This window comes from Mesoplodon densirostris, chromosome 13 (assembly GCF_025265405.1).
Source record: "Mesoplodon densirostris isolate mMesDen1 chromosome 13, mMesDen1 primary haplotype, whole genome shotgun sequence".
Classification (NCBI taxonomy): Eukaryota; Metazoa; Chordata; class Mammalia; order Artiodactyla; family Ziphiidae; genus Mesoplodon; species Mesoplodon densirostris.
In genome coordinates, this window is record NC_082673.1 from 71,748,584 (window position 1) to 71,820,672 (window position 72,089).

General features: G+C 37.7%; 1 protein-coding gene and 1 pseudogene across 1 annotated transcript; both read right to left on the reverse strand.

Moving 5' to 3' along the window:
- Positions 1-15,171: 15,171 nt before the first annotated feature.
- On the reverse strand, positions 15,172-43,091 carry RAD21 (RAD21 cohesin complex component). Its single transcript, XM_060115999.1, has 14 exons — positions 42,878-43,091; positions 35,882-36,056; positions 31,036-31,165; positions 29,567-29,666; positions 27,495-27,601; positions 26,984-27,190; positions 26,403-26,528; positions 25,950-26,072; positions 23,951-24,174; positions 22,569-22,728; positions 21,995-22,140; positions 19,097-19,246; positions 17,583-17,666; positions 15,172-16,869 (listed from the first exon to the last, which is right to left on the reverse strand). Exons 2-14 carry the CDS (start codon positions 36,023-36,025, stop codon positions 16,678-16,680), a joined length of 1,893 nt encoding a protein of 630 aa, XP_059971982.1. The 5' UTR covers positions 36,026-36,056; positions 42,878-43,091; the 3' UTR covers positions 15,172-16,677.
- Positions 43,092-44,969: 1,878 nt separating this feature from the next.
- LOC132500788 (heterogeneous nuclear ribonucleoprotein A3-like) lies at positions 44,970-46,075 on the reverse strand (annotated as a pseudogene).
- Between the last annotated feature and the right edge of the window lie 26,014 nt (positions 46,076-72,089).

Sequence of the window (72,089 nt, forward strand, 5' to 3'; positions counted from 1 at the left end):
AAGAAAAAAAAAAAAAAAAAAAAAAAATCAGGAGTAGGGGCTTCCCTGGTGGCGCAGTGGTTGAGAGTCCGCCTGCTGATGCGGGGGGCGCGGGTTCGTGCCCCGGTCTGGGAAGATCCCACGTGCCGCGGAGCAGCTGGGCCCATGAGCCATGGCCGCTGAGCCTGCGCGTCTGTAGCCTGTGCTCCGCTGCGGGAGAGGCCACAGCAGTGAGAGGCCCGCGTACCGCAAAAAAAAAAAAAAAAAAAATCAGGAGTATTCACATAAGAATCTGGATTCCTGGCCTCTCTTGATAAACCCCCAAATGTGGCAATGCTGGGTCTTTTCTGAACCAGCAGTTGGTGAGCTTTGAGCAGACACTGCCCACCCCTCCCACCTCTGTTTATCCAACACCCGGCCACTTCACTCATTTCCATTACCTGCAGAGGCTAATCATTTGCACTCCTGACAGAATCACAGAAGAAGCAGGAGGAATACTGAACAGGAAGCAGACGCTCCTGGAAGGAAGCATGTTCTTGATATAAGAGCCTCCCTGCCCTCCCACCATTTTAAATTCCTGTGTTGATTTACTAGTTGACAATAACGTAAGAATGTTTAGAGGAAACAGCATGCAAGCAAGACTATAAGGCAGGAACAGAGTGATATCACTTATATGTGGAATCTAAAATAAGGGTACAAATGAACTTATCTACAAAACAGAAATAGAGTCACAGATGTAGAAAACAAACTTATGGTTACCAGGGGGGAAAGGGAAGTGGAGGGATAAATTGGGAGATTGGGATTGACATATACACACTACTATATATAAAATAGATAACTTTAATAAGAACCTGCTGTATAGCACAGGGAACTCTACTCAGTACTCTGTAATGGCCTGTATGGGAAAAGAATCTAAAAAAGAGTGGATATATGTATATGTGTAACCGATTCACTTTGCTGTACACCTGAAGCTAACACACCATTGTAAATCAACTATACTCCAATAAAAATTTTTAAAAAGATAGTATATAAAAAAGAAGGTAGTCAAAATAAGTGGCTCCAGATACCTACTAATGCCCCAGGGCCCCCACCTCCACCTGGGAGGTCATGTCCAGGGATCGCTTCCTATTTTTATGGAACAGAGCTATTTGTCTGTGTTTGCCCTTAGCCTCCAGGGTTTATAAGTGATAAATTCTTAAATTACTTTTATAGGAGAAACTTAGAGACTTGTAGAAATTAATTGCTTTTTGTGATAATGTGTATATAGTGACAAAAGAAAGAAATGCTTGGATGGATGTAGCTACATACTTCCTGATACTTTCTAGGTACCAGCCTGGCTTGATGCCTGTTGCATTGATAGAGTATTTCATTTGCTCCTCACAAACCCCATGAGGTAGATCTTGCTACCCAACCTTATGGATGAGGAAACTGAGGTTCAGAGAAGGGAAGAGGTTTGCCCAAGGCACGCTAGTGGTCAGTGACAGAGCTGGGCTTTAAATCCAACTGTGCCTGATTGTGAAGTTAGCAATTTTTCTACCAGGGGGTCTCATGGGATATTTTCTCATTTTTTTACATGGTTTCAAGAGACATGTTATGACAGGAGACATATATAATGGTACTTATTGGATTGTATTATACTAACCAGTAGGTCATGCCACCTTAGAAATTTAACAGCATTTTTCTAAATGGTGTGGATGTTTACCTGCCTTTGGGTTAGGACTATCACAGGTGACCCCTTCTGACTTCTAAAAAATTGTGATTATTTTTCAATTATTTAGCACTATATAGTTTATTTTTTTTGGAGAAAGATCCTTAAAAGAATGTATATTAAAGCCTGCAATTTCTTTAGAAGAAAGAGGGAAAGCTTTGTCAATTAACTATAACAATCATTCATTCATTTCACTTCATTCATTTTTAGTTTTATTTTCCCCTAGCTTTCTTGAGATAATATTGACATATAACATTGTATAATTTAAAGTGCACAGCACGTTGATTTGATACACTTATCTATTACACAATTATTACCACCATAGTGTTAGCTAACACCTCCATCTCTTCACATAATTACCATTTCTTTTTTGTGGGCAGAACATTTAATATCTACACTCTCAGCAACTTTCAAAAATATAATAAAATATTGTTAACAATAACCACCATAGTATACATTAGATTCCCATATTCATCTCATAACTGAAAGTTTATACTCTGACCAACATCCCCCCTTTTCCCCCACCTCTCAGCCCCTGATCCTACCAGTCTACTCTCTGCTTCTGTGAGTTCAGCTCTTTTAGATTCCACAGGTAAGTGATATTATACAGTATTTGTCTTTCTCTGACTTATTTCACTTAGTATAATGCCCTCAAGGTCCATCCATGTTATGGCAAACAGCAGGATTTCCTCCTTCTCAAGACTGAATAATATTCCACTGTGTGTGTTGTGTATTTACCACATTTTCTTTACCCATTTATTTGTTGACAAACACTTAAGTTGTTTTCATGTCTTGGCTTATTCTTTGATGATAGCCATTCTATCTGGTGTGAGGTGATGTCTCGTCGTGGTTTTGATTTACATTTCCCTGATAGTTATAGATGCTGAACACCTTTTTATGTACCTTTGGCCATTTGTATGTCTTTTTTGGAAAAAATGTCTATTCAGTTCCTCTGTCCTTTTTGAAAAAATTTTTTTTTGCCCTTGAGTTGTATCAGTGCTTTGTATAATTTGAATATTAACCTCTTATCAAATAGATGATTTACAAATATTTTCTCCCATTCTGTAGGTTGCCTTTTCATTTTTTTGATGGTTTCCTTTGTGCAGAAGGTTTTTTCTTTGATGTAGTCTCACTTAGTTTTGCTTTTGTTGCCTTTGCTTTTGGTGTCAAATCCAAAAAATCATTTCCAAGACCAATGTCAAGGAGTTTATACTCTATGTTTTCTTCTAGGAGTTTTACAGTTTGAAGTCTTACATTCAAATCTTTAATCCATTTTGAGTTAATTTTTGTTATGGTATAAGATAGGGGTCCATTTTCATTCTTTTGCAGGTGCTACCCAGTTATCTCAATGCCATTTATTGAGACTATCCTTTCCCTATTGAGTATTCTTGGCGCCTTTGCTGTAAATCAAATGACTGTATGTGAGTGGGTTTATCTCTGATCTCCCCATTCTAGTTCATTGATCTGTGTGTCTGTTTTCATGCCAACCCTGTGCTGTTTTAATTACTAGAGCTCTGTAATATAGTTTGAAATCAGGAAGTGTGATGCCTCCAGCTTTGCTCTTTCTCAAAACTGCTTTGGCTATTCGGGGTCTTTTGTCATTCCATATAAATTTTAGGATTGTTTTATTTCTGTTGAAATTTTGATAAAGATTACATTGAATCTGTATTTTGCATTGAGTAGTATGGATATTTAACAATATTAATTCTTCTAATTCATAAGCTCAGAGTATCTTTCCATTTTTCATGTCTTCTTCAATTTCTTTCATCAATATTGTATAGTTTTCAATGTATAGGTCTTTCACCTCCTTGGTAAAATTTATTCCTAGGTATTTTATTCTTTTTGATGCAATTGTAAATCAGATTGTTTTCTTAATTTCTCGTTCCAGTAGTTCATTGTTAAGTGTGTTGAAACACAGCTGATTTTGTATCCTGCAACTTTACTAAATTTGTTTATTCTAGCAATTTTTTTGGGGGGAGAATCTTTAGGGTTTTCTATATATAATATCATGTCACCTGTAAATAGATAAAACTTTACTTCTTATTTTCTGATTTGGATGCCTTTTCTTTCTTTTTCTTGCCTAAATGCCCCGGGTAGGACTTCTAGTACTATTTTTAATAAAGGTTTAAAGAGGGATTCCCTGGTGGCACAGTGGTTAAGAATCCGCATGCCAATGAGGGGGACATGGGTTCAAGCCCTGGTCTGGGAAGATCCCACATGCTGCGTAGCAACTAAGCCCATGTGCCACAACTACTGAGCCTGCACTCTAGAGCCCCCGAGCCACAACTACTGAGCCTGTGCGCTGCAACTACTGAAGCCCGCGCGCCTAGAGCCCGTGCTCTGCAACAGGAGAAGCCACCACAATGAGAAGCCTGCACAATGAAGAGGAGCCCCCACTAGCCGCAACTAGAGAAAGCCCGTGCACAGCAATGAAGACCCAATGCAGCCAAAAATAAAATAAAAATTAAAAAAAAATTTTTTAAAGGGCTTCCCTGGTGGCGCAGTGGTTAAGAATCTGCCTGCCAATGCAGGGGGCATGGGTTCAAGACCTGGTCCAGGAAGATCTCACATGCTGCGGAGTAACTAAACCCATGCACCACAACTACCGAGCCTGCGCTCTAGAGCCTGCGAGCCACAACTACTGAAGCCTACATGCCACAACTACTGAAGCCCATGCGCCTGGAGCCCGTGCTCTGCAACAAGAGAAGCCACTGCAATGAGAAGCCTGGCCACTGCAATGAACAGTAGCCCCTGCTCACCACAACTAGAGAAAGCCCGCACATGGTAATGAAGACCCAATGCAGGAAGGAAGGAAGGAAGGAAGGAGGGAGGGAAGGAAGGAGGGAGGGAAGGAAGGAGGGAGGGAAGGAAGGAGGAAGGAAGGAAGGAAGGGAAGTAAGTAAAGGAAGGAAGGGAAGTAAGTAAAGGAAGGAAGGAAGTAAATAAGTAAAGTAAGTTAAGTAAGTAAGTAATTAAAGTAAGGGCATTCTTGCCTTGTTCCTGATCTTAGAGAAAAAAATTTTCAGACTTTCACTATTTAGTATGATGTTAGCTGTGGGCTTGTCATATATGGCCTTTATTATGTTGAGGTACATTGCCTCTATACCCATTTTGTTGAGAGTTTTTATAATGAAAGATGTTGAATTTTGTCAAATGCTTTCTCTGCATCAATTGATTTTTATCCTTTTGTTAATGAAGTGTATCACATTAATTGATTTGCAGATGTGAATCCATCCTTACGTCCCTGGAATAAATCTCACTTCATTATGGCATATGATCCTTTTAATATGCTGTTATAATCAGTTTGCTAATATTTTGTTGAGGATTTTTGTGTTTATGTTCCTCAGGGTTATTGGTCTGTAGTTTTCTTATAGTATCCTTGTCTGTTTTTGGTATCAGGGTAATGCTGGCCTGGTAAGATGAATTTGCACGTGTTCCCTCCTCTTCTATTTTTTGGAAAGGTTGAGAAAGATTGGTTTTAATTCCTCTTCAAATGTTTGGTGGAATTCACCAGTGAATCCATTTGCTCCTGGGCTTTTTTTAATTATTGGATGGTTTTTGATTACTGATTCAATCTCACCACTCATGATTTTTCTGTTCAGATTTTCTATTTATTCATAATTCAGTCTTAGTAGGTTGTAGAAATGTATCCACTATTCTAAGTTAGCATGTATTTATTATTCATAATATTCTCTTATAATACTTTGTATTTCTGTGTTATCAATTGTAATATCTCCCCTTTCATTTCTAATATTATTTATATTATTTCTAATAAGTTCTTCATTAGTTAGCCTACCTAAAGGTTTGTCTATTTTATTTATCTTTTCAAAAAAACAGCTCTTAGGTTTATTGATTTTTTCCTAATGTCTTTTTTAGTTTCTATTTCATTGATTTCCACTTGAATTTGTTATTTCCTTCCTTCTACTAACCTTAGACTTCGTTTTTTCTTTTTTATAGTTCCTTAACGTGTCAAGTTAGGTTGGCTATTTGAGATCTTTCTTTTTTCTTTTTTTTTTAAATTAATTTATTTGTTTTTATTTTTGGCTGTGTTGGGTCTTTGTTGCTATGTGCAGGCTTTCTCTAGTTGCAGCGAGCGGGGGCTACTCTTTGTTGCAGTGCACGGGCTTTGCATTGTCATGGCTTCTCTTGGTGAAGAGCATGGACTCTAGGCACGTGGGCTTTAGTAGTTGTGTCACATGGGCTCAGTAGTTGTGGCTCACAGGCTCTAGAGCACAGGTTCAGTAGTTGTGGCGCACAGGCTTAGTTGCTCTGCAGCATGTGGGATCTTCCTGGGCCAGGGATCGAACCCGTGTCCCCTGCATTGGCAGGCAGATTCTTAACCACTGAGCTGCCAGGGAAGCCCTTTCTTTTTTCTTTATCTAAGTGTTTACTGCTGTAAACTTCCCTCTTATAACTGCTTCTGCTGCATCCCGTAAGTTTTGGTATGTTGTATTTCCAATTTTTATTTGCCCCAAGATATTTTTGATTTCTCTTTCAATTTCTTTTTCAACCCATTGATTGCTTAGGAGCATTTTTTTGTTTTATCTCCACGTATTTGTGCATATTGTAGTTTTCCTCTTGTAATGGATTTCTAGTTTCATACCACTGTGGTCAGAAAAGATGATTGATACGATTTCAGTCTTCTTAAATTTATTGACTTGTTTAATGGCCTAATATATAGCTATCCTTGAAGAATGTTCCATGTGTATGTATTTGAGAAGAATGTGTATTCTGCTTTTGGATAGAATGTTCTGTAAATGTCTAAGTCCATCTGGTCTAATGTATAGCTTAAGTCCAATATTTCATTTTTGAATTTTGGTCTAGATGATCTATCCAATGTTGAATGTGGGGTACTAAAGCTTCCTACTATTACCGTCTCTTTCTCCCTTCAGAGATGTTTATATTTGTTGTATAGCAATATATATATTTGGGTGCTTTGATGTTGGGTATATGTGTATTTATTTATTTATTTATTTATTTATGTATTTATTATTATTATTTTTTTTTTTGCGGTACGTGGGCCTCTCACTGTTGTGGCCTCTCCCATTGTGGAGCACAGGCTCTGGATGCGCAGGCTCCGGACACGCAGGCCCAGCGGCCATGGCCCACAGGCCCAGCTGCTCCACAGCACGTGAGATCCTCCCAGACTGGGGCACGAACCCGTGTCCCCTACATCGGCAGGCAGACTCCCAACCACTGCGCCACCAGGGAAGCCCGGTATATGTGTATTTATGATTGCTATATCTTCTTGATGAATCGAGCCCCTTTATCCTTACATATTGACCTTCTTCGTCTCTTATTAATGTTTTTGGCTTAAAGTCTATTGTGTTTGATACAAGCATAGCTACCTCCACATACTTTTTGTTTCCACTGGCAAGGAATGTATTTTTCCATCCCTTCACTCTGAGCCTATGTGCGTCCTTAAACCTGAAGTGAGTCACTTGTAGGCAGCATATAGTTGGGTCTTGATTTTAATCCATCCAGCCATTCTGGGTCTTTTCATTGGTGAATTCAACCCACACATATTTAGAGTTATTACTGATATGTAAGGACTTAACTAATGCAATCTTATTAATAGTTTTCTGTTTTATATTTCCATTGTTTATTTTTAACCTCTGTTTCTGGCTACCTTTGTAAATTGGGGATTTTTTATGATAGTATATTCTGTTTCCCCTTTCTTTATCTTTTGTGCTTTTACTATAGGTTTTGCCTTGTGGTTATTATGATGCTTACATAAGACATCTGATAGATAAAACAGTCTTTTTAAGCTGATAGCAACTTCAATTTTCTACAAGAGCTTCCCCCTTTTACTTTCCCTCTTTTAAGATTTTGAGCATTATTTACTTTTTATATTGTGTATTCATTAACAAATTATAGTAGCTATAATTATTTTTAATACTCTTTTCTTTTGATGTTTATACTGTAGTTAAGTGGTTAACACACCATCCTACTACAGAATTAGTTTTTTAAGTTTGACTGAATATCTACTTTTACCCATATGCTGTATACTTTTGTACACTTTCATGTTGCTAATTGGCATCTTTAAATTTCAGCTTGAAAAAACCCCTTTTAGCATGTCTTGCAAAGCAGGTCTAGTAGTGATGAACTCCTTCAGATTTTTTTTTTTCTGCTCTAGGAAAATCTTTATGTCTCCTTCATATCTGAAGGATAACTGCTGGATGGAATATTTTGGGCTGGCAGTTTTTTTTCTTTCAACACTTTGAATATATCATTGCTTCTCTCCTGACCTAGAGTTTTAGCTGAGAAATCTGCTGAGAGCAGGCCTAATGGGACTTTCTTTATAGGTTACTATCTTTTTTCCCTTGGCTGTTAGGATTATCTCTTTATTTTTGATTTTTGACAGGTTCATTATAATGTGTCTTGGATAAGGTTTTATTTGCACTGAGATAATAGGGTTATATTAGCTTTGTGAACTTGGTTGTATAATTCTCTCCCCAGGTTTGGAAAGTTCTCAGCTATTATTTCTTTATTTTAAATTGAAGTATAATTGACATTTATCATTGTATTAGTTTCAGGTGTACAACATAATGATTTGATATTTGTATATATTGCAAAATGATCACCACAAGTTAACATCTGTCACCATATGCAGTTACAAATTTTTTTCTTGTCATGAGAACTTTTAAGATATACTCTCTTAGCAACTTTCAATTATGCGATACAGTATTAACAACTATAGTCACTGTGCTGTACGTTACATCCCCACGAATTATTTATTTTATAACTCAAAGTTTGTACATTTTGACCTCCTTCACCCATTTTACCAACCCCCCCCCCCCACCTACCTCTGGCAACCACTAATCTGTTCCCTGTATCTGTGAATTTGGGAGTTTTTGTTTGCTTATCTGTTTAGGTTCCACATATAAGTGATGTCACATGGTATTTTATTTTCTCTGACTTATTTCACTTAGCATAATGTCCTCAAGTTCCATCCGTGTTTTCGCAAATGGCGAGATTTCATGTCATTTCTTTTTTTATGGCAGAATAATATTCCATTGTGTGTGTTTGTGTATAAAATATATACATACACACCGTATCTTCTTTATTCATTCATCACAGACACTTAGGTTGTTTCCATATGTTGGCTATTGTAAATAATGCTGCAGTGAATTTGGACGTGTGTATATCTTCTTGAGTTAATGTTTTCGATTTCCTCACATAAATAAATACCCAGAGGCAGACTTGCTGGATCATATGGAAACTCTATTTTTAATTTTCTTAGGAACCTCCATACTGTTTTTCATAGTGGCTGCACGAATTCACATTCTCACTAACAGTGTACAAAGTATTCCCTTTTCTCCACATCTTCACCAACATTTGTTATTTCTTGTCTTTTTGATAATAGCCATTCTGACAGGTATGAGGTGGTACCTCATTGTGGTTTTGATTTTCATTCCCCTCATCAGTAGTGATGATGAGCATCTTTTCATGTGCCTGTTGGCCATCTGTATTTCTTTTTTGGAAAAATGTCTATTCAGACACTTTGCCTATTTTTAAATTAGATTGTTTGTTTTGATATTGAGTTGTATGATTTCTTCATGTTTCAGATATTAATCCCTTATCAGATATATAATTTGCAAATATTTTCTCCCATTCTTTTTGTTTTCATTTTGTTGATGGTTTCCTTTGCTGTGCAGAAGCCTTTTGATTTGATGTAGTCCTCCTTGTTAGTATTGCTTGTTGCCTTTGCTTTTAAGGTCAGATCTAAAATATCTTAGCCAAGACTGATGTCAAGGAACTTATCACCTATGTTTTCTTTCAGGAGTTTTATGGTTTCAGGTCTTACACTCAAACTTTAATTGATTTATAGTTAATTATTGTGCAATTTCCAGCTTCATTCTTTTGCATGTGGTTGTTCAGTTTTCCCAATACCATTTTTGAAGACACTGTCCTTTCCCAATTGTATATTTTTGGCTCCTTTGTCATAAGTTAATTGGCCATATATGCATGGGTTTAATTTTGGGCTCTCTATCCTGTTCCATTGATCTATGTGTCTTTTGTTATGACAATACCATACTGCTATGATTACTATAGCTTTGTAATATAGTTTGAAATCACAGAGTGTGATGCCTCCAGCTTTATTCTTTATCAAGATTGCTTTGGCTATTCAGGGTTTTTGTGGTTCCATGCAAATTTTAGGATTGTTTGTTCTATTTCTATTTTTAAAAAAAGGCAGCAGAATTTTGATAGGGATTGCATTGAATCTGTAGATTGCTTTGGGTAGTATGGACATTTTAACAGTATTAATTATTCCAATCCATGAGCATGAAATATCTTTCCATTTATTTATGCAAGCGGGGTATTAAAGTCCCTACCTTTATTGTTTTGCTGTCTATTTCTCCTTTTAGTTCAATTAATTTGTCTTATATATTTAGGTACTCCTATCTTGGGTGCATAAATATTTACAAATGTTTTGTCTTCTTGTTGCATTGACCTCTATCATTATGTAATGTCCTTTTTGTCTCTTAATGAAGTGTTTATTTTAAAGTCTATTTTGTCTGATATAAGTATAGCTATCTCAGCTTTCTTCTGGTTTCCATTTGCATGGAGTATCTTTTCCCATCCCTTTACTTTGAGTCTGTGTGTGTCTTTATATCTGGAGTCTCCTATAGGCACTGTAGAGATAGGGTGGCTGAATGGATTTAAAAAAAAAAAGAGACCTATTTCATTTTACTGGAGAATTTAGTCCATTTACATTTGAAGAAATTATTGATATGTGTGCGTTTATTGTGTGGTAATTGTTTTCTGGTTGTTTTGTAGTTCCTCTGTTCCTTTCTTTTTCCTCTTGTTCTCTTCCTTTGTGGTTTGACTTTCTTTAGTAGTATGCTTCAATTCCTTTCTCTTTATCTTTTGTGTATCTGCTATAGACTTTTGCTTTGTGGTTACCATGAGCCTTACATATAACACCTTATATCTATAGCAGTCTATTTTAATTTGATAACAAGTTTGAGTGCATTCTAAAGCTCTACATTTTTATTCTCTCCCCCACCTCTAAATTTTATATTTTTGATGTCACATTTTACATCTTTTTATCTTTTGTATCCCTTAATTATTGTAGTTATAATTGTTTTTTACTAAAACTTTTGTCTTTTAACCTTCACTACTAGGTTAGGAAAATTTTCAGCCATTACTTTTCCAAATACATTTTCTGTTACTTTTTCTTTCTCTTCCCTTCTGAGACCTCTATAATACAAATGGTCTGCTTGATGTCCCATAAGTCCCTTAAACTACCTTAATTTTTTTTTTCTCTTTTTTTTTCCTGCTCTGATTGGGTGAGTTTTTGTGCTTCATATAGTCTGCTGTTAATGTACTATAGTCTAGTACATTTTTTCCAGTTCAGTTATTGTATTCTTCATTAATATGACTTATGTTTGGTACTTTTTTATACAGCATTTTCTGTCTTTTTTTTTTTTTGAAGTTCTCACTGGGTTCATCCATTCTTCTCCTGAGTTCAGTGAGCACCTTTATGACCATTACTTTAAACTCTTTATCAGATAAATCACTTATTTTTGTCTCATTAAGGATATTTTCCTGAGATTTTATCTTGTTCTTTCATTTTGAACATAGTTCTCTTTTTCTTCATTTTCCTTGACTTTCTGTGATGGTTTCTGTGCATTAGGTGAGAGAGTCACTTCTCCTAGTCTTGAAGGAGTGGCCTCATGTAGGACAGGAACCTTATCATTTAACCCTGTCTAGCTCTTTGTTGTCTTTCAAACTTTTGCGATTGTCCAAGATTTATTTTTAGTGGCTCCCAGTAGTTGAGAGTGTGCCAAGACCTGTAAGTGTCCCAAAGAGGAGAATCTCAGTCAGCATCTGGATTTAGGCTGACTGGAAGCCAGAAACTCAGGCAGCAGCTTTTAAAGTATTCAAATGTATACAGTCCAGTGGGACCAGTTTAGGGAAGTTTCCAGCCATGACTTCTTTGAACAAGCTTTCTGCCTCTCTCTCTCTCTCTTTTTGGGACCGCTATAATATGTATATTGATCCTGTTAATGATTTCCCATTAAGTCCCTTACACTATTGTCTCTTTCTCTTTCTGTGCCCCAGCCCAGATGAATTCTACTCCCTGGATTTGAGTTTGCTGATTCTTCCTTCTGCTTGACTAGTCTGCTGTTGAACCCCTCTATTGAATTTTTCAGTACAGTTACTGTATTCTTACACTCTGTGATTTCTATTTGGTACTTTAAAATATTTTTTCTCTTTATGGAAATTGTCACTTTGTTCATGCAATGTTTTCCTGACTTCAGTGAACATCTATATATTATTTTTAAATGTCTGTTGGGTAATCACTTATATCTGTTTCATTAAGATCTGTTTCTGGATATTTGTCTTGTTCTTTTGTTTGTAACGTATTTCTCTGTTTCTTCATTTTCTTTGACTGTGTTTGTTTCTGTGCTTAGACAAAACAGTCACCTCTCCCAGTCTTGACAAAGTGGTCTTGTATAAGAGATGAGCCTCTGCAATAAGCCTGGCCCATGCTCCTAGTTATTTCTCAAGCCTTCGTGATTGTCCAAGCTGTTTTCTTTGTTCTTATTGGCTCTCAGTAGTTGAGGGTGTATCCAGATATGACAATGCCCCAAAGGGGAGGACTGCGATCGGCACATAGATACAGGCTGGTTGGAAGCTGGACCTTTAGGCAGCAGCTGGTGAAGTATTTAGACCTTCCAGGTGGGCATTTTGCCTGCTCCCTCTGATTTGGGCCTGGGTCTATGGCAGTGGGGTGTGTGAGTGTGTGCGTGCGTGCTCCTGAGTCTAAGAACTCCTTTGTTGTTTGCTACAGTCCTATGGGACTTGTGAATGTCAACTTGTGAACCCTGTTGGCTATCAGAGTCAGGTGATCCAGGGGTCTTTCCCTCAGGCAGCAGCCGTAAAAGCTGGGGCATAAGACACTTGTAAAAGCTCCTTTCAGGGATATACTGGTGACTTGAAGCAAGCTAGACGGAGAGGGCAGGGGAGGCATCTGCTGGTTTCCCTAGTCTGAGGAGGATTGCAGTCAGCCCCTGTAAGTGTGCGCAATTAGAAACCTGACCCTTAGGAGTCAGCTTTTAAAGTACACAAATAAGAGCCTTTCTTTGCTCCCTTTGCATTGACCCCTGGCAGGATAGCTGTGGCAAGTGCTCGCACACCTGTTAAAAACATTTGCTAGTCTTGTGGGTCTCCCGGATGCAAGCCCCATTGGCTTTTAGAATTAGGTATTTTGGGGGCCTGTCCCTTGGGTGGGGTCTTAAAAGTTGTGGTGGTGAATGTGGGGTCCAAGTCCTCCACTCTTCAGGGAGAAGTTGGGAGTTCTCTCCTGATTATATATTGCTGTGCTGGGGGTGAGGTTTATGTCAAGCATGTCTCAGCCTTTCCTACCCACTTTGATGTGGGTTATGTTCTGGTTTTACCCAATGTATAGGAGTCGCTTAGGGCTTCTGGATTTCTTTCAAAGGAAATTGCTTCATGTGCAGCTGTACATTTGTTATGTCCATGGGAGGAGGGGAGTTCAGGAGCCTCTTATGTCACCATCTTTGCAGCCAGGATTGCTCATGTCATAGGGCACTGAAGGCAGAAGGAAGGTAATGTGTTGAAAGGGAGGGAATGTTCAGAGAGAGACCATCTTCTAGGTTCCTTCTGGCATCTTACTCAGATCCCCTAGTGTTTACAAAGAACTTTAGTCTCTTCATAATCCTTTCTCTTTTGCATCCCAATCTATCAGATTCATATCCTGAAAACTCCATTTTCTAATATGAATCCCTTGCTTTAAACATTTTTACAATAGCCACCATTTATTGAGTGCCCACTTTTAGGGACCCTTCACAAACACTCTGCAAGTTCTGTACCAACCATCCAGATTGACAGTTGAGTAAACAGAGTCTCAAGGCAACCCTGGGCTATTTAACTGTAAATACCAGTTTACTTTTCACTTGACTGATTTTTCTCAAATTCTGGGACTGGTGGCAGCATGTCAGGCATTACTGCAAACCACACAGTAAATAAGATATGCCTTGCAGGAGCACTAATGTTTACTCAAAGATTGCTGTGGGACATCTATTACTTTATTTCCTTCCATCCATTCAGTTATTTTGTATTCAGTGGGCATTAGCAATCCAGAAAAACATTCTGCAGGAAATAGGACCCAGACATCCAGTATTTTTTAAAGCCCCTCGGGTGACCACAAAGGGCAGCAAGGTTGAGAGCCTCTGCTTGTACACGATCTGGCCCAGATAGAGAATAAAGCTTCTTGAGCTTTAGGCTCCATAATCAAATTAAGATTTTGAAGCTGAGTTTCTACACCCCTGGCCCATTGCTCTACTGCACCCCACCTTTCTAAAAATTAATTAATTTATTTTTGGCTGTGTTGGGTCTTCGTTGCTGTGCGTGGGCCTTCTCTAGTTGCAGGGAGCGGGGGCAACTCTTCATTGTGGTGCATGTGCTTCTCATTGCGGTGGCTTCTCGTTGCAGAGCATGGGCCCTAGGCATGCGGGCTTCAGTAGTTGTGGCACGTGGGCTCTAGAGCGCAGGTTCAGTAGTTGGGGTGCACAGGCTTAGTAGCTCTGTGGCATGCGGGATCTTCCCGGAGCAGGGCTTGAACCTGTGTCCCCTGCATCGGCAGGTGAACCACTGTGCCACCAGGAAAACCCTACTGCACCCTTTTGTTAGCTCTAAGTTGAGGAAGGAAGTCAAGGGGCAGGATTCCACTCTCACATCTCTACCTAGGCTTTTTAGTCCCAAGTTGAATACTCATGGTTCTGTTATACCTGAAATAAAACCATTACTCCAATGAGTTATCTTTCAAATCTTAGCAAAAGCTTTTTCTCGTTGGACTATCTGCAGGTACTTCAGCATGCTGTATTCTAGGCTCCCATTATTTCCATATTAGACTGTAATTCTTTACTAGGCTGTCTTTACCACAGGTGGTGAGTCCCAAATTAAAGCATCTTCAGGTTTGAGGCTAATTGGTGTTTAGTAAACATTGGTCTTTCTATTATAAACAGTTTTAAACTATTTATGCAGAAGATACAGCAGGGCTTACTTAAACCGTAAAGTCTTGAATGTCTTAAAGCTCACAGCTGGTGGCAGGACAAGTCAGATGCTTGAATGCAAAGGTGGGATACATTCCAAGTTACCTACCGAAAGCCCTGGCTAAAGTAGGCTTCTCAGATGGACCCAGAAAATCTCCAGGACATTGCCCATGGGCTACAATTGTTTAGGGCACCAAGAACCCAAAGGCATGTCATAATTTGTTATGTACTTAGCAGTTACAGTATCTATGCCCCAAAGATTCCTCAGCACCAGCCATTTACTGGGCTCACTTTAATCTTAATACATTCTAATATACATTGTAAAGATTTATTTTTTACTCTAAGACCTCCTGAAAAGTTCCCTTACTATTTGTATGGATAATTATTCAAGATAAGGCAAAAAAGATGAAGCAATGTTTTCTTGGGGAGTGCCACCAACTGAATACCAATACCTCAAAATTTACAGCTTATAACACAACTTTTATTAGAAAAGTTATACATAACATAGCATCAACTATTTTCAAGAACAATATTAAACCTGATAAGCAACAAAAACCAGACTAACAAAATGTGTAACAAGAAACTAATGACCTTTCTATAATCAAACATTCAATTATCTACAATGTCTTTATACAAAGGGAGAAAAAACCATGGTTTACAGGCACATCATATTGAAAATAAAGCGGCAACAGCAATTTTATACAATTACCATTCTCAAGAAACTGAATCATCAAAACAGTAATTACGAGTTCACAAATTTAAAACATCTCACATAATTTAAAATTATTGGGTATACGCTGAAATCTGAGTGATTTTTGTTTTTCCACAAAAGTGCCAACACTTAACAGCTAGAACTTTCAGTGTGTAATTTTGCCCTAAAATGTTAAGACATGTATTGATAATCATAACAGTCACATAATTTCTGGTGCTATCTGATCTGTTAATATTAAAGCCTTTATTTGGATGTGTTTTTCTTCACTTAAATTATAGGAAACCAGATACTGGATTTCTGTTGCAAAGCTATTAGAGTTCCAAACACGAGTGTGCAAGCACTGGAAAAAATGATCAGTACTAAAACATAATAAATATCAGAGAAGCCATTAGTTTTTACAGCACTGTCTGCTTAAAGGTTAAGTCAACCAGTTGTACGATTTCCCGTCAGTCTGTCCTTTCAGTTGGCATAGCAATTTCTATTTTCATGATCTGAATATTCAAATATATCCAAACATCTTTTTAAAACTTTGATTTATAGCTCCTGGAAAGTTATAAATGCTTTTTATATTCATTCTACTCTAAAAAGTCTATTTCTGCTCATTTTAGAGCCTCACTAAAACAATAGATTTCAGGATAGTAAGATTCATTAAAAAGTTTCAAATGGAATGATTTACAAAATAGGGCACTTTAAACCAAGTCCTATTTTTTTGTAGCTGAAAGGGATTAGTTACAGTACAATTTCACACAACCCCAAGATCAAGTGTGGAATTATACTTTAAAACTTAAGAGGACAATCTCTGCTTTGGGCACCATTCCCTAAAGCACAATGATTACAAAGAAGACTGCCAGGTGCTGATGGGAAAAGACGATTCACACTATAGTTATTAACTGTCAGGCATTTTTTCCTGAAAAGCTCTCCTTTACAATGCAGTATGGAGAACTAAGATAAAAACCCTGACTTTCCACTGCTACTCAACATTATTATATGCGCCAATATTGCACAAATCTGTTCTGGACTGTTAAAATAAATTTGGGGTACTTGTTTTCTCCATCAGAACACAAACACCATACAAGCAGTTTCCCTTAAAGATGAAATGGACAAATTTAAAATACCGGAAAACATGAAGAAAGAGGCAGGGACTTTGTACACACAAAAATCTAAACTTTCTTGAAGGGTTCTGTGTGCCCTACATATGGGGGCAATTTGTACACACTAGTGAAATGAACACTAGCTAAAATGCTTCTAGCTGCTCAAATAATGTGGAACCTTGGTCCAGGTGTTGCAACGATATCACTGTATGGTTCCTCCTGTGTCAGCTCAATAGCTTGCTGCTTTTTAAGAACCAAGAAGCTGTAGAACTTTGCTGCAGCTTGCTTTCTGTTCGTGTTTCGACACAACTCAAGCAAACTGATAGATTCAGCTCCAGTTTTAGCGAGAGCTCGCTGAAATAAAAGAAAGAATTAAATGAAAATAATCTATACAATAAAGTAGTAATTTTAAAAGGATACTACTTTTGGATACTGAAAAAAGTACACTGTATATTCTGTTGGGGGCTAGGAGTAGATTTTTGAACCATATGAGTGTTTCTCACATTAAAAAAGGCAAGGGGACAAAGTTAACATTTGTTGGGACAACCTAATATAGATGACTCATTTTTTTCTAATTAATAAAATCTAATCAATTCATCTATCAATTTCATCTAATTGATAAAATAGTAAAATCTAGCACTTACAGTTCTGAAAACTGTCAACTATCCTTTGAATTTATTTTAGGAGACCTGAGCACCTTGCCTGGTTATTTCATAGACACTCAAGATATCTCCTCTGTATCTGACACATTAAGGCCCAAGGATAAGTGACACTGTACAATGATTTGACAAATTTAATGATTCAACCCATTAAATTAGCTCAACCAAAAGTAAGATGTACACACACAAAGGAGCTCTGCTTTGCAGGGTAACCACGGGAAAGTGTTCACCTGGATGCTTTCCAGGCTTACTCTTAGCCCAACAGCTTATGTATTAAAATAGTTTAAGGTGTGTGGTTTTGGAAAAAGTTTCACAAAAGGTAGACTTTCTGGTTATAGCATGTAACTTCTTTTTTTTAAGGAAACACTGTCAGAAGCCTTTGATGAAATTTTTTCTCTAAGACTTTACCTGAAGACCATGAAGCATCTGCTGAGTCCTTTTGTTCCATCTTCTTTCCTCTTGATCCTGATCACCCCCTGAGGCATCTTCATCCTGAGTGAAAATGACCCCCACACAAAAACAAAAAACTGACAAAACTGCTACAAAATGAAGCATTTCCGTATCTCCTGAAAGCTCTAAATTCTGTGTATTTTGACTAATGGAAAAATCACTTAGCATCTAGTTCGACATCCTTCTTAAATTACAAAAGAAAATCCTCTGTACCTGCAAGCAGTTAGCTGAATATATGACTCTGTACTGGCCTATAGGTGTGTGATCTACACAGTCTGGTACATGGACTATCGCTGGTTGGCGAGCTATGCGTTACTGGCCCTTGCTAAGGTAAGAAACTTAAGCAAGGAAATAAACCAACTATGTCACTAAGCATACTGTTTATTTTAACTGAATGTATATTTATGTATTTTTTTGGTAGCATGATTTTCTGGACGATGGTATTCCAGAAAATTCCTAACCTCACTGTGGACCACTACCAAAGAGCCTGCAGACTAGCAAAGATGAGTAAGTAATACTGTTCCATACAGTGTTTTAAAAGAAATGGGCTATAATTTATAGTATATATTTAACTGGAGTGGCCTGGCTGCCAGTCACCTGCCACCTACAAGACTGTCTTAAGTCGGCATGGGGCAACAGCGGAGTGAGATGCTTCCAGGCTATGCTGCAACTATCACCACATCCAAAGAACGAGGAGTTAATAACAGCTTAACATACATTAGAAAGTATAATTTTAAATGCTAATTGAACACTAAGGCTGAGATACTCTAGCACACAGGCTGGAAGAGCTTTGGGGCTACATTCTGACTTTAAAACAGTGTAAGGCTCATGTTGAGCACTAACTGGCTATGAAACCTATGCTGGCATAAATTACAAACACGACCAGATGGTAATGAAAATTGGAAGAAACTTTTAAATATTTGACAGAACATCAAATAGAAGAATACATATTCTAATATACAACCTTAAAGATCCAGGAAAAGAGGGAAAGAAAAAACTTGAACAGCCAAAGTATGCCCCAGGAAAACGCATTAGGAAAAGCCATTCCCAAAGTAAAAATAAAAATCAATCTATTTTAGCCAAGTCACAAACCACTCCAGTCTAATGAAAAAGCAAAATCCACACAAATTATATTAGAGGCAGATGATAACAGCTGACCACACGATAACAAAAGCAGCTTACAAATAATTTAGAAGAAATCAGTGAAAGGGCAAGTCCCATGTCCTTGAAAAGCCCCCAAGGGACCAAATGAGAGAGAACACAGCACAACACCTGAAGTTCTTAATGATGGTCTAGATCACTTAAGAATTTGGCTAAGTTTTGCTTATATTCAGATATTTTTCGTCACTCTGATGCTCAACCACAATGAACTCAGCTCCAAGATGAAAAATAGTAAGAGCTGGTTGACGATTTCCGCTAAACCTAGAATGGGGACTTATTCATCAGGTCTTTTTTTTACAACGTTTCCTTACCTCCTCCTCTTCATCATCTTCTTTCTCCTTCTCTTTCTCCTTTTCTTTTTCTGGTAAAAGTTCTAACTCTGGAATTAATTGACAAATATTTGGAGGCTCTTCTGGGGGCAGCTCTACAGGAGGTATTTCCATCTGCTCTACCTGCTGAGGCTTAAAGCAATAAAGATAAGGCAATTTAAGATGCACATTTTAAGGGTAGCTTCTCTTAACTATGCAAACATGTAGTTGCTGCAGTTTTCAAAATGGAAAGAAATACTTCATCCATCTACACACTTCCTCATAATCAAAACCTGATTACACATCTTGTTCTTTTACTGTAAAGCCACAACATTCAAGTAATTTACAAAGGAAATTAATCCATTCATTATCTTATTATCCTAGAACAAAAATGTTTTGTTTCAGTCTATGAGAGGAATTTGCAAACAAGAAAAAACCCTCAACACTTTCTGTATTAGCATTTTAGGACTAAACAGAACCCACTGACTCCTGGGCAATGCAAAAAGGCTTGAACATTAATTAGCCTGGTACTGTCGACCATTGCTGTATAAGGCTACTGCAACTCAGCTTGAGCTCTAAATAAGAGCCTTTGTGCTCTTCCAGCAGCAAATATTAGGAATGAGGAGACTATTTTCCTGGGTCCATTTCTTGAATTTCTTTCTTCTCGGACTTAATACTAACACATGGGAACATTAAAAGAGTGACAAGGGAACAATTACCTGGAGAGTGGTACTAGAGTAACCCACTAATTACTTGTTCCAACTCCTTACCATCAGAGGGCATAGAGAACCAGTTGTTAGAACTGGCAAAGAATATTCTTTTGCCAATGTCTTGATGATGGAGGCTGAACCAAGAGCCTAAGGTACCAAAAAGCCTCCCTTGCCCAGAATTAATTTATTCTATAGACTTAAGCTTGGGAAGCCTTAAACCAGACCACCTCCTTCCTTTATCCTCAGGATAGGAACACTAAGTGAACTTAATGGTAGCCAGTCTAAATGAAGTAGCAAGACGTTGCTTTACCTTTTTTCAGCAACTGGACGAGTATATTCTGATTTCTTAATATTAACGATATACAGGAATATTTATAAAGAATAAACCAGAACCCGGAAGAGAATAGAGTCTAGGAATAAACCTATGCATATATGGTCAATTAATTTAGCACAAAGCAGCATACAATGAGGAAAGGACAATCTCTTCAATAAATGGTGTTGGGAAAACTGGACAGACACATGCAAAAGACTACAATGGATTAAAGACTTGAATCTAAGACCTGAAAGCATAAAAGTCCTAGAAGAAAACATTGGTGATAAGCTCATTGGTCCTGACGACTTTTTGGATTTGACACCAAGACCAAAAACAAGTAGGACTTCATCAAACTAATATATCTGCAAATCATTTATGAGATTAATATCCAAAATATATAAAGAATGCAACACAATTCAAGAGCAAAACAAACTGATTAAAATGGGCAGAGGAGCTGAACAGACATTTTCCCGAAGACAGCAGTACTGATGGCCAACAGGTACATGAAAAGGGGCTCAACATCTCTCATCAGGGGCACGTAAACAAAAACCACAATAAAGCATCGCCCAAAAAACGAGAGAACAAGTGTTGGCAAGGATGAGGAGAAAAGGGGAACCCTTTTGCGCTGTTGGTGGGAATGTATATTGCTGCAGCCACTATTTATCCAAAGGCAATAAAATTACTATCTGGAAAACACATCTGTACTTCCATGTTCACTGCAGCATTATTTATAATAGCTAAGCTATGGAAACAACCTAAGTATCCATCAACACTCAAATGGATAAAGAAAATATGATATACATGCACAATGAAATATTCACCGTAAGAAGGAAATTCTGCCTTTTGTGACAACATGGATGGACCCTGAGGGCGTTATGCTGAGTGAAATAAATCGGAGAAAGCTGAATCCGGTATGATAGATGTATCACTTACATGTGGAATCTTAAGTATCTTAAAAAGCTCACACTCACAGCAGCAGAGAGTAGAATGGTTACTAGGGGGTGGGGGGAAATGAGCAGATGTTGGTCACAGTCAGTTTTGGGGATCTAATACACAGTATGATGATTACAATTAACAATACAGCTGTCCCTCAGTATCTGCAGGGTTTCAGGATCCCCTCTGAATACTAAAATTTACAGATGCTCAAGTCTCTTACATAAAACAATGTACTGCAGACAGCCCTCAGTATACATCCATGGATGAGGAGGTTCAACTATATACTATGTACTTGAAAGGTGCTAAGAGTAGATCTTAAAAGTTCTCGTGACGACAAGAAAAAAAATCTAATTCTGTGAGGTGATGGATGTTAACTTATCATGGTAATCATTTCACAATATATACATCTGTCAAATCATTATATATTGTACACCTGAAACAAATACAATTTATATATGTCAATTATATCTCAATAAAACCAGAGAAAAAATGTTCCACCTTGCTGACAAAGTTATCTATTAGCAGGAAGTTTGTTTCATTTTACTCACAACGTACTTAACGGGTTTCAGATGCTGCTTTACTTATTCTATCTAGACTGTCTGTCAGATTCACCACCAGCTAATCTTTGAGAAGTAAAATAAAAACCAGAACCAAGTTCAGAGTCAAGGATTCCACATTAGCCAAGGATGCTCACTTTAGGCCACTGTGAAGCAAGACTCTATCCAAGAGTCAGAAAAACCAAGAACTCCTAAGAACACCTCCCACTCACAGCACACTGTGTTCTGATCCTCAGCTGTCATTCTTTCTGGACCCATTCCTTACTATTTTCTGCCCAAACCAAGACACTTCAAAAGGTCTCCTTAAATAACACTTGCTATTACTAGGGATCTAAAACATTGCCCGCACACCCACCCCCCAAACACCTTGGAGAGCTGTGCTTACAGGGATCATGGGTTCTGGGTCCATCTGTCCCACTTTTCGCTTAACTCCCTGAGGTGGTGGCGGAGGCATGGCTGACTCATCCAGGTTGGTTCTGCTGGCCTCCATTGACTCTTGGAGGCGGCTCGGCTCTTCCAAAATGGGCTCATCTGCAATCGATCATATGAAGAGGGGACTACGGTCATACAGTCCTCAACAACATTTTAGAACCATTTAATACTAATATGCTAAAGACTTTCCCTAATGAAGAAGGCTGAATAAAATTCTACCTCCACAAAGGTTACTAAATTTATAATACATTTAAAGGTGGGAAGAGGTTTTTAAAAGGACATGTCCCACCTCCAGCCCAAGGCAGGACAATCCTTTAGCAGACTATCACTCGGCCAAGTCCTACACCGTAGACCTTTCTGAAAACAGAAAACTTCCCATCTAACCAAGGAATCAGAGAATATAAGGCATGTATTTCCCTGTCCAAAAATTTGAGAATACGTCTTTGTTCCTGGTTTCTTTTTCTCTGGCAGTATATAGGTAGGTGCTAAGCCAAATGTTCATTTGGATTTTATCAGGGATAACAGACCGATAACATCGCGCTGCTGCTGCTGCTGCTGCTGGTCCTCTCTGGGAACCTCCGGATTTTCGAATTCTTTGAGGAATTCATCCAAATTATCAGCCTCTCCTCCTTTCCTCCTTTTTCTAAGATCTTCTGGTACTAGTGGTGTAAGACAGCGTGTAAACAGCTATTAAAAAAAATTAAATAATTATATAATCTCTACTATAAATCACATGAACCTAAAACCTACCAATGGCATTACTTATTTTCCATAAGTATGTTTTAACTATCAGCGTATATATAATTTAGCATGATTTCTACTTAATGTTATATCATATTCATGCTTCATTCTACTTTATAATTTGAAATCCTCTATGTAAAAATTATTTCACTTGAAGCAATTTTAGAAAAGTTGAGAATGAAATCTTTAACCATTGTCTCATAACTTGGAGATAACACTAAAGTTCTAAATTTATTTACCTGCAGTTTATTTTCATATTCATACACTTAAAACAATCTAACAAATCATACCCAACAGCTTTGCATAGTGCCTTTTTCACTTAATACTGTCTGGTAATTTCATTATCATTTCTAGTATTTTTAATGATTGAATATTCCACTGAGTGGAAGTAAATATACATGTGCGAGTATATACATGCCACACTTGAATGAGTCAATATTTTAAGTTTCTTTAAAAAAATTTAACTGTAAATAATAATGAACATCTTTATAGAAGTGGTTTTTTCCATACTTTGAATTACTCCTTAAGAAAAATTCCTAACAATGAGACCACTGAGTCAAAAAAACAAACAAACAACCACTTAAAGACCTTCTTCCAAATGATTCTACGATTGTGCTTCCAACATACAGCAGTTTTACCAAAGCCTTGCTGCTTTAAACATTTTATAGTAAAAATCAATTGGTTCTATGATGCCTCAGAACTTTGCTTTAGAATAGTCTGGAACCTAAAGTGAGCAGAAAGGGCCTGTAAGTGAAAAAAAATTCTCATAAAGCCAGATTTCTGTACTGTGGGAAAAGTAGAACCACCCCTTGTTTTAGCCAGAAAGCAACATCTAAAGATTGCAGACTGGAACCACAGTACACACTAAGGCAACAGAACTGGTAATGTATCATAGCAAGTTGAGGAGAGAGAACTATTATTAAAAACATCAGTGGCTTTTTAGAACAGTGAAGATTAATTCTACATCTTTTAGAAATGCAGGTGTCACTTATGATCTTTCAGATCAGGTTTATGTTCAGGATACTGTTGTTTAAGGGAGAAAAAAAGAGAAGATGCTATATCACTGAAAAATACCTGATCAAAAATGATTCAAACAAAAGTTTTTAAAGTTTACTTTTAAAAATGATCAAAATCTATATGAAATTTAAAATTCTGCAAACTATATTACCTTCAGTAGTCTGTTATTCCACAAAGGCTGAGCAGGTAAAGAGAAAAGTTTTTCCACTCCCCCGGTCTCTTTCCACATCATCAATTTCTTGGTGGGTGGTGCCAGATCCAAAGTAGTAACAATATCAGAGTAATCACTAAGCTGGGCTCTAATTGTCTTGCTATCCAACTCTTTGACACTGTCAACAATTAGCTTCCTCTTCCTCTTGGCTTTTGTTTCTTTGACTGGCGTGATATAAGAAAATAAGGTCATTTTTTTCTGAGGCCAGCATGAAACATACAACTACCAGATTTGGTCTCATTATATTCCTGCTTTTCTAAACACCTAGAAAAGAAGTTAAGCTTTCATGAGGGTAGAATCTGTTTTAAGTGATGTTTCCCAAGTACCATATAGCGGCTAGCGCACAATAGGTGTTCAATAAAAATTTGCTGAATGAATGAATATTGACTTAGCACAAAATGAGCAAAATAATGGCAAGAGCCAATTCATTTTTGCCCATGTAGCTTTATACTGTAAACACATCACACTTGATTTAGAGTTGGGCTCAAGTCCTAGGTTCTGCCACTTACTAAGTGAGTGACCATTAAGAAAAGTTAACTTCATTTTGCTAACCTCTTCATTTTCTCATTTGAAATATGGCCAACCACTTATAGGGGATTGTAAAATATTTAGTATGATGTCTGACATACATTGAGGACTGCACAAAAGGTTGCGACTACTATGATTTTTATTGGAAAAGTTACAATTCATATATGGCAGCTGCACAAGCAGCTTGATAAAGTGAAACAAGCCCAAACCCAGTCAGATGAACCTGGAACTCCATCCTATACACTTTTTGGATCATTTCTAATCCTTACTAAACTCTTACAAAGAGGTAACGTTATCTCAATTTCTTAAGATACAGAAAAGCTCATGGTATTAAATAAATTCCTCAAGATTTCACTGTCATACATGTTATATACCCCACAGGTTTTTAAAATATTCATGTGGTTCAAAATTCAAGATTCAAAAAGATGTTGTACAGTGACAGCCTCTGTCCAGGCCCTGTCCTCCAGCTCCTGAGTTCCCTTCCTTGAAATTAAAAAGTTCAAGTTTTTGTAACAGCTGGCTAAGCTCAATTATCCTATTTTAAACACGGCAGTATATGTCCCTCTTACCTTGTTTATAGATCTCTGTAGTATCTGTCAATAATACAGTATATAATTTACTTAATTACCCAGGTCTCCCTATTATTTAAGTTCCATGAGGATAAGGACTTGTTCATTTTTATATTTTTAGTTCCTAAATACAGCTAGCTACACAGCAAGTATTCTTTTTAAACCAGAAGCCCAAATCAGAATTTTTGGTCATCAGATTCTAAGTAGGAAACCCAAAAAGTTAATCTTGTTTTACTCAGAAGTAATAACAGTATCTTGAATTATCCTGTAAATGACTTAAAGTATTCTACCCCATTGTACCCATACACCATCTAGAAATTTTAAAGTTTCACATCCAAATTACATACTGTCTCTTTTACTCAGAAGCAGCACCCCCAATTAAATATGCTTTGCTGTGTTTTTTAATAAGCAGTATAAGAAAAATACTGATATTAGAACCTTTGATATTTCCAGTTAAAAATAAAAGTATTTTTAGATTTTCCAAGATTGTAGCCCAAACCATACACAGAATCTAGAATTTTGGAAGATAACTGATTAGTCAATCTTGTACCTTACTGAAAAATGCCTTGCAGTGCTTTCTGTTACACATGTGACCTGTTGGCATTTTTGTAACCTCCAAAGACTAAGGTATTTATTAGCAGAAAGCTTGTTCCATACTTTTATTTCACAGCAACTTGTAAAGATACTCTGTAAGATATTCAAATTATAAGTGAATTAAAGTTTCCATAATAGATGACTAACAAAGGAGAAAAGAAGTTTAGTTATATTTAAAATGAGCAGCAGATTAGTGGGCATGAGCGAGAACTAGAAAAAGTTCTAAGTCAAAAAGTTTGTTTGCTCACCAGTGATATCAATAGGTTCCAAAGCAAATGCTTCTTCCTCATTTGGAACAAGTGTTGTCTGATCAGTCATAGTTGGCATCGGTTCGACAGGATCCACTGAATCAGGACTATCAGGCCCACCCACTATAAAAGCAGAAATTTGGTCACAAAAGGCTTGGGTATTTAATATATATCCAGCAAATGAGGGGGAAAAAATCCCTTTGAGTAACTGAAAGAAACCCACGGGTTCCAAAGAAAAAACACTTTTCTAGTTATAAGGAGGTCTCTCCAGTTGACCTATTGCCCAAAAAGGAGGGCAGAGCACAGGGTTAAAGAGAATCGATCATAAGCACCGTTTTTAAGGAGATTTACAGTTCATTAAAAGCTGAAACTTGCAGTTTTTGGTCTTCTACAGTAAGTATCTTTTTGGATGCCATACATCATGCCCAGGACCACTGAACATGAAATGCTTACTTGATACATTATCATCCTCATCCATATCATCATGTGCAGGCTGTTCTGGCAACATCACCCCCGCCTCAGACAGGGCAGGGGGATCGTCAAAGATACCGCCGTCATTATTACTAATAAGTTTGTCATCTGAAATAGGGAATGTAATTTAGTTACAATTTAAAAAAGAAATGCTAAAAGAACAATAGCCAATCACTGGAAAAATAATGTTAAAATGGATTAAATTAAAAAATTTAAATCTGTATTCAATATGCATCTGTTCTCTTCAAGGTAGTATACAAAAGTATAAAACACTTAATATCTGAAAAAAATCTCTTAATTTTAAAACACCTATTTACTTAAACACAAATAGAGCACTTCGAAGAATTAGTAAAACTTAAAACTCCAAGACAAGCAGTTTTAAACAAAATTAGGTATTGTTAAAACTTTTAGGCTACAGGTTTACAGAAAACTGTTACTGAACCAACTGGTGACAATTCACACATATATACCTAGAGAGATGCTCAAGACTAAGGATTAGCAACTGCTCTAAAACCCCGCAACTAAATAAATTATGTTAGAATAATCACCTTGTTGTGACTTACCTAATATACCACCATCATTTCCTTCTCCAAAATTGTCATCCTTATATTGGTCTTCATACTCTAAATGGTTAATCTTCTCATTCAGATTGCTGGTGCTCTGTTCAGGCTCTAACAGGAGGTTAGAAGCACCAGTGCTCACTAACATGTCATCATCCTCGAAAGCGCTACCTTCTCTCATTATTTCACGATCATCCATTCCAAAGTCACCTGAACAAATTTTAGTTGGTCATTAGTTGAAAAAAGTTAGAAACATCACCGAATCAAAAGAAAATGACTAATGATTTATTTTAATTATAATGTCACATTTGCTTACTGAAGTCTTATTTATCTTTGAATATTAAAACATGTAGTTTAAACTTTAAATCTTTAGCATCTATTATATTTCATAAACTGATTCTGGGGCATAATGAGAAAATTCAAATGTAAGATCCAAATTTAGGTTACCCTAAATATATTAAGTAACATAATTTTAACATTATAGCTAGTGGCTAATGATTTGTTTCTCTATTACCAAAATCATTTTCTTGTAGAATACTGATGTTTCCAACTTCTTCTCTCATGGTTATCTCTTCCACTCTACTCTGGTTCAGGCTGAACTGCTGGGCCACATCGATGTCACTTTAAAAGAATTTCAAATACATTGTAGTCTCAAGTCTCATTGTAATGTATTTATAAGGGAAAACACATATCAATTCTTTATATAAGAAAAAGAACCATACATACAACCTATGGAGCCTAAATATTTAATATTAAATAAATACAATCCAAGAGTATAAACGATGTGGAAGTTAATTTGTATTTAAATTTTAAAACTGTTAATGACCAGCGAGCAAAATATAATATGCTGAAATCACTACATAAGGCAACATGGTATACAGAGCAAAAACTTAGAGATGCATGGGCTAGATAGGCATCAGGGCCCTGCAACTTACAGGCTATGTGAACACTGAAGTTAACTGGCTTTTCTGAGACTGTTTAGTATAAATGTGGAATACCATCGACCAAATTCCGAATGTAAGTACTTCCAAACAAATCACCAGGTTTGTTCAGCCAATAAATGGCAAGGACACACATACAAAAAACATGTAGCTCTGTTACAGGTTCTTAAGAGAGACTTACGAGACATATCAACCAAATGCAGGCTGGAAACTTCTGTATAGACCGTAGCTGAAACAAAGCAGGGCGGGGGGAGCCTATGCGTCAACTGGGGACATTTGACTGCTGATTGTATATTATATTAAGGAATTATTGTAATTTTTAAAAAACTGTGATATTGTTATGTCTTTGTTTTAAAAATTCCTTGCCTCTAAAGAGATACATTCCAAGGTATTTACAGATGAGATAAAATATTTGTTATTTGCTTTAAAATAATCCATAGTTAGAAGGTCATTTGGGGAAATACAGCTGAAACCTTGAGCAACATGGGATTTAGGGGCACCTACCCACCCCTCCCCCTGAAATCAAAAATCCACATAAAACTTTACAGTCAGCCCTCGGTACCTGTGGTTCTGCAGCCACTAATTCAACCAACCTCAGATTGTGTAGTACTGTAGCATGTATTTAGTGAAAAAAAATCTGCACATAAGTAGACCCTCCCAGGTGAAACCTGTCTAAGGGTCGATTGTACACATGAAATAAAACTGGCAATATATTGATAATGAAAGAAGCTGGATGATCAGTACCTGGGGTTCCTAATATTTACTAATCTCTCTACTGTTTAGCTATGTTAAAAAATTCCACCATAAACATTTTTTAAAAATAAAATAGAAGTATAAAGAAAGGGAGGAAAAAGTAAAGCAGCCAAATAGTGCCTAGCACTAATTAACACAATAAATTCAAAATAAATCATAAATTTACTCCTATAATTAAAAGTCAAAGATCATTTTTTAAAAAAGCAGACAAATTTGTCAAAAAATAAATGGGGATTGGTATAGAGAGTTTCTCGGATAACTGTGCTACTCAATCACTTGGAAAGTGACAGTCACATTCCCTGTCATGGTAATCAGAGCTGAATTCTGAAGACTTGAGAAGAGGGAAACAACATACCACAGTATTCTGTTGTAATGGCCATCTCTGTACAACTTTCTCTTCTTAAATGTTGTGTGACAATGACCCTTTCTTGCTCTTTACAGAAAGTTATCTCATATGTTTATTAAAAAAAGAAAAGAACAAAAATTGTGGCTGAGTATAGCTTGGCCAAGATGATAAACTGGTAGATGACTTTAGTATATACCTCTGAAAAAAGTCATGAAGCAACAGTTCTACTTTACTGATATCATTATGTAAAGCAAACAGCTAGACTGCTGTTCAGTTTACACAATTGCCTAAGCAAATCAGAATTCTCTTAGCTGTGTTAAAGCTGGCATCTTCTACATGATCTTATAGAAGAAACACTTCTAGGTTATGTGTTTCATATTTATATACTACCCTAAATGAAAGCACATGCATTCTAGCTACATGTTAACGCAATGTCAAAACATCCCAAGAAAACGATGCATTTGTAAGCCAATAATGTTTTTTGTACACCAAGTCAAAAAAAAAAAAGAAGAAGGAGGAGAAGAAGAGACAGAGAGAGAGACATACTCTAAGTCAGGCAGTGGCTGATCAAAATCATGAAATTCTTCAGGTAAAGTAATAGCATTGTAAGCAGCTTCTCGATTTTCCTCAGGCAGGTCAACAACACCTGGAAAAGAAACGGTAAGCTTGAAGACCTGGCTACACCAAAGATTATCAAGGGGTCAAGGAAGGTAAAAAGTCAGTATAGGGAAGGAGGAAGACACAAAAGGGAAGAGATATGGGGACATATGTATATGTATAACTAATTCACTTTGTTATAAAGCAGAAACTAACACACCATTGTAAAGCAATTATACTCCAATAAAGATGTTAAAAAAAAAAAGTCAGTATCATTTCTTAAGGTTATATTCCAGAAGGGTTGATAATATTTGCAAAGTACCACTGAAGCTCAAGTACTTTTGTTTTTTAAATAATCATTAGCCACATTACTTGTGTTACAAGAGGTCAAAGCACTAATTATGCATTAAACTGAGAAGTCTTTAAAAGGACGTATCAACAAGTAAATAAATATTAATAACAGTTTTCTAAATAAGCATGAAATTTATGAGGAAAAGGAATGACTGCAAAAGAATACCCCAAATGTTAAGAGAAACTGGTTATTTTAGGAAAGTGGGATTAAATTATTTCAATTTTCTTTACATTTTCCCCTGTAGTTTTCAAATGGTCTGTAATAAGAATGCATTGTTTTAAAAGATAAAAAGAAACAAAACATGTTATTTAAGCAAAATACACTTAGCAGAGCCACACATAAGAAATCATCGGCCTCCACCTAGTGTCATGGCCCCTGCCTAAATAGTTTACTTTTAACCAAACCTTAGATCTCAAAGATTTCACTATTTATATATTAAAATAAATGGAAGTATAAGAATGTAACAACAGTAGAAATTACGGTATAAGGCATCTCTCCTACACACTGAGATTATTTTAATCAGAATAAAATTTCGTCAATGCTTTAAAAAATTATACAATAGTCATTATCTATGCAGATTCAAGTTTGGTTGCTAGAGTCCAATTTAGAATCAACTATTACCTAAAACAAAACAACGAAGAACTATAGAGAACATTTAATAAAGTCTCAACAACTTAAGCTAAAAGTGAATTTAAGACTACACTAAAATTATTCAGGAAAAAATTATAATTCTAAGATTTTCTTTCCTGAACTTTTTAAAAATCATAGAACAATTAGTTTTCCACACTTCAACCTCTGATGATTGCTGAAAAAGGGGTTAAAAGAAAAAGGCAGCTCCAAAGGATTAACAAAAAAGGTGTAACTGTCCTAATTCCACATGTAGAGCCAAAATAAAATCGGTTTTCTCCCTTGAAACGCTGCCTCTCTAAGGTCTGCCCCGTTTTTAAGGGGTTCCCTGTACTGCAATTAAAACAAACTACGCTCATCTAGCATATCTGCTTAGCAGTTCTTAAACTAAACACGATTAACTCCAAAGTTAAAAACAAAACAAAAAAGTCAACAATACCTGGCCGAAAAGCCATCTTTATCTTAATGAACGCTTCATTACAATCTGCCAGGAGATATTTGGCTTTTCTGTGATAGATTCGAACTACTCCCAGTAAGAGATGTCCTGACGTTCGGAGTGCCATCTTCACCTGTGAATTAACATTACTCCAATTTATAAAGTTAATTTTCTGGATTTAGAGACTACTTCAAAGCTTGTATGTTGTGCAATTCATAGGCAATTTATCTCTCTCCATACTTTTAACCATTTATTTGAAGTTACCTCACAATCATGTACATTTTATTTCTCACTGCCTTTACCTGTAAATTTCCTGAGTATACCCAAAGAACAGACGGGCAGAAATTCATGAACTAATATAGATGTGAAGGTAGCTATGAAGCAAGTATTAAGGCAATCCATGAATTGTTGTCATTAGCACATTAAGAAGTATGTGGCACTTTTGGTTGCCCATCTAGAGTCACTGCTCCTTGCTGGCTAACTGAACTCTGATTTTATTTGGGAAGTGAATGTCCCCAGTCTGGAAGGATGAGTGTCTCATTCTTCTCTGCTGGTGCTTGTTTTTGAGTGGGCACGTACCCCAGCTCAGCCAACGAGAAGTGTCAAGTAGGTCAGAGAATTCCTGAGAGAGGTTTTCCCGATTAAAACAAAACAAAACAACGAACCCCCCTCCCTTCCTTCTCCCCTGCCTGCACTGTGAGTAGGTGGGGCTTGTAGCTGCCTGCAGTACCCCCGTAACTGCGAGGCCGTCTGCACGAGCACATGAAGCCAATAAACTAAGAAAGGTGAGTCCTTGGATGACATCTTCGAACTGCTGAACCAATCCTAGATCTTCCTATTTCTAAACTTCTAGTTAAATAAGACTGTTAACTTCCTTATTGTTTAAGCCACTTCTCACTGAGTTTTTATGACCTGACTGGAAAGCGTACTGACTGATAAAGGGTAACGGTATCCATCTTTCTTCACAAGAAAATACATTCCTCAGCCTGTATTTTATCAAGGTAGATCTTGATCAGTGCTTACAGGGGATCCAGTATGTGGGATGGGACAGAGTAGTTGGGCAAAGAATGAGAGAAGGAAATACCCAATCTACACAGAATGAGTCAACATTCCTCTGGTTATAAGAAGAATTTTTTTTAAAGAACAAGAAAACATGAGCTCAACTTTACCAGACTGTTTTCCAGATCACACCATAAAAACATCAAATTTTTAAGTAGCAAAGAAAGCTGTTAAATATTTGCTTAAAATTTAAATTATGCTTAGTAGACTATGTTACTTGTAACTTACAAATACAATGTGTTGTTTTATTTAATATGGGTACTCTCTATTGCAGTCTAGAATCCTATTTACAGTAACTCTCAGGCTCTATATTTATGGTCACATCTCATAACAGCATAAAATTATGAAGTTTAGTGTTATAAATTCGTAAGTATCTAAAACTGTAATAAATTTATAACTAAATCTAGGACTTATCTGATGATAAATCCCTGATATGAAAAATAATACCCAATTAAAATACTGCTCCTAATGGAAAATGACAATCTCCCTTTATGGTGTAGTCTTAGGAAATTTAAAATTACTGCTGACTGCACCTTCACCTAAGAAAAAAGGAGGGAAAAAAACCCCCAATCTTGGCATGCCATTATCTTGTCCAGAATTAGCAACTTCTAAAAGGTGGTGTTTAAACAAAAACATGGAGATACAGAGAAGAGAGTAGTGGTTACCTTAGGAGAACGGGATGGGGGAAAGGCAAAATGGCTAAAGGGGATCAACTGTATGGTAATGGATGGAAACTAAATTATTGGTGGTGAGCACACTGTGGGGTATACAGAAGTAGAAATATAAAACCTATATGATGTTATAAATCAACATTACCTCAAAGTAAATTTCTTAAAAATGCAGATAATAAAGTAGTCACCTCATTAAATAAAAAGGTGGTGTTTGGGCCAAGTCTTTCTTTCTGGATTAGTTTGGTTCAGAGTTTAGTCCCGGAATAGGTAAAATGAGGTGTGGCATTTTTGCCGTTGAGCTAGCTCATGTTAAGAGTGGAGGTATAATCAAGAACACAGGCTATACATCCAAGGAAAACTCTTATCTGCAGGGATTTAAGAGGGGCTGTTCCAACCAGAAACGGAGAGGGGAAGGGTGGAGAGAGAACGCATGCAGCTGCAAGGAGCAATTTGTCTGACACTTGTTCTAAACGACTAAACCAACATTTCACCACAAGAACTGCACAACAAGAGCAGACATTAGAAATTTTCACGTCAGTTCACCCTGTGGAGATATCTATTGTGATATATTCTATCACAATAAAACAAAATCAATCAATCAAATAAAAACGCACTTTGAAATGGTTTTTAAAGTTGTAGTGTCCCTAATGGGGTACAAAGTACTCTGCACATATTATGAAAAAGTTTGTATCCTTTTAAGCCAAATCACCCTCAATACTTGCTTATGGATGTTAAAGATTAGCCACACATATCACTCTCAAGAAAAGAGTTTCAATTTCTCCTTTCTCCATTCACCTAACTCAGTAAGCATACCTATAAAAAGAAAATATCATCTTCTCAAACAATTCGACCAGCAGTGCACACTGGTGCAATTTCCCCACAGAGCAAATTGTTAATGCACATCAGAAATCTTAAAATAAGTATATCACCTGCTCCAATAATTATATTCCTAAACATCAACATTAAGGAAAGACACAGAACAAAAGATTTTACAAGTAACAGTTACTAAACGGCTGTTTTTTAAAAAGAGGAAAACAAAAACTTGTAATCCTACCACCTAGAGAAACCTTTAGTAATATTTTAATATGCCTTCTAGGCTTTTGTATATGTATAAACAATTTTTGTGTGCATGTGTACACAAAAAACTGTATTACATTGTTTTGTAATGAGCCTGCAGCCAGGAAAAGCTGTTCATAGCATTATCGTAATTTTTAATGGTTGCATTATACAGACCAGAGAAATTAAATTCAAAAAATTTGGAAAAAATATGGATTATTTCCCTCCCTTCCAAAAGAAGCTGGTAAAATAAATCATACACAATCAAAATGATAAATTTCAGGTCCATAATCCTTTATTTGAAGTCCTAGGGGCCAAATGTGTTTTGGAATTCAGAGCTTTTTGAATATTATAAAGGTATGGCAGTGCACATGCCGTTTATTAAAACATTCCCAAGAGTGTCTGCAGCAGCTCCCCATAACCATACACATTAGTATTTCTACAGTAAATTTATGAAAACACAAATGACCTCACTTCAATTTTGGTCAAGTTGTGTTTCTGGGTTTTTCTGTGTATCTAAGTTCTGTGGGTAAGAGACTATGACAATGTACAATGCAACCATTAAAAATGATGGCAGAGTTCTGAACAGAGCTTTTCCTGAATGCAGTCCTGTTACAAAACTTACAATGCAGTTTTTTTATACATGCATTAAAAAAGGAGAAAAATTACGTGTATAACACACGCACCCATAAAAGTCTAGAAGACATCGCAAGATACTAAAGGTTTCTCTCGGTGGTAGGACTACGGGTCACTTATTTCCCCGTTTGTAAAGTTTTCTAACTAGTACTGTCTTAGAAATAACATAATAGAAACATCTTTAACACCAATAAATTCTACACCGTAACTCTAAAACCAGTTGAATTTCCATATACAGATAGAAATTTTATAATTTACTCTAATTCCAAATACAAATTTTCACTTCTCTCCTGTAAAACATTTATTTTCCCAGATAACTTTTCTGAACAAGTCTCTGCTACACCCCAGCTTTATTCCTGGGATCCCCTTGCTCCTTCAGCAATAAAGAACTGCTCTTATTTAACACACTGTACCAGCATTGTCCAAACTGTTAATCCTAAGAGGAGCTCCCAATGCTGATCCAGGGAGCTGCAATGTGGAATGCTTTCAAAATAGGAAAACTGGTACATGTATGTGTGTATGCATATGCATAAATACAAAGCCCAGGAAAGGACCTTTAAAACACAGATGTGGTATGTATGTGTGTGTGTGAATATATAAAAATTATATTCAAGGACTATACCTTTATTTTGAGATTAGCCCTTCATACATTTTTAAAGTCAACCTGTCTGTTCCTCAATGAAATGCTCATGATGTTAAGTAGCTATAATTGTGTCTGTTTGTTTGAATGGTCTTTCCTTGGCAACACAAAAAACACATCTTAAGTCATACTATTTGTGAAATCCAAGGGTGGAAACCACTGCTTCAGAAGTTTCAGAGGATATCAATAAAATCTCCTCTAGAAACAGAGTAGTAAGCAAGGCAGATAAGGTAAGGACATTCATGAGGCTTCCATTCTAGAGGAACACAGTAATTAAATACTTAGGGAAAGACAGCCTAGTACAAAAGTTCTACGATGGGAAAAAGTTCTGGTATCTTCAAGAAATGGCAAGTAGGCCTGTGAAGCTGAGGTGGAGCAAGTGTTCTGGATACCATTTGCTACGTGGATAAAGTATCAACAGTTAGATCTGGCCCCTGCAACATTTTCTAATTAATGGGTCCTTATTTTGAGAAGTTCGTAAATTCCTCAATCAGGAATACCTATACACATATTTAATATAAAAACATCTAGAAAGTTAAATATAAAATATTTGGGTACTGCCCGACCATGCTTATCTGCCATTAAAAGAGGCAAATGAAGATATCTGTGTACTCAACAGAATTTTTAAAGAGAAGAGAGTATCAAACTGAAACTCTGGCTAATCTATGGATTTTCTTTACCTCCAATATACATCGGTGCCTACCTAAGAAGCTGTTTTTATAGAATTCTATTTCACACATCAATGAACAATCAACAAAGTGAATAAAAATATCAACATCAAACATACCTTCGGTGAGATGATACTCTCCACACTGCTCTCTAAATTACACTCAAACACATGGGCTTTGGTTAGCTTCTTATCCCAGTGGGCCGCTAGCCAAATTTTGGCCAGAGGCCCTCTTTTACTGAGGACAAAATGTGCGTAGAACATTGTTCTGGTTGACTATGAAACAGGAGGAAACCTGCACGGGACAAAAAGTTAATGCAAACAACACCACATAAGAAATGAATTATTTATCAAGACATACAAGAAATCTGAAAATAAAAGTCTCCTATTCTTCTAAATATGAAAACTATGAAAGGGTTGAGTGAAGTGTAGTATGCATATAAAAAACAATCTATTGTTTAATTTTGAGAAGGTTAGAAAAGATCCCCCCAAACACTAAGCTGAAAGGAAAGGGGACAAGTCAAGTCACTTCCATGCCCTACTATCATCTTAAAATAAAAGTGCTAGTTTGTTTTTTTTCCTTTAAGTAAAACTGTCTTCAGAAAACTCTTATTCTTTTTGAAGTTCCATCAAGTGTTAATTCCATTCCTATCCTGATTACTAACTGTAAAAATAAGTCTGCTTCTGGCCCAAAGCCAGAAAATATATTCTTCATGACAAGAAAAGAATGTCCAAGAAGAAAAACACTCAGGCACAGATATTAATCAATGAGGAAATTTCCATGTTTAGAACCCCATTAAAAACAGATTCTTAGCTAAATGCATTATATAATAATTGCTACCTCATGACAAGCATTTCATATTTCACCAAGCAGATAAGTAAGTGGGCTGGCCCCATTTTACAGGTAAGCAGTTTAGAAAAGCTGAGCCTTAAAAAGATGAAGCATTGTATAGTTTTCTCAACTCAGGAATCTGAAAAGCACTTGATTACTAAATTCAGGACAATGATACAGTATACAATTTATCTCATGACTGAAATAGTCTTAGTAGAAACACAAGTATGTTATTCTTTTATTTTCCTTTTAGTAAGCTAATGTATTAATACCTAAGGAAAAAAAAAGGAAGCCTGAAAAACTCCAGTTTGGAGAGCATGTGAATGGTGTAAAAAGATAATTTCCCTTATATCATGTATTTTCCCTTTTCCACAGAAAACTTTAGAAAATCTATTTTGCCAAATGAATTTTTTCTAAAATATCCGTAACACTAAAAAAAGGTAAGTCATGCTTTTACAGAAAGAAACTCAAGCACACCCAAAACACATGAAAACTAATTAAGATTTAAAAACTTTTAAAACTTATGTCACACCTATCCCTTGCTCCCTACCATTCCGAAGTCCTGGCAACCACCGCTCAGTTCTTTTCTCAAATTTTATCATTTTGAGAATGTTATATAAATGGAATCATACAGTATGTGACTTTTTGGAACAGCTTCTTGGATTCAGCATCATGGTACAAATTCATCCAAGTGTTTGCTGCATGTCTTTACAGTATGTTCCCTTTCATTGCTGAGTAGCATTCCATGGGGGTGGTTATAGTACCACAACTTGCTTAGCCATTTACCTATTGAAGGACATTCGGTTGTTTCCAGTTTTTGGCTATTTCAAATAAAGCTGCTGTAAATATTAGTGTACACAGACTTGGTGAATGTTAATTTTTCATTTTTCCAAGATAAATGTTCTGTGGTGTTATTGGACAGCATGATAAGTGTTCCTTTAACTTTTAAAGGAACTTTAACACTGCTCCTATCAAAACTCGAATGAGGTTTTTTAATAGCTACTGACAAGATTTTTCTAAAACTCATAAGGGAAGGCAAAAGGCCCAGAATAGCTAAAAGTATTTTGAAAAAGAAAAATAAAGTGGGAAGAATCAGTCTACCCAATTTTAAGACTTATTATATAGCTACAACAGTCACTACTGTGTGAAGAGAGACACACAGATCAATCACAGATCAATGGAACAGAGAACCCAGAAATAGATCCACACAATTAAGTCCAACTGATTTTCACAAAGATGCAGAAGCAATTCAAAGGAGGAAGGTAGTCTTTTAGTCTTTGACAAATGGCGCTTGAGTGATCAGACATCACCCATAGGCAAAAAAAAAAAAAAAAAAAAAAAAAAAAAAAAGACCTCAACCCAAACCTCACACATTATATAAAAATTAAGTCAAAATAAATCACAGACTTAAATGTAAAACTATAAAATTTTAAGGAGAAAACCACAAGGGAACACCTTTGATACCTAAAGCTTGGTAAGAATTTTTAGACATTGTACCAAACACATGTCCTATAAAGGAAAAGAACCTAACATGAAGGAACCCACTGAGGATGCAAAGACAAGACAGAAGATGGGAAAAAATATCTGCAAACCATCTATCTGAAAAGGACCTGGATCCAGAATATATAAAGAACTCTCAAAACTAAAGAGTTAAAAAAAAAATCCAACTAGAAATGGGCAAAAAAAAAAAAAGGACATTTCAAGGAAGAGAATATACCGATGGCAAATTAAAAACAAGAAAGATGCTCAGCATCACTAGTCATTAGGAAAATGCAAATTAAGACCCAATAAGATATCACTGCACACCTCTTATAGGAGCTAAAATAAAACATAATGGCAACAGGAAGCAAATGCTGGTGGGGATACAGAGATGCTGCATTTCTCATACACTGCTATTGGGAATGCAAAATTCCTTTTGAATTAGCTTAAGAAAAAAGATCCAGAGTAAGTTAACTTGTATTTTCATATTCTTACAAAGGGACTGTAAATTTTAAACAAGAAGTTTGCTTATTGTACTTTCAATTAAAAACTATGCTCATTCCTTCCAATAAGGTACAGAAAATACATACATATTAGTTAATGTATCCCAAGCAAGAGATTTTATGCCTGTCAAAAATGTTTGGGAGGGTGGTGCAAGAGTAATTCAGTCAGGTTTGCCTCATCTCCAGTTTCCATCACTTAATGGAATTTTCAATCTCTGAACCAGATGCTTCCAGGGGATCATTAATTCACACTAGGAAAATTTTCTCTGAAGAAAAAAATAAAATAGGCTTCATCAACTGCCTAATGATGTGAACTTTTTTCTCTCAAATGTGGAGTTAAGAAAAGAACTAAGGAATACTAAACTAGGAAGAATCCGGATCAAGTGCTCTAAGGTAAAAGCATTAAGTAACACCACCTCAAGTGCACCTTCTATTCCACTTAGCAGATCAAAATTTGCTTCTCATAATCAAAGAGAGCCTCCTATGTTGCAGTGCTTCTACTTCAAGCCTTAAAGTTTGTTAGCATAAAAATTAAGCTGCCTCTACAGCATTATAAATATAATCTACAGGATTTTGTAGAAATCCAATATAGCTGTGTGTTCTCAGAAATACAATCACTGTCATACACATAAGCTCCAAGTATCACTATAGAAGATAGTCATGTTCCAAATGAGTAAAAAAACTCTTACTATTTAGCTCCTAGAATACTCCCTGCTGCGTGTCAACTACTAAATAAGTGTTTAATGAATAAGGAAATGAAATAAACCAAGTGATCTCATAATTGATACACGTAAAAAATTCTGGAAATTTTAGAAATTGAAACTGGCAAGTCTCAACAGGTGTCAGCAGTTCATGGCCAGCACTTCAGCTGCTAGTCAAGAGTACCATGCCTAAAATATCCCAGCTATGCCCAGGCAGAGATTCCTAAACGGATGCTTTCTTGGCATTGGATGGCGAGTAACTAAAGCAGAGTGGTGCTAAAATTAATCTGGGAAACAATTAGCAAGAGGAAATCACCTTAATAACTAAAGGAAGCCTGATGTATAGCAGTGGATCAACTACTGGCTTGTACCTAAATAAGAATAAAGTGTAATCATTGTTGCCTTTTAAACCATTTTTTTCCCTTAGTAATACCAAACCGTTAACCAATCTTTAAAGAAGACTGGTTGAAAGTTTTAAAGATTCTAAATTTTGCTAATTCTTTACAAAAGATCTTAGCAGAAAGTCTGCATTTGGTCAAAAAGCATAGCTTACCAGTTTCACGATTGCTCAATCAATTTTTTCTAAAGCAGCAAACAACTTTTAAAAATTGATCCTAAAAAGTAATTTAAATCTGATGTGAAATAACAGACTGATAATTTAGAACATATTCAGGAACGCAAAAACGGCAATTTCTTTAAGATGTTTCTAAAAAACCAAAGTCAAATTACAGCTCATGTTTCTACAATGATATTAAACCATTATAATATTTCACTCATCTGTTAAAAAGCAGGGCAGGATACTGGCTGCATCAATTGCTATGACCTCTTTGAAGGGCAATGTGGCAACATCTCATACTTTCCAGCAAGAAACTGCACTTCCAGTAATAAACCAAAAGTATACTTGAGGATGTATAATAACAACAATTAAAAAAAAAACAAAAACTTACTAAGCTCTAAGTATTTTATGTGTCCATCCTCTTTGTGATAGTCTTAGAAGATAAATACTGGCCCATTTTACAAACCAGGAAAAAGAGAAAAAGAGAGGATAAGGAATGTGGCAAAGGTCACCAGTATTTAATGCAAGTGGAACTTGAACTTCAGAGCCCACAAGTCTAACTAAACACTATGTTGCCTTGCCAGCATGACTTTTAATAGCAAAGTATTAGAAATAACCTACCTAGCCCTTAATAAGTGACTTATAGCAAATTAATACAATCATATAATAGAATTCCCATGCACTCTTAAACAATGATAAAAGAGAGCTCTCTCTACACATGTATACAAACATGCATTTGCATGAGCAAAAAAATATCTATGGAGTGCAAATAAAACTGATGACACCGGTCACCTTTGGAACCTGGGTCCAGTGAGAAAGTGAGGACGACCCTTCTGTACTGTTGTTGGACTTTTTTTTTCCTTTTTCTTTTTTAATTTATGGAATACACAAACGTCATCTACTCAAAGTAAAAACAATTATTTTGGGAGTGCTTTGGCAGTAACTAGCATGTTAAACTGCTTCATCTGTGTAGTTCACTTTTCCTAACTATAAAAAACTGGAAGGTGGAAATTCAGTGATTACTAACCTTAGAAAACATCAACATCGAACTCAGATAAGAATGGAACCATCTCTTTGGGGGTGCTTGGGGAGTGTCTCAGGGACCGAAGGTATTTCAAACCCCGCACCCTAGAGCTCCCCTCCCTTTTGATACTAATGTTCTTTGAAGGAGAGTTTTACAATCAGACAGTCCTAGGTTCAAACTCAGCTCCCTCCACAGTTGTTTTGTAAGGGTTAAAAGTGAATTAACATCTGAGGCTTAGCCTTCTCATCTATAAAATGGGGATGTTTCCCGAACAGTATTATGAGAATTAAACAGAACACCATACCCAACACAATGCCACTATAGACACAAATAATTACTCTGGAAAAAAAATCTCCCACAGAGCACATACCAGCTATCATGATCATGCCTAACAATTCTGACATCACAACATTTAAACAAAAACCACAAAATCTTCATTTCTGATATTAGAAATTTCCCTTCTGTACCAAACTATAAAAGATAAAACTTCTCAGAATCCTTATGTTCCAATAAATAGGAACTCACCAGGAAAGAAATTCTCATCCTTAAGAAAAGTTAATCCTAGATTGTACTCATGTGTTGCCTCCATACACACAAGAAAGGTAAAAGCTGCGCTCTATCAATGTAATTCTGACTTGTATATAAAAAGGCACTCTGTCCACTGAGTTATGCACGCTGTCACCTCATCTACGAACTGGTAATAATTTAGTCATTGGGTATGGCATACGCCCTTATCAATGCCTTTTTAAAAGTAATTGATTAGTTGCTTCCAACATGAAACAAAGAAATTTAATGACTCTACAACTTAGGAAAGCTTTTCCAGCCTGTCTTCCGCACAACCACACAGCTCCCTGGCATTTACATTCGTTGCAAGAAAATGGGAATTCGTTTCTGGAATTCAATCATCATTCTAAACAATATACGGAGAGCAGATGTTAACTTTCGCTTGCAATGGGAAGCCGATGAACAGTAGCCTTTACCAGAAACCCTTAAAAACTCAAGCGCGTTTCTGAACACTGAAAGCCTAACAAATCGTAAGGTGGCCAAACCTTCCAGCGTTTCCCTCTTTCAAATTTGAAGAAGGCCGCTAAGTCTGGCAGCAGCACAGCTCGACAGTGTCACCCCACACTATCACAGCAGATCATTCTCAAAGCCTTTCTCAGCGAGGAAAGAGACACCAGGCATTTGTCAGAAACGCCCCCTCCCCCCCCCCAAATACAACACTCAATATCCTCAATCACTAGGAAAGCCAGGGAGGAAAACCAATTATGCTAATTTCCTAAGAATCAGAGGCAACTTCCCTTGATCGCGTTTTCTATGGGTCTGGCCAATATTTGCTCTCTCCAGCGTAACCATTTTCCTTAAAAAAAAAAAAGGGGGGGGGGGGGAAGGGGGAGCAACACCGGTCCCTGGCGAGGGGCCCGCCCCGTCCTCCAGCCTCACCGTGGCCGCAATGGCAGGGCCCGCGTGTCTCTTACCCCGCACCCACGCTCGGCGGACGGCTGCGGCCCCTCGGAGCTGGCGTCGCGGGCGGCCAGCCCGCCGCCGCCGTCTCCCGCCCCGAATCCCGCGTCTTCCCAGACAGCCATTTTCACCCGAAGAGTAGGCGGCCCGGTGCCCAGAGCGCGCTCGTTCAAACCTCCTCCTCGCCCTCCACGGCCCGGGGTTTCTTCTGCCTCCTCGGGGAGCCGCGTCTCACCGAGAGACCGACCGAGTAACTGCTTCTTTGGCCTTGGAATAGACCTGAACCATTTGCTACCCAATAGACGATGATGCGGGCCCAGGCTGCGCGGGTCCCGGCCGAGGGTGGGCACCTGGGCAAGGGGCCTGGGCGGGCGGCGCTGCGGTTCGGGAGCTTGGAGGGTGGCAGCACTGCCCCGACCCGGGGCGCAGGCAGTGCCGACGTCTCCCTCGCTCTCCCGCCCCCGCCTCGGGAGTCCGGCTCCCCGACGGCAAGACGGCAGGGAACGGGTGGGGGGAAGAGAGCCGGAGGAAAAGAAGGGGTCGGCCGACTATCCTACCTTGTTCTCCGCCGGGAGTTGGGCGGGCTGGGTGGCCTGGGGAGGGGAAAAGGGTCGGGGGAGGGGGCGGGGAAAGGGGGGGAGCCCTTGTGAGGTGTAGCTTCGGAGAAGCTCCCGCCGCCGCCACGGCCGCCGCCTCCTTCCCGATTCACTCAAACAAACAAGATGGCTGCCGTTACGCCGCGGCTCTTCCTGCCGCCCAAATCCTCGGTTCAAATCGGCAGGATGTTTACGGTCAAAATGGTACCTGTGCGCCTGCGCAGCCAGCCTAAGACCCAGAAGGAGCAACGCAGGCGCAGCGACCATTTCCTTTTCTTTGGAACCCGCCCTCTGGTTCAGCAGCCCCGAACTGAGCAAGCGTAAAGGTGATTCTCTTGCTAGAGGGTCTTCTAGCGTCGCGGAACTGGCAAGCGGCGCGCGCGCAGTGCTTGCCAAGGAAGCGCTGATTGGATGTAACTTTATTCTTGGGCTTGTTTTAAAGGAAAAAAAAAAACCTGTGTAGTTTTGTGTGCCCCTTACATAAAAATTCATTTAAGTGGTTCTGTAGCAACGAATGTAACATAAAGCCCTTAAATAAGTTCTCTAAAGTGTAGGGGTTCATTCATTCAGTCAACCTATATTTATAGAAGGTCTTCTCTGAACCACATACTATGATAGCTAGGGTCTGGGATATAATGACTATATAGTGAGATAGTATCTGCCTATGTGCTATTACCCAAAGTGCTTAAGATAATATAATGATCCAGCCCCTGTCTCCTGCCCCTCTTGCCCCTCTCTTCCTCACTGTGCTCCAGTCGTCAAACGCACCAAGAGAGCTCAAGAGTTTTGCACTCACTGTTCTCTGTCCTTAGAATAGTCTTGCATTTCCATCCCGTCTCCTTTTGTCTAATTCTTAATCTTACACTCTTAGCTCAAAAGTCACTTCCACAAGAGAGTCTTCCCTGATCCTCTGTATTACTGATATTTAGGATAACACTACTAATGTAAAAAAAAAAAGGTCCCCATCCCGCCCCAAACTTAAGGGCTTTACAAAACGGCCCTGCCAATTTCTGCCTTTATGACCATGAGTAACAGCCTCTCTGTGGTTTCGGTTTCTCACCTGAGGATTGTTGCGAAGATTCATGAATTAACACGATTAGAAGCATTTGGAATGGTGCATGGCATGTTACAAGTAATCTAAGTTATTTTTATTACTATCTTCATTGTCATTATCACAATTATTCTCCCCTATAAATTTTGTTTTTTCCCTAAAGAATGGCACCCCGAGCTAGACAAAATGCTCCTAGCCAGAGTAGAGGATAAGATTACCATCGTTTGATGTGGACACCTAGCAGTTTTTTTTTTTTTTTTTTGAATTTTGAGATTTCTCATTTGAAGTAAATCTTAATGCTATTAAATTCACAAATATGCTAATTTAAATACCCAATTCTATTATCTAAAACACACATTGCAAACATACAAATATCTATTCTCTCCACATGTCAGAGCCCATTCATTTCATGGTTTGGAAATGGGGAGAATAGATCCCCTTAAACTGCAAGTCAGCAGGTGTTTCTTTACAGTTCACTTTAGCAAAATTCATACAAAATAGTAATTAACAATGATCTTCTTTACTTGTTAACTCACAAGGAAACACCTTCAAAACTGCATTTTGTTAAAGTTTCTGTACTAAAATGTAGAAAAACTGAACTACACAAATATTGAAAAGTTAAAACTTCCTTAATTTTTTATTCCTGGTACCACTACCACAATTTACAGGGCAATATACCTGATGTAATGAAAAGAAAAAGAAAAAGACAAAGCTACAACAGATAAAAGACCTCAGGAATGTACATCTAATTGACACTACCTTGCCTTAAGCAATAGCTGCACTTTTTGCAAACGGTGGCTATGAACAGTTGTCCTGAACAAGAAGGGTTTCCTGTTTAAGCTGCAGTAACTTTTCTGACTGTGGATCATCGTTCCTTCTGTGGCAGATTTTTACAGTTCCTCTACTGCATTTGGGACGACTGTCTCAAAGTAACCTGCAGCTTTCCTGACCACTCCTCGCTGTCTCTCCTGCTAAGAACTGTAGCCCTTTTCTTCTGAGTTTTTAGAACCTTCTGCTACCCTATCCACCACTTCCACCCCCAGATCCATAACCACCACCATAGGGACTTCCCGAGCTTCTTCCACCAAAACTGCCCCCCTTCACGGGTCCATAATTTGATGGCTGTTGTCCACTATAATTTCCAAAATCATGATAGCTCCCACCACCACCATAGTTACCTCCACAATTTCCTCCTTCACTGTAACCATCATATCCTCCACCACCGCCACCATATCCACCACCTTGGTTTCCATGTCCTGGTCCACCACCCCCATAGCCTCCTCTACGACTGTAACCAGGACCACCGCCATAGCTACCACCGTCGCCTCCAAACCCATTATATCCACCATCACCTCCTCCGTGACTACCTCTGCTGCCACCACCTCCACCACCATAGCCTCCTCTTCCACCAAAGTTTCCACCACGGCCAAAGTTACCTCCACCGCCTCCAAAGTTTCCTCCACGACCCATAAAGTTGCCAGATCCACCTCCACGACCTCTTTGTGATCCAGCAGATTGCATTTCTTGTTTAGAAAGGGCCTTTTTCACTTCACAAGTATGCCCATTAAGAGTGTGGTATTTCTGAACAACAATTTTATCAACGGTATCATGATCATCAAAAGTTACAAAAGCAAAGCCTCTCTTTTTTCCACGCTGCCTGTCTTCCATAACTTCTATGGTTTCAATCTTGCCATACTTTTCAAAGTAGTCTCTCAAATTATATTCTTCTGTATCTTCTTTAATACCACCAACAAAAATTTTCTTCACTGTTAGATGGGCACCAGGCTTTACAGAATCCTCTCTAGAAACAGCTCTCTTTGGTTCCACTACACGCCCATCAACCTTGTGTGGTCGAGCACACATTGCTGCATCCACCTCTTCAACACAAGAGTAAGTCACAAAACCAAAGCCCCTGGAACGTTTTGTTTGGGGGGTCTCTCATCACCACACAATCTGTAAGTGTGCCCCATTTCTCAAAATGTTCTCTTAAGCTATCATCTGTAGTTTCAAAGCTCAGACCACCAATAAACAGTTTTCTCAACTGTTCTGGTTCCTTTGGATCATGGCCCTCCATTTTGAGACCGGACTCGCCTCTTCCAACTCGAGTTCAATATCCACCTGGCAGTTTTAATCCAGCCCAGTTGTATGCTAGTTTTTCAACTGCCCTGGACCCTTCGAGGGTTTTAACACTATACAACACAACTCACTTTTAACCCTCCTATGTTGTAGCAACAGGTGGATAAGAAAGTGGGCAGCTTTGTGCTGCACTTATTCTGGGTCACCTGATTTTTGCTTGGGGCAGGGTTTAATTCACAGGCTGGAGTCCATTAGCTAAGTGGTCATGGCAGCTGGAACTCAAAGCTTCATCAAGTGACTATCCTATTTTAGTTGGGCAATTTTTTGTTGGTTTGTTTTTTTAATGGGGACTTTAAGAGGCTGCCATTAAGGATAGTTGTTGAAATCCCAAGCTAAGTAGGGAAGGGGTGCAAGCACTTTTATTATTTTCATTGTGATTTCCCTCAACCAATACAGATTAAATGTTTAAAACATTTAAAATCCTTCCTGCTGGTGTGGCTTTTCATAAACTCAACTCTGGTAATTGTGTCATCATCTCCAAAAAACAAAAACAAAAACAACCCCCCCCCAAAAAAACCCAACCAACCAAACAAAAACACACACTCATTCATGAACAAACTCTTTACAGTAGAAAAATTCAATTTCTGCCAGTGAACGATTTAATTCAAAATTATTACTTTGAAATAATTTAAGCGTATCAGCTACAAAGTGATCTAAAACTAATCGTCTGGGAAGAGTCTTGAGTCAGGTTAAGGATTACATGGATAAGGCTACATTGCATGGTGACTCCTTCTTCATTGTTAATAGTAAATTTCAGTTTAAATCTGTCTCCATTTCAAAATATTCAAAATATGGTCAGATGAATATGCACTGCCACTTCCTGTCTTTCTATATTACATTAGTTTTTAGAGTTTTTGTCAGTGGGACCACATACATTTCCTCTTAATTTGAGTAAAAATGATTCTGTTTTACTAATTTCTAATAACAAATCTAACATTTAAATCAACAGCTTACTTTTTTTATCTAAGACTTTTTTCCCTCTATCTTTGAAGGATGGTTATGAATATGGGCTTTGGGTTCAAATCCATCTCTTCTACTTCTCAGCTGTTTTACCATATGCAATTTATTATACTTAACTTCTTGGGTTTTGATTTCTTTATCCACAAAAATGGAGGCCATACTCTTTATGACTGATGAAAGAATTAAATAAGCTCATATATATGAAATACTTAGCATAGTGGCTGAAACTGAGTAATTACTCAATAAATTGTGACTATTACTCTTGAACCTTCTAGCTTCTGAGTAATGAAATAGCTGGCAAGGTATGGCAAATATTTATCAAGTATTCAGCTTTTAAGAACATCAGTAAATACCTGCATACTCTAAGTGCCTTTCTTAACTATACTTTGCTCTATGCCCATTTTGTAATTCTTATTTGATTACAATTGTAATCTCTCTCTCTCTCCAGTACTGAACTCCCAAGGTACTATCACTTCTTTTCTCTTGAACCATTTATTCTTACCCAGTAGCTCTCCACTGGAGCCCACTTTCCCATTTATGGATTTCTTTAATATTTTCTTCACATACAACCCTAATTCCCTAAATCTGTGGATTGGATTCTTTTGAACAAGGTATATATTCTGTTCTGGCTTGAAGTCCCATCCTATCAACATATTCATTCATTTCCTTATACACAATGTTGAGCTAGTTAATTTTTCTTGCTACAGAACTTAGCTGCAGTTAATATCTCCTTTACCTGGAAATACTTATTTGGTGAGTGTGCAATTTTGCAATGTAAAATTTGCAATTTTAATAATTGTGGATTTGTTTGACTGAAACCGTGGCAGGACAGATTTAAATTGCAGATCTAATCTTCCTCCAGCTGGAATACTCTGCTTTTCCTTCCTGCTTCCTCAGTTGATGACTTGTATGATTTGGGATAATCACTGTCTGAAGAACTGGATGCTGCCTCTGTCTTAAGCATGTTTATAAAGCAGCTGTGTTCTTTCTATGTCTTATTTCAGGAACACACACACACATTCACACAACTGAGACTTTTCATGAGATAAAAACTGTTACAGAAATAGATGATCAACACATAGTAACAGAGTTGTTTAAGATTTAAACACAATTTCATAGATTTGTTTCTCTGAATTGCTAAACTTTCAAAACATAATGCTCTATGACATAAAAAATATATCCTAAGTAGGAGGGGTGAGATTAAGGGAGGAATAAGGCAAATGGATAGATTTTCAGGAGTATTTCAATATTAATAATGGATGAGTATTAAGTATGTTGCACCAGAATTTAAAAATTATTTAAATAAAGAAAATCAAAGTATAAAATATTTGTTGCCTGTGGTTTCTAAAGTTCATTAAAGAAAAGTCCAGAAAGAGTGACTAGCCCCTTTCAGATTTTGGGCTAAATAGAGAAAAATGGACAGAAAATGACTGGAAAAAATTGGAGATTCTTGCTTTTCTTCTACTGTCAACAATATTTTTTTTATCCCTAAAAAGGATGGTAATATTTTGATCAAAAAGGGAACACATTTTAAGGGCAACAGTCATAGTCAAAAATGTTATAATCAGGTGCATTATATTTAAGAAGCGGCGGGATTAAGGACAAAACATTGGTATTCAATTCTTAATATTCTAGATATTAAATAAGTTAGTGATAACGGCATGTGTGAGAGAGGGTTTTATAAATCATAGAAATGGTAGATTTCATTTCATAGTCACATGCTCAGCTTCAGGCATGTCATTTTGAATCAGGATTCTGCTATGGAGAGGGGCTGCAAACATCTGTCAAGGCTGCACGGTCTGTTCAGACAGGTAGGTGTCAGCAAAGAAAAATCACTAGGGGCCAGGAGTGGCCTCAGGGATGCAGCAGTTCTCTGGGCCTGATGGGAATGTGAATTTGTCAACGACTGAGGTTGAGGCCAGTGGAAGCTGCAGAGGCAGAAGCTGGGTCAGGGTCTACGATAATCACTTTGACTTTTCTCAGAAACTTTCATTATTCTAACAACATTTCCATGCTGGGAGCACTTTTAACTCCTTAGCTGGACGTTTTTGTCATTGACTATTTTGATGCATTTCCTCTGCTTTGAAGCCCATGATCTCTTCTGTAATAATGAGGCATCTTTGACAATAATGGGTGCTTACCCAAAAGCAGATGGACAGTGTTTCCCCTGAACCCCTCCAGTCATTCCAGAATGCAGGTGTTTTTGTTATAACGTAATATACATTGTTCTTTTCATCCTGCAAATTGCTTACTAAAAATAGTAGGCCAGGGCTTCCCTGGTGGCGCAGTGGTTGAGAGTCTGCCTACCGATGCAGGGGACATGGGTTCGTGCCCCGGTCCGGGAAGATTCCACTATGCCGCGGAGCGGCTGGGCCCAGGAGCCATGGCTGCTGAGCCTGCGCGTCCAGAGCCTGTGCTCCGCAACGGGAGAGGCCACAACAGTGAGAGGCCCGCATACCGCAAAAAAAAAAAAAAAAAAAAAAAAAAAAAAATAGTAGGGCAAACTGCAGGAAAATAGGGCTGGGGTAGAGCTCTTAAAACCAATGCAGAGAACGAAAATGGTAACATCTTAATAAAAAATCCTTGCAAACTTCAAAGATGTTAAATTACCACTAATCAAGGAAGTAATATAGCAGATAAAGTACTTAAAAAGTTGGTGAAAGTAGCTTGATGGAAAAGGTGTAAAGAAAGATAGAAGCTGCTAGGTCATGAGATAAGGGAAACTCCTGCAGTAAGCACTTGAAAGGCACAGTGCGGGGCTCAGTGGAGCTAAGAGCCGGGTGGAAGGAAATAGGCATCATGTACAGTCCTGTGTCAACAGGTTTTGCATTAACTTGATGGGGGCAAAAAATTAACGTGTTAGGGAAAAAAGAAATCACATCTGAACTAATGTAACTTCCACGTCATTTGGAAATCATTCCCCTATCTGCTAATTGTAAGTGAGGAATTAATATTATTACAGAAACTCACACTGAAACAAAATAGATCAAAATTCTTTCCCTAAGACTAGAGTTGATGTCTTATTATCAGTGAGGCCTGGTATATTCATAGTAGGGTGGAAGAGAGTGATTTTCCAATTTTAATGGGTTTAAAACTCATCTCGGTATTCTGTTAAATTGCAGATTTGCATTCAGCTGCTTGGGATGGGGCCCAAGAATTTGCTTTTTTTTTTTTTTCCTTCCTTTAGCAAGCTTCCAGGCAATTCAGAAGCTGTTGGTATGTGGACCACATCAAGCAGAAAGGATTTTTAGAGAACAGACTTTGGAACCAGGTAGACCTGGGTTTGCATCATGGCTCTTCCCATTTAGTAGCTGTGTGACCTTGAGCAAGTTGCTTAACTTCATGAGGCTCAGTTTTTCCATCTGTAAAATCAGGCTACTTATATCTACACCTTCGTGGCTGTGGTGTTCACTACACGAGATGACATATCTAGAGCATCTAGAATGGTGCTTGGCACATTGTTTGAGCTCAGTAAATAGTAGTTATTCTTTTAATATTATTGTAGTTACTATTAGTGATATTTGGATATCTAATGACATACTTATTTTCCTCAACACATTCAACAATCATTTCTCCTGAGATCTACTGATTTTCTCCTTCACTGTTGATCTTTATTCTATATTGAGTTCCATGACAAAAACTGCGTATTACGTCCCAATATCTTTCCCTTTTTCTTTAGATTGGCATATGGCACCCAGCTAAAAGATTACATTTACCAACCTCCTATGCATCTAGGTGTGGCCAGGTTAATATGTCTTGCTCAGTGTTATGTGGGCATTCCTAGATTTCTTAAAAAGAGCAGCGTTTTCCAACTGGACAAACTCTTTATCCACTAGCTAATGGAAGGTAGGGTTCAAAAAGGTGATACCAAGGAATTGTTTATTTTAGGTGTGAAATGGTATTGTGGTTATATTTTAAAAGAGTGCCAGTATCCTTTAGAGATTCATATTAAAATATTCACAGGTTAAATCATAAGATGTTTGGGATGTATTAGAAAATAATCCTCAAGAAGTGGAAAGAGGAGTGGGTGAGGGGATAGAAACAGGATTAGCAGTGAGTTGACAATTGTTGAAGGTGAGTGAAGTGTACATGAGGAAATCACTCTCTCTACCTCTGCATATGTTTGAAATTTTCCAAAACAAAACATTAAAAAAATTTTTTTTAATGAAATCAAGACATGAAGAATAATTTTAATCTTAAATAAGCAAATTTCCAAAGATTCACAGGTTTTTTTGTTTTTGTTTTTGTTTTTTGCGGTACGCGGGCCTCTCACTGTTGTGGCCTCTCCCGTTGCGGAGCACAGGCTCTGGACGCGCAGGCTCAGCGGCCATGGCTCACGGGCCCAGCTGCTCCGCGGCATGTGGGATCTGCCCGGATCAGGGCACGAACCCGTGTCCCCTGCATCGGCAGGCAGACTCTCAACCACTGCGCCACCAGGGAAGCCCTCACAGGTTTTTTAACCAGCATTTATTCTAGAACATTTGGAATTTATAAAGTATATTTATATGTAACCATCCAATTCTCCAAGTTATTCATCTGTTCTATTTGGCAATGATTAATCAATTGGAAATGGGATTTCTCATTCATACATCTTACTGGTAGCACAAAATCAATGAGCTTTATCCACTATCTCACTTGGAAAGATGAACTGAGGTGAAATCTAATTAATATTTTAAGCAACACATCAGTTAGTCTCTATGGTTTTCCATATTTTATCTTGCTTCCCAACTGTCATCATTCATTTCTTTAGCACAGTGAGACCATGAGTAGCAGAGGCAAAGGTGGGTCATGGCATCTTCTGTTTAGGTTCCAACAGATCAATGGCTATTAATCCAGCGCTGCCACCCTCTATGTCTGTCTGGTAACCATGCACCACATTACCATTCACCAAGGACCTATTTGATAATTGTTATATAACACTATTTTCAATATTTTAAAAACTTTCCTTTCACTCTACATCCCCTTCCAGCTACAGCACCACTTCTCAACTACCCTTTACAGCAAAATTTCTTTAAAGAATTGTTCATGTTTTCTACCTCCAGTTCCTTCCCTTCCATAATCTTTTCATTGCAGTAAAATATATATAATACAGAATTCACCATTTTAACCACTTTAAAGTATACAGTTCAGTGGCATTTAGTATATTTACAATGTTGTGCAACTATCACTACTATCTAATTCTAGAACTTTCTTATCACCCAAAAAGGAAAACATACCCATTCAGCTATCTCTCCCTATTCCATCCTCCCTCCAGCCCCTGGACACCACTAATCTCTGGATTTTCCTGTTCTGGATTTTTTTTTTTTTTTTTTTTTTTTGCGGTACATGGGCCTCTCACTGTTGTGGCCTCTCCCGTTGTGGAGCACAGGCTCTGGACGCACAGGCTCAGGGGCCATGGCTCACGGGCCTAAACGCTCCACGGCACGTGGGATCTTCCCAGACTGGGGCACGAACCCGTGTCCCCTGCATCGGCAGGTGGACTCTCAACCACTGTGCCACCAGGGAAGCCCTGGATATTTTATATAAATGGAATTATACAATATGTGACCTTTTGTGCCTAATTCTTTAACTTAGCATAATGTTTTCTAGGTTCATCCACAATGTAGTGAATAGCTGTACTTCATTCCTTTTTCTGGATATATAATACTCCATTGTATGGATATACCACATTTGTTTAACCATTCATCAGTTGATGGACATTTGGGTTGTTTCCACCTTTTGGCTATTGGGAATAGTGTTGCTGTGAACATTTGCATACAGATATTTGTTTGAACACCTGTTTTCAATTCTTTGGGGTTTATACCTAGGAGTGGAATTACTGAGTCATATGGTAATTACTGAGTAATAGCCAAACTCTTTATCCAGTGTCTGTGCTATTTTGTATTCCTACCAGCAAGGTATGAGGGTTCCAAGTTCTCTAGATCCTCACTACAACTAGTTATTTCCTGTTATTATTATTTCTTAATTCTATCCATCCAAGTGGGTGTGAAATGGTATCTCACTGTGGTTTTGATTTGTATTTCTTTAATGGCATTGAGCATTTTTTCATATGCTTGTTGGACGTTTATGTCTCCTCTTTGGAGAATGTCTATTCAAATACTTTGTCCACTTTTAATTGGGTTGTTTACCTTTTGTTGTTGAACTGTATGAATTCTTAATATATTATGGACACGACTCTTATCAGATATATTACTTGTAAATATTTTCTCTACTTGTGTCATTCTTGACAAAGGATAGCACAGAACCTAAAAATCTCAAATGTTCTGATATTCAGTTGTGTGGGTTGAAAGTACAGCTTCTTAAAAATTCAGTTTGCCAATAGGCTCATTATTAGTAGAGATAAAAAATTTCAAATCCTTGAATTGTAGGCAATACTAGAGTCCATTTCTAATACCCAAATACTTCCCTAAACACTGAAGTATTTACATGTGCAATTTCATTCTCAGACTATTTGAAATATTACCTTGGAACTACAATTAAAATAAATGTTAATGGGTTTAAGGAAGGCTACCACAACAGAAATTCAATGTCTTTGAATCTTTTGTGATTCCTGGACCTTTGCAAAATAATATATACCATTTAATTTTAATGTACTGAATTACCAGGCTTGGAAACTTGGCCTTACATGTTTAACATTACAACTGATAGGTTGATTTATTTTGGAAGTCAGTAGACTCCTGTCATTTTTGTAAAATAAAGATAGCCCATGCAGAATTCCTATGAATGGGGCTTCCCTGGTGGGGCAGTGGTTGAGAATCTGCCTGCCAATGCAGGGGACATGGGTTCGAGCCCTGGTCTGGGAAGATCCCACATGCTGCGGAGCAAGTAGCTCTGTGAGCCACAATTACTGAGCCTGCGCGCCTGGAGCCTGTGCTCCGCAACAAGAGAGGCCGCCATAGTGAGAGGCCCGTGCACCGTGATGAGGAGTGGCCCCCACTTGCCGCAACTAGAGAAAGCCCTCGCACAGAAATGAAGAGCCAACACAGCCATAAATAAATAAATAAATAAAATTAAAAAAAAAAAAAAAAGAATTCCTATGAATGACCTAAAGAAGATGTGTCAGTCAGGGTCTAGCCAGGAGACAGAAATCGCTCAGTTAATTGAGTGGAACATTTCAATATAAAGAATTATTATCTAATAATGAACTAATAGCAAGGAGTAACTACTAAGGGATAAATAATTAATAGTTAACTAAATAACAGGAGATTACAGCTTAGCAATAAAGTGAACTCAACAGAACACAAGAATAGCAGAGGTAGGGAGGAGCTACTACTTCTACAGCTGAGTCTAATACCCATGGAAGGAAAAGACTTGGAAGGAGGCCAACACTGATATCCAGACCTTGTTGGAGAGAGTGTGGCTGTGGCCTACTTAATAACAGAGAATTTGCTGAAGTGCCACCAGCTAGGTCTGGCTGGAAACCACCTGTTGGGGCCCTAGTAAAACTAGTTGGGAATCAGCCCCCTGGGATGCTGGTGAAGCTCACTGGTAAGTCACTTTCTGAGCTGCTAGTGAGATTCTGCATGGTGCTGGCTAAACTTGTTGGTGCATGAGTGCCACTGGGTGTCCCATATGCTGCTTTCTGTTCCACGCCCCCTGCTGACAAAGCCTAACATTGCACTAGCTGACAAGGGGAAATATTTGCATGGTCCAGCTCCTGTATCACAAAGCAAAACAAAGGTGAACTTGGAGCTCAGAGACAATAAATTGATAACTGGCACAGATGGTGATCTATGACTATTTGAGGGAAGAACCAGGTTTATGGTTTATGAGGGAAAGTTTTAGAGGTGGTTATTTATGTAATACAAAGAAGCAGAGTGATTAGTTTGAGAACAAAAGCTTAGCAATGGCTGAACCAGGAAACCTGTAATAACTGAAAAATAGATATGTTGAGGGTTATCTGAATTTGCGAGCCCATAAGTTCCTAAAACAGGAAGTTCTCTCTTGGAGCAGACCCAAAGATAATGCCAAAAGCAGGTGCTATACAATTAAGTATGAGTCAATATCACATGTTCTAGATAAAGTGTTCTGTTGCATGAAGAATTGCAGACATCAGCAAACAGGTGATTTTGTTTGTTTGTTTGTTTGTTTATCTGGGGGTGCTGCTGTGAAATCAGACCAGGCCTATTTTTCAGGACCTGGAAAAAAGATACAGTTTTCCTTTTAGGGGTGTATCAATGAAGAATGTTTTTTTCTGCAAGTAATAAATAACCTTTTTTTTTTCCCTACAAGTAATAAATAACAGTGGTTTCAGGGACAAAGAATAAAACATTTATGTTGGACATTAATCCCTTATGGGTCATATCATTTGCAAATATTTTCTCCCATTCAGTAGTTTGTCTTTTCATTTCACTGATGGTTTCCTTTGTTGCATAAAAGCTTTTAAGTTTAATTAGGTCCCATTTGTTTATTTTTGTTTTTATTTCCTTTGCTTTAAGAGATGGATCCAAAAAATATTGCTACAATTTATGTCAAAGAGTGTTCTGCCTATGTTTTCCTCTAGGAGTTTTACAGTATCTGGTCTTACATTTAGGTCTTTAATCCATTTTGAATTTATTTTTGTATATGGTGGTATAGAATGTTCTAATTTCATTCTTTTACATGTAGCTGTCCCATTTTCCCAGCATCACTTGTTGAAGAGACTGTCTTTTCTCCATTGTGTATTCTTGCCTCCTTAGTCATAGATTAATTGACCATAAGTGTGTGGGTTTATTTTGGGGGGCTCTCTATCCTGTTCCATTGACCTATGTGTTTGTTTTTGTTCCAGTAGCATACTGTTTTGATTGCTGTAGTTTTGTAGTATAGTCTGAAGCCAGGAAGTGTGATTTCTTCAGATCTGTTCTGCTTTCTCAAGATTGTTTTCGCTATTCGGGGTCTTTTGTGTTTCCATACAAATTTTAAAATTATTTGTTCTAGTTCTGTGAAAAATGCCATTGGTATTTTGATAGGGATTGCACTGAATCTGTTGATTGCCTTGGGTAGTATGGTCATTTGAATAATATTGATTCTTCCAGTGCAAGAGCATGGTATATATCTTTCCATCTATTTGTATCATCTTCAATTTCTTTCATCAGTGTCTTACAGTTTTCTGAGTACAGGTCTTTTACGTCCACAGCTCATACAGCTCAACATCAAAAAACCAAACAACCCAATTAAAAATTGGGCAGAAGAACTGAATAGATATTTTTCCAAAGAAGAAATGTAGATGGCTGACAGGCACATGAAAAGGTGCTCAACATCGCTAATTAGCAGGGAAATACAAATCAAAATCACAATGAGATATCAAATCATCCCTGTCAGAATGGCTATCATAAAAAAGTCTACAAATAACAAATGTTGGTGAGAATGTGGAGAAGGAAAACTTGTATGATGTTGGTAGGAATGTAAGTTGGTGCAGCCACTGTGAAAAACAGTACGGAGGTTTCTTAAAAGACTAAAAATAGAACTACCATATGACCCAGCAATTCCACTCCTGGGTATACACCCAAAAAAAACAAAAACAGTATTTCAAAAAGATATATGCACCCCAATGTTCATAGAAGCACTATTTATAGTTGCCAAGATATGGAAGCAACCTAAGTGTCCATCAACAGATGAATGGATAAAAAGATGTCATACACACACACACACACACACACACACACACACAATGGAATACTACTCAGCCATAAAAAAGAATGTAATTTTGCCATTTGCAGCAACATGGATGGACTTTATGCTAAGTGAAATAACTCAGAGAAAGATAAATACTGTGTGATATCACTTATATGTGGAATCTAAAAAATACAACAAAATAGTGAATATAACAAAAAAGAAGCAGACTCACAAATATAGAGAACAAACTAGTGCTTACCAATGGGGAGAGGGAAGAGGGGAGAGGCAATATAGGGGTAGGGAATTAAGGGGCACAAACTGTTAGGTATAAAATAAGCTACAAGGATATATTGTACAACATAGGGAATAGAGTCAATATTTTATAATATATTATAAAACTATAATAACTATAAAGGAAGTATAACCCTTAAAATTTGTGAATCACTGTATTGTACGCCTGTAACATGTAATATTGTATAGCAACTATACTTCAATAAAAAAGAGGGAAAAAAATCCAAATATAAATTTGCACTCAAAAGGAAAAAAAAAGGGGGGGAATATAACATTTAAGTACTCACATAACAAAACATCTGGAGGAAACAGCTCCTTGATAACCTCAAAGACCAACATTTTTTACATTTCCTGCCCTATCATCCTTGGAATACTGGCTTCATGGTTGGAACATGATGCCTGTTGCTCTAGGTATCATTTCACCATTTAAGACAAGAAGCAGCAAGAAAGGAGTTGACATCTACATACGTGCTCAACAGACATCATTGGTATCAAACTGCTTGACAAATATTTATTGAACCATCATGTGTGTGGCAATGTGTCAGGCTGTGGAATTTAATGATTAATAAAAAAATGTATATTCCGGGCCCTTTAGCAAATCCTACAGACTCAAATATGAGACTTCTCCTTCCTAGGGTTTTCTTTTCCATAATGCTCATGCCTGACTCTTCACAAAGGAGAAGCTTTCTCCACCCCAATGCACGCTCGCCGTAGTTCCTCTGCCCTGAGTCCACCTGGTACGTTCTGGGAGTTACCCTATTTATTTATACTTACAATATCATATGTTTAGGATAATATTTTATCTAACGGTGTTTTGTGACAGAATTCTCTAATATAAAACCTTTTTAAAGATATAATTTTTATTGATGGTAGCCAAGGTATTTATTCTCTCTTTCCCTCTTTCTCTCTTCTTCTTTCTTTTAAACCTAATAAGCTATTATGTTAGATGCTATGAGACCGCCATTCTTTTTTTTTTTTTCTTTTTGCGGTATGTGGGCCTCTCACTGTTGTGGCCTCTCCCGCTGCGGAGCACAGGCTCCGGACGCGCAGGCCCAGAGGCCATGGCTCACGGGCCCAGCCGCTCCGCGGCATATGGGATCCTCCCAGACCGGGGCACGAACCCGTATCCCCTGCATCGGCAGGCGGACTCTCAACCACTGCGCCACCAGGGAGGCCCGAGACCGCCATTCTTAAGGAGCATTCTCTTTGTGGTAAAGGTCTGATTTCCATCTGAGTAGTGGGAAATGTACTGACTTTGACAACCAAGAGAGAAACTCTCTTTTTAAAAATAACTTTCAATAATATTGACAATTTCTCATGATCTAACTTACAACTTTGGAAGGGACAGTTCCTTCTGTACGTTTTGGGACCCAATTCTTTTTTTTTTTTTTTTTTTTGGCCACACCATGTGACTTGTGGGTTCTTAGTTCCCCAACCAGGGATTGAACCTGGGCCCTTGGCAGTGAAAGTGCCGAGTCCTAACCACTGGACCACTCAGGAATTCCCTGGGAACCAATGAACCAACTCTTAAAAATTCATGGAATAACTCTTTAAATAAATGGAAAAAAACCCACAGTGTGTTAAAAGTGCAATATATAAAGAAAAAAAAAGTGCAATATAATTAACTCGCAGGTTATTTAATAGCTTTGTATTACTAACTTTCATACCCCTGAAAATATGTTGGTCCTTTTCATCCTCTGATCCCTTCAGCTTCATCTGCTTTCTATATTATGGAATCTCCTCTTACCAGGTTTGTCTTTTCAGAGGAGTAGCCTGTCCTTGGCTTGCCTATATAATATTATATTTTAGAGGATTTTATATTTTAGAGGATTTTCCCTCTATGATGTTTTTCTGAGATGGTTTTCTCTTTGAAAAATGTTTTCAGTTTCAAAAGCAAACTCCACAGATGTACAAAAAAAAAAAAAAACCAACTAGACACAGAGTTTAGCTGCTTCAACAGAATGTGCAAAAGACAGGAAGCAACAGCCAGATTCTCAGGCTCTGATTGTCCCAAATCACACAAGTCATCAACTGAGTAATCAGAAAAGGAAAACAAGCCATTTTTAGTTGAAAGAAGATTTGAATCCATAATATGCACTGTAAGCCCACAATGGATGGTTTATAACCAAACAGCCGATTTTTGTGACTTAATTTGAGTTTCCCGGTACAACATATCTTGAAAATTGCACAAAAATATCATACAGAATATATTATGCAAAATGCTCAAATACTGAGATGCAAGATTTTCTTGCCTCTTGGGAGCAGTCTTAACAGTCATCCATACCAGGTGCAAACTATTCCAGGCAGAGGGTTGGGCTGGAAAGAATATATTTTTTCATCAGTTCCAGAAATCTATCTTTCTGAGGGATTAGGAGGAGAAATTTCTAGAACTGTGTAGGTGTTTCTGAGTCATTGGAAGAGGAATCTAGAATTGTTCATTTAGTTTGTGGGATCATATAAACTCAGGCTTGACTTATTGCTGTCATTTAGTGTTCCTGGTGATCAGTTTTCTTGATGTAAAATGGGGGTATAGTCAGGGCTCAGTTGTAGATAATAGGAAACATTTGGGTAAACTAAGATGAATGAGATAGATTGTGAAGAAGAGCTGACTCTCTCTGGGTCTCCAGGAGAGACTCCAGAATATCAACTGAGAGCCACCTTCTAAAGAAAGGGCCACCTCTGCAACTGTCAGGAAGCTGGGGAATCAGGAAGGCATTGTTGGTACACTTTGTTCCAGAATCACACTACCTTAGCTATGGACGGGTGTTAGAAGTGTCCACCAGCATTAGAGCTCCAGAGACAGACCATGCCTACTAAGTCCACTCCAGCAAAACCATGTTATTGGCATCCCCACCTTTCCTTCCTTTTATTTACTAAATGAACACAACACATATTTGCTGAGTACTTAATACAACAAATGAGTAAAATATATAGTACATTAGAAGGTGACAACTGCCATGGAGAAAAATAGTGTACAGGATGGGAGTAGAGAGTATTGAGGGGGTGAAGGAAGTCTCCCTGAGAAAATGGTATTTATGTGAAGATCTGAAGGAAACCAGAGGATGAGCCCTGTGAGTCCCTAGGGAAGAAGTGTCTGGGAGAGGGAACAGAAAGTACAAAGGCTCTGAGACAAGAGGTTCCCTGGAAGTTTCAAGGAACAGAAAGGAGATCCGCTTGGCTGAAGTGGAGTCAGTTAGGGGATGAGCCCTCTATCAGAGGTTACACTTATTCCAAAGTACAAATTTCTTAAGAGGTTTCTTAAGTAATTTATTGCTTGGTTTGCTATATAGACCATGTATATATTTTGAACTAGGATATTCAAAGACTTGAATAGAATTTAAACTAATACATGCTTCTTGAAATGAAAGAATAGATTAATACTAATATATTTGAAGCTACTGCTTTCAAATAATATTCTATGCTATTAAAGATGTCATATCTAGTTTGGCATTGTTTCTTTACATTTTTTAGATTTTTATCATCATAAAAAATTTAAAAACACGTATCTGTCTTTGATGCAACATGTTTGTGTGAAGAACTAATGAGTTGCATGATTGAATTCTACCTTTTGGAAGATTCTTACAATAGGCTTCATCTTTATTATAGTAAAACTATTACATCCAAAAGAAAACCTGAGTATAAGTTGTCAGATGTATCACTGAAACACTTCTTAAGGATGGAGAATAATGAGTAGGCTGGCTTTGACAAATACTTCTTTTCAATGGAAGGCTAAAAGTGAACAAAATAAACTCATTTCTGTGGGAGATAGCAACTTACATTTACCTTCCTTTGACAAAATACTTTACCCTCACAACTAATTTGCATATCCTAAGAATACTGGTTTTTGTCTGAGACACAACTGATCTTATTGTAAAAACCATTGCACTGCCATTGTAATCATGTGTTACCCTAGGGATTTAGAGGAACACATGGAAGGTGGGCTGAGGAGAAAACTACACAAAAGACGTCTAAGAGACTGAAGGTGTTAGGGCACGGTTTCTCAAACTTGGCATAATTATCATTGTGCCATTTGTGGCAGCTGTCCGGAATCCAGGATATTTAGCAGCATCTCTGGCCTCTGTCTACTAGTAACGTCTCCCTCCTCCTCCTTATGTGACAACCCAAAAAGTCTCCAGATTGAGGACCACTGACTTAGAATCAGAAGAGTGAAACAACTTAAAAAACTGATCTGAGCTTGAAATCTGGAAGAGACAGCTCCACCTACGGATCTGGGAACAAAAGGACTCACTGGGGCTTCCCTGGTGGCGCAGTGGTTGAGAGTCCACCTGCTGATGCAGGGGACACGGGTTCGTGCCCCGGATCTGGGAAGATCCCACATGCCGCAGGGCGGCTAGGCCTGTGAGCCATGGCCGCTGAGCCTGCGCATCTGGAGCCTGTGCTCCTCAACAGGAGCGGCCACAACAGTGAGAGGCCCGCGTACCGCAAAAAAAAAAAAAAAAAAAAAAAAAAAGGACTCACTGAACGGAGACGTAAAGAATTTAAAATTAAATCTTAGAGGCCATTTTAGTATGATTTGCAACTCCAGTTAAATAATTATTGGTAATAATCATTAGTTTAACATGTGTACAAGTTTCTGTATAGACATAAGTTTTTAACTCTTTTGAGTAAATACCAGGGGAGTAGGATTTCTGGATCATATGGTAGAATGTGTTTAGTTTTGTAAGAAGTTGCCAAACTGTCTTCCAAAGTGGGTGTACCATTTTGCATTCCTATCAGCAATGAAAGTTCCTGTTGCTCCACATCCTCACCAGCATTTGGTGAGGTCAATGCTGTAGATTTTGGCCATTCTAATAGGCGTGTAGTCGTGTCTCACTGGTGTTTTAATTTGCATTTTCCTGATGACATATGATGTGGAGCATTTTTTCATATGCTTATTTGCCATCTATATATCTTTGGTGAGGTATCTGCTAAGGTCTTTGGCTCATTTTCTAATTGAGTAGTTTTCTTATTTTTGAGTTTAAAGTTCTTTGTATGTTTTGGATAAAAGCCCTTTATCAGATATGTATTTTGCTAGCATTTTCTCCTAGTCTTTTTTATTTTCTTAATAATATCTTTTGCAGAGCAGAAATTTTTAATTTTAATGAAGTCCAGCTTATCGATTATTTCTTTCATGGATTGTGCTTTGTTGCTTTATCTAAAAAGTCATCACCAGACTTCCCTGGTGGTCCAGTGGTGAAGAATATGCCTTAGAATGCAGGGGACACGGGTTCGATCCCTGGTTGGGGAACTAAGATCCCACATGCCAAGGGGCAACTAAGCCTGCGCACCACAACTATTGAGCTCATGCGCCTCAACTAGAACCCATGTGCCACAAACTACAGAGCCCACGCGCTCTGGAACCTGAGCGCCACAACTACAGAGCCCATGTGCCCTGGCACCTGTGTGCCACAGACAGAGAAGAGAAAACCCACATGCCACAACTAGAGAGAAGCCCACGCACTGCAAAGAAAGATCCCACATGCCTCAACAAAGATCTGGTATGCCACAACTAAGACCCGACGCAGCCAAAAATTTAAAAACTAACTAAATAAATAAAATAATAAATAAATCTTTAAAAAGTCATCACCAAACCTAAGGTCATTTAATTTTCTTCTATGTTATCTTCCAGGAGTTTCATAGTTTTGTGTTTTGCATTTAAGTCTGTGATCCATTTTGAGTTAATTTTTGTGGAGTGTGAGGTCTGTCTAACTTTTTTTTTTTTTTTTTGGCATGTGGATACAGTATCCAGTTGTTCCAGAACCATTTGTTGAATGGTGAAAATTGACAGCAGAGAGGCTTAGTAATATCCAAGATCACTAGGAAAGGGTAGAATTTATATTTATTTATTTTTATATATACTTATTTATTTATTTAAAAAGTTTTATTTATTTATTCACTTGGCCGCGCCAGGTCTTAGTTGCAGCATGTGGGATCTTCGTTAACACATGCAGGATCTTCGCTGCAGCATGTGGACTCTTAGTTGTGGCATAGGGTACCTAGTTCCCTGACCAGGGATCGAACCTGGGCCCCCTGCATTGGGAGTGCGGAGTCTTAACCGCTGGACCTTCAGGGAAGTCCCAGAAGTTATATTTAAACCCTGAAAGTCTAGCTTTGAAGACTGTACTTTTTTTTTTTTTTGGCTGCGGTGGGTCTTCGTTGCTGTAGGTGGGCTTTCTCTAGTTGCGGTGAGCCAGGGCTACTCTTCATTGCGGTGGCTTCTCTCATTGTGGAGCACAGGCTCTAGATGCACGGGCTTCAGTAGTTGTGGCTCGTGGGCTCTAGAGCACAGGCTCAGTAGTTGTGGCGCATGGGTTTAGTTGCTCCACAGCATGTGGGATCTTCCTGGACCAGGGTTTGAGCCTGTGTCCCCCTCACTGGCAGGCGGATTCTTAAGCACTGCAGCACCATGGAAGTCCCATGTAGACTGTACTTTTAACTGCTGGGCTAATGTTGGTAATTCTTGCCAATAATTATAATAATGATATGGATAATCAACTGCTATTTCTTGAGCATTTGCTATATTAAAGGCATTTTGATAGGTGGTGAGTGAAACTAGGCATGGTACCATTTAATTTCTAGAAATAAATATTATATTATATTTGCACAGATATTATTTATTATGCTCTAGGTAATATTTTTTATCCCATTTCACAGATGGAGAAACTAAGACTTAGGGAGGTTTAGTATCTGCTAGTAAGTGGCAGACGCACTCTTTGAACAGAGGTCTGTCTGACTCCCTAGCCCATGGGTTCAACTGTCAGCTAATAACTTACTTAACTTTTGGAAATTTAGTTTTGCCAGTGGTCTCTGCTGCATCCTGCAGGTCCTTCTAAGAAAGGGAAATAAAACAACTCTTTGCCTGAGTCCAAAGATAGGATCAAAATCCCAATGTCTCCTTTAAATTGTTCAACCCATCCCAGATTGCATTTATTACTCTTGTTTTAAATACAGGCCACAGAGACCAAGTAGTCTGCTTCATGAAATATGGGATAGCAGGAGGCGACTTCTGGTTTTCTAATGGGGAAGTGGAGGATGCCAGCAATAACTTCCCATGTGTCCATTAAGATGTATTATTGGTGCCTGCATTCATAGAGTTGAATCCATAAATTTATAGAAAATTATACTCATTTTCTTCATCTCAGAAATCAGAAGTTTCCAAGTAGGAAAGCAAATTGACTTTCACGTAATTTTCTTAGCTTATTTCAGTTGAGGAGCCTTTTACTACCTAGTTTTCTGAGTGTAGCTCAGAGGCAAATGAATCTTTCACTTTAAATAGCAAGAAACATCTGGGAGTTAGTTCTTATCTGTTAAATTAATAGTTCATGGAATTCCATGCACTGTAGAGTTTGTCCTAAATGCACGGTAGAATGAAACTCCTTCTCTCTGATGGAAAAACTTTCACTTCTGTGCTGAGATTGGTTTTGCCCAAGACTGCATTTTGCACATTGATTTAATTAGGTGATTCTCATTCTGTTTTACTTTAAGATGATGTCTCTATGGGATGAAGTGAATGTTTTTTTTGTTTTGTTTTGTTTTTGTTTTTTTTGCGGTACGCGGGCCTCTCACTGCTGTGGCCTCTCCCGTTGCGGAGCACAGGCTCTGGACGCGCAGGCTCAGCGGCCATGGCTCACGGGCCCAGCCGCTCCGCAGCATGTGGGATCCTCCCGGACCGGGGCACGAACCTGTGTCCCCTGCATCGGCAGGCGGACTCTCAACCACTGTGCCACCAGGGAAGCCCGAACTGAATGTTTTTTTAACAGAGATATGATGCAGACAAGAATTAGTTATTAGCTAATATCAGAGATTGTTGATCCAGTCTTTAGACTGCCAGGCTGAAGCGACCGAGATTAAGAGATACTTTTCAAGAGCACTCTTCAGATGGTAAAAATTGAACAATGTTCCATGAGTTCTTTCCTTTATATTACAATTTCACATTTTAGAATTCAAAACAAATGGTAAATGTGAAATTCTCGATTAAAAACTTTCTATAATATATACTCTGTTAAAAATTTTCTGTGGAAAATTTATTTCACTAAAAACTTGCAAGCCTAAACATGCAACTCCAACATACAAAACTGTTCCCTTTTGTTCTAAACATAGCACGGTTCTCCAGATGGGGTCCAACCTTCACTGAATAAACCTTATTGATCCCCTCTCTCATTATAAATCTTTAATGATGATACGGAAGACCCAAACATAGTGAAAAATAAGAACTGACTGAATGTTAATTGCATTTGAAAATAGGTTGAGTTCATATTAGTTTTTTGGACCACTTCTAACCCACACTAAGCTTACTGTCAACAAAAGCCCTTCTGATTTTAAAAAATTTATTATTATACCTGCTGCTGCTAAGTCACATCTTCCTATATTTGCGCAATTGTTTCTTACATTTATCCTTAGTTAATTTCTTATTGGTGTATTTTTGGTTCATCTTAGTACATGGAGATATTTTTTAGTTTTGATTTTGTCAACAGTGTCATCTGGAAATTTTGGGGGTATAACTTTATCCAAGTCATTAACAATAAACAATGAAGCATATAAATATTAACCAGCCAGCACCAAGGACAGAGTCAATATATAGTTAGAGCAGTTGGATTGATTCTGTTACCATGTGTATATTTACATGGACTCAACTTTAGCATTGATGTACACTTTTCTAACAAAAGACTAATTCATACCCCAGAAAGCCAAGGGATTGATCTGTAACAGAAGATTTAACTGCTGTGACTAAGGTTATCATCATATCCACCAGCTGAAATTCTTCTTCCTATTGTCAAGATATCTGGGACTCCAACTCAATAATCAGAAAAAAGCTTTCTGAGAATGATCTTGCAGAGCTAAATCAAGCTGAACTTACCTAAGAATTATTTCATCTTTTTGTATTCACCCACATAGATTATCAAGAAATCTTGATTTACCAATTGGTTGTGTATCATATGTCAATTTGGGATTTTTTTGGTTAGAATTTGTAACCTATTTTCCCCTAGTAATGATATTATCATGGTGGTTAAATTCCCAGCTATTCCAATAAAACTTGTTTGAGCTGTAATGTGGATAAAACAATGTACTTTTAGCAAAAACAGATAGGAAATGGTAGCTGTCTTAAAACTAATAATTAAATAAAAAAATAAACACACTGAATGAAAACTTGTTCATAAAATATTCACAAAAATTCTCCTACCTTCAATTTCTCTTGTGGTAAGCTGGTCCCAGTCTGCTTTCAACAGTTTTGCTCCATCCTCATGGCACGCTGGGTATACCTACGAAGTGGAATTTATTATACTGCACTGTAATTATCAACTTATTTTGCTCTCTTCCTTACTAGAAGAATCTTCTGTAAACTCTGACTTGCTAATGGAGGTTCTGAGACATTAATAAAAAAGGTTTTGGAGGATTTAATTATGAGCTTGATGCAAGCAAAAAGGCCTCTAGAAGGCCAGTTCAAAGATTCACTCTTGGCAAGAACACTTATAGGAAAAGAGGATGGCTGTCTAATATTTGTTGAACTATAGAAAATAATGTTTCATAACAATCACCAAGTGAGAGTCAGCTGGGAGGGTAGATGACTGGTTTCTCAGTATTAAACCCTTTAAGCCCTAAAATTGTTTATGCATTTTATCAGGAGGGCTAATTTCTTCCCAGACGAAGGCTTGGAATAATATTAAAAAATAGGGTTCTGTACCATACCAGGTTTTGGACAATTTTTTTTTTTACAGACATAATGGGGTCTTGTATATATAAACAACCCTGATTAAAAAAAAAATATGTGGTTTGGTTCAGTCTTGTTAATGAACCCAAATTTAGCTCCCCACTCTTGGAGATCACAGGTATGTATTTATGAGGATATTACAGAGAGAGAATTTGTGTGTGTATGGATGCTACACCCTTTCTATCTATGGAATCAAGATCAGGAAGACTGTGCCCTCAAGCACTGTGATTTATGACAAAGCAGGTGTTATGGAGCATGTTGAAACAAAACAGAAAGAATGCAAGTGTTAATAGCATTACATTTCAAGCCAGTAAGGACTAGTTCAAAAATACGAAGACCTGAAAGACCTACACCATATTAAAACTGTGGGGAAATCAATTTTGCCTTAAGAAAACAATACCCCAGCAATGTATCCTGAACGACAGAAGAAGGCAATTAATAAGAAGGGTTATCCAATATAACTGGGTTTTAATTCTATGAATCTGATTTGTTTTAGAAGAAGATCTCTTTTGGAATATTTATTTATTCTTTTAAAAATATATTTAATGACATTTAAATCATTTTAACTCTGAGACCTTAATTTGTGCCAACCTACAGTTTGATTAAGTAAGACTTTTCAGGGAGGTAGACCCCAAGGTTGACAAGATATTACTATGCAGGGCCAGGATCACGCTTAATTTGTTTTTACTTAGAGGACAGTTGGAAATTTTTTGTTGGGTGAACTTACCAGATAAAGGATAAAATGTGTTCTGCAGGTCTGTTTGATCTATTAGGGGCTAACCAGTATGTGCTACTGTGCCGAGTCCTTTGATGAATGAGTGAATGAATGAATAGAATTATCTGTTGGTCACCATCTGAGAGATGAGGATTCTGAGGTCACAAAGGGGGTTGCATCACTATTACTGTATTTGTCTTATCTTTAGTTACCACTCAATACTTTTTTGCTGATTTAAATCTAACATTCCTTATTCTTGTTTCAGGTGCGGTAACATTTTACATTTCCTGTTCTCTTTTTAATATATCATTTTAACTAAAATATTTTATTGATACTTTCTATATTAGTCTCCCTTTTCTATTTTTTAATGGCTTAACAACAGCTGCTAAGATTAGAGGAATATATTGATGTTAAAGCAAGGTGATGCAATTAAAGTTGTGTTTTATGATTTTTATATTTTTCTACAGCTAGACTACATTACTTTTTATATAAAAATTTGTAAAACTATCTTACACCTGAAGTTTAGTTGCTTTTCAGTTCCTAAGTTTTCTCATACCCAAAGCAAAATACCTAATCTCCAAACCCTAAGCCCACACTTAGCTTGCAAGAGATACATGAGAATTGTAGAGCTGTAGAAGGAATTCAAACAGAAAAAGACTGGACTAGATTTTATGATTCTACAACATTTATTATAGAGCCTACATTCTTTTAAGGTTCATAACTGGCTAAATCCTAGGAAGAGCAAGATAAATAAAATGCCAGTATTATCTCCATGGAGCTTATATGTAGGCAAGTAGGTATATTGTCTAAAATACATGTAGTGAGTGCTAGATGAGGGAAGTTCCTGGAGTTCTATGGAGTCAAGTGGATGGTGTGACACATTTCATCTCCCAAGAGGATCAGAGCATGGTTTAAAAAATAGGCAATTGGATCCTCTTTTTTTTTTTTTTTTTTGTGGTACGTGGGCCTCTCACTGTTGTGGCTTCTCCTGTTGTGGAGCACAGGCTCTGGATGCGCAGGCTCAGCGGCCACGGCTCACGGGCCTAGCCGTTCCGCGGCATGTGGGATCTTCCCGGACCGGGGCACGAACTCGCGTCCCCTGCATCGGCAGGGGGACTCTCAACCACTGTGCCACCAGGGAAGCCCTGGATCCTCTTAAACTGAGTCTTGAAGGGTTGAGAGCTGTGAGGTACACAAGGGAGGAGGGTTCAGTCCAGATTAAGGGAAAGGAACCTGTACAAACATGTAGCCAGAGTCACAGATGGCTATGGTCGTAACGTGGTCAATTTAGACCTCGTGGCTCTCTTAATTTCTGGCTTGAGTTGTTACTACTGAATGAAAGTGACTCTCTCAGAGGAAATGTCAACTGTCAAAATGTCTGAGACTCTGTGGCGCGATGGAAGAACTTAATGCTTGTACCTCTGTTCTCAAGCCAATGGAATCCCCGTCACACCAAGAAAAGATTGTGAAGTGAGGCAGACAGTAGTTTTAAATGTAGGTTCTAGAGTCAAAATGCCTGGCTTCACATTTACAGCCCACCAACTGGTACATCTTTGAACATGAGCAGATTTCCTGACTTCTCTCTGCTTCAGTTTCCTCATCTATAAAATGAGGGGAGTAATAGTGACTACCTTATAGGGTGCTTGTGAGCACTGAAAAGTGCAGTTTAAGAAAGATCATCGTGGCTGCACTTCCAAGCCTTGTCCTCCAATAAAGTTTTTGTCAGTAATCCTGTCTCTTAGTGGGCGCCAAGCTCAAGAGTTGGAAGAAAGTAGTGTCATTTACTGGACTCTTAAAACCTCACTACAAGGCTGCCGTGTAGGGTAGAAAAGATCTGATAGTTTGGTTTCCTGGTTAGACTTTTTTCTTCTTGGAAAATGACAAATTAACTGATAAGAACATTCTAATTGGCTTGATGGTTGTATTTCTTATTGCAAATTAACAGGTGACTCTTTCAGTTTATCAAATCAGAAAGCAAAAATGTGGCTCCTATTTTATGGAATCTGAGGATCAAATAAATTTCCTTTTGTACAGCATCTCTCTCTAAACATGATACATAAACTTATTAATTGTGAGTCTTTCTTCCACTGCCAGCATTATAAAAGGCTCTATTTTATATTTTAAACATTTTCACCAGAATGGGAACATTTCTACTTAAACAGAAAAGCTAAAAGCCAAAGATATTCTTCTAGGAGTTATTTTAATTACTAAGCATCTTTCAGTATATATTTATGGTTCTGGACTATGGAATCAAATTTTGTCTTTCTAATAACTACTTGAGATTATGAATTCCAGTAGAAATAATTTATTATATTAATTAAGAGACATTGTAATGACATGTTGAATAGTAATAGGAACCAGACAGTATTATTAAGGATGAGGTGGATATATAAAATAATGCTTTTCATGACTAAAATTTATCTTGATTCACTTGCTAAAAATAACTCTTGATATATTTCATTTCTCTGATACTTTTATTATAATTCTCTATGAATATCATTTAGCCTAGGTAGGATATTTCATTAATTAAGTATAAATTGTACTATGTCAAGGCAGGAAATAATAAAGTTATGTGTAAGCATTAACACATCTGAGAGTAAATGAAAAAAAATTAATCTAACCAGATGCCAAGCATAAAAATAAATTACATGGGTTGAAAAAAAATATGAATGTCAAATAAAGAAGAGGAATTGCATTCTACATCTAGCAAGGTGGATGAATAGAGTTGAGATCCAGATAAAGAAAGTTTTAAACTCATAACTATTACTAGACTTAACTTCAAAACGAACAAATTTCAACTTAGACTTTTTCTTACCCTGAGCTGCAGCAGTATGTCTCCATTTCATGATGAATACTGTCAAGAATGACAATGGAAGATGAATTAAACCATCAGGACGCTCCTCCTAGGATAGGATGCCATGCATGTGAGGGAAAAGAAGACAAATTCAGTCTAAAATTAATGCACATCACCAGCATCCTCAAAACACTGACTCATAATCAGGCTGAAGTAAACTGTGTGTTATATATTTTTCAATTTTCAATTGTCAGTAAACATGGGGTTTTTCCAACAGAAAACTAATGTCTCTCCAAGCAGGCTATGGTAGTAATGGTAAATTGTCAAAAGATACATTCAATGAAAGCAAAAAAATTACACTGGGCTATTTTTATTTAATTTTTTTCATTCAATTTTAAATTATAATTTATTTCAAATATTTTGCAAAATTTTCCCTTAATTAATAAGGGGAAATTATTTGATTATAGAAAAAATTAAAATAAATAGAAATCAAAAGCAGAAAAGTAGCCTGTGAAATGTTTACTACTTAGAGAAAAGCACTGTTATTCTACACCCTCTTAAACTTATATTGTTTTTTAACTTAATTGTGCCTACATTGAAGATACATTCAAAATGTATATTGTATTCTGTATTCAATATATATGTATATATGCATATTGTCATCTATATATTTATTCACTTAGTATAACATAAGCATGCTTGCATGTTATAACACACTCTTGATAAAGATAATTTTTTTTTTTTTTTTTTTGCGGTACGCAGGCCTCTCACTGTTGTGGCCTCTCCCGTTGCGGAGCACAGGCTCCGGACGCGCAGGCTCAGCAGCCATGGCTCACGGGCCCAGCCACTCCACGGCATGTGGGATCCTCCCGGACCGGGGCACGAACCCGTGTCCCCTGCAGCGGCAGGCGGACTCTCAACCACTGCGCCACCAGGGAAGCCCCATAAACATAATTCTTAACAAGTTCACAGTATTCTGACAAGTGTATACAGTCCCAAAAGATATAAAAAATTTTCTCAACTTGATAAACAAATAGCTTTCCAAGGATTGTACTAATTTACACCATATGACACCATCATATTGTGTGAGAGTGCTTATTTCACTCTTCTTTCTAACATTAGTCTATTTCTGGAGTGTTTGCTCCATTTCTTAGATCTCTTTATCAATTCCTACACAAGTACCACAGTTTAAATAACAAAGCTTTAGAGTGTGTTTTGATACTGGTCAGGCAAATGTCCCCAAAGATTCCTCCTTTTTCACCAGGTCTATAAAAAGTTTATTAGGCCTTCCCCCATATTAACATTGCAATTACTTCTAAAAGCAATAAAAATAATCTTGCAATTTTGGTTGTGTCTTATTGCTTCAAGCCCTTCAATGACTTACCTTTTGTCTAGGGCAGTGATGCTCAACTAGGGGCGATCCTGTCCCCCAGGGGAAATCTGGCAATATCTGGAGGCATTTTGGTTTGCAACCGGAGGGGGTGGAGCGCTGCTGCTGACATCTAGTGGTTAAAGTCTAGGGATGCTGCTGAACATTCTTTACTGCGGTGCAGAGGATGACCTCCCCAAACAACAGAGAATTTCCCCCAATTTCCAAAATGTCAATAGTGTGGGGTTTCAGAAACCTTTGTAAATGGGATAAATTGAAAATCCCTTTGCTTGGCACAGCAGCCTCTTTTTCATCTAAGTTAACAGTCTTCAAACTGGGGAACATTTATTGATGGTCAGAGTCCAGATCCTCAAGCCGATCTTCTGGATGACATGCCCAAGTTCAAAATAATACTTCTACATTAGAGGAAGGAGGAGGGGGAGGAGTGGGAAGGGGGAAGAGAGAGGCATATTTTTCTTTTCTTTTTTTTTTAAAGATTTAATTTTATTTAATTTTGGCTGCGTTGGGTCTTCGTTGCTGCACGTGGGCTTTCT

Bases quoted from the DNA above. Each gene is read 5' to 3' on its own strand.
- RAD21 (XM_060115999.1), bottom strand. From the start codon at position 36,025: ATGTTCTACGCACATTTTGTCCTCAGTAAAAGAGGGCCTCTGGCCAAA. The intron at 19,247-21,994 runs GTAAGCACAGCT...TATTGCTTTAAG, and splicing joins ACCCAGAACCCATGATCCCT to CCTCAGCAGGTAGAGCAGAT. The intron at 16,870-17,582 runs GTAAAGTCTTAG...CTTTTATTTCAG, and splicing joins AGATGCTTCATGGTCTTCAG to CGAGCTCTCGCTAAAACTGG.